The sequence below is a fragment of the Zea mays genome, chromosome 10 (genome assembly GCF_902167145.1).
Source record: "Zea mays cultivar B73 chromosome 10, Zm-B73-REFERENCE-NAM-5.0, whole genome shotgun sequence".
Classification (NCBI taxonomy): Eukaryota; Viridiplantae; Streptophyta; class Magnoliopsida; order Poales; family Poaceae; genus Zea; species Zea mays.
Window position 1 is genome coordinate 141,675,996 of NC_050105.1, and position 70,396 is coordinate 141,746,391.

General features: G+C 52.4%; 4 protein-coding genes and 2 pseudogenes across 5 annotated transcripts; all 6 read right to left on the reverse strand.

The window, feature by feature from the left end:
- Window positions 1–33,866: 33,866 nt before the first annotated feature.
- LOC103641998 (C2H2-type zinc finger family protein) lies at window positions 33,867–37,058 on the reverse strand. 2 transcript variants are annotated; one of them, XM_008665307.3, is made up of 3 exons: window positions 36,901–37,058; window positions 36,679–36,760; window positions 33,867–36,591 (listed from the first exon to the last, which is right to left on the reverse strand). In XM_008665307.3, the coding sequence occupies exons 2-3, from the start codon at window positions 36,736–36,738 to the stop codon at window positions 34,840–34,842; spliced, it is 1,812 nt and encodes a 603-aa protein (XP_008663529.1). In that variant the 5' UTR covers window positions 36,739–36,760; window positions 36,901–37,058; the 3' UTR covers window positions 33,867–34,839. The 2 variants fall into 2 exon arrangements, with proteins under 2 accessions (XP_008663529.1, XP_020401721.1); XM_020546132.1 differs by having other exon boundaries at window positions 36,679–37,032.
- A 1,207-nt stretch (window positions 37,059–38,265) lies between these two features.
- Window positions 38,266–38,811, reverse strand: LOC103642903 (uncharacterized; annotated as a pseudogene).
- Window positions 38,812–40,903: 2,092 nt separating this feature from the next.
- LOC103642904 (WUSCHEL-related homeobox 7-like) lies at window positions 40,904–43,660 on the reverse strand (annotated as a pseudogene).
- Window positions 43,661–44,048: 388 nt separating this feature from the next.
- Window positions 44,049–45,512, reverse strand: LOC100283923 (beta-expansin 2). The gene is made up of 4 exons (NM_001156821.2): window positions 45,250–45,512; window positions 45,057–45,169; window positions 44,739–44,935; window positions 44,049–44,650 (listed from the first exon to the last, which is right to left on the reverse strand). Exons 1-4 carry the CDS (start codon window positions 45,482–45,484, stop codon window positions 44,317–44,319), a joined length of 879 nt encoding a protein of 292 aa, NP_001150293.2. The 5' UTR covers window positions 45,485–45,512; the 3' UTR covers window positions 44,049–44,316.
- Window positions 45,513–62,066: 16,554 nt separating this feature from the next.
- Window positions 62,067–63,752, reverse strand: LOC103641999 (expansin-B18). The gene is made up of 4 exons (XM_008665308.3): window positions 63,494–63,752; window positions 63,216–63,328; window positions 62,901–63,094; window positions 62,067–62,771 (listed from the first exon to the last, which is right to left on the reverse strand). Exons 1-4 carry the CDS (start codon window positions 63,648–63,650, stop codon window positions 62,447–62,449), a joined length of 789 nt encoding a protein of 262 aa, XP_008663530.1. The 5' UTR covers window positions 63,651–63,752; the 3' UTR covers window positions 62,067–62,446.
- Window positions 63,753–67,947: 4,195 nt separating this feature from the next.
- Window positions 67,948–69,631, reverse strand: LOC103642905 (expansin-B5). Its single transcript, XM_008666064.3, has 4 exons — window positions 69,348–69,631; window positions 68,886–68,998; window positions 68,577–68,770; window positions 67,948–68,450 (listed from the first exon to the last, which is right to left on the reverse strand). The coding sequence occupies exons 1-4, from the start codon at window positions 69,565–69,567 to the stop codon at window positions 68,120–68,122; spliced, it is 858 nt and encodes a 285-aa protein (XP_008664286.1). The 5' UTR covers window positions 69,568–69,631; the 3' UTR covers window positions 67,948–68,119.
- Between the last annotated feature and the right edge of the window lie 765 nt (window positions 69,632–70,396).

Genomic DNA, 70,396 nt, shown 5'->3' on the forward strand with positions numbered 1-70,396 from the left:
GGGGATCCACTTTTGATTTAATTGATTATTCAGATGCTGATTGGGCGGGTTGTAAGATCAATAGAAAGAGCACATCAGGGACTTGCCAGTTCTTGGGAAGATCTCTGGTGTCTTGGGCTTCAAAGAAGCAAAATTCTGTAGCTCTTTCTACCACCGAAGCCGAGTATATTGCCGCAGGCCATTGTTGCACGCAATTACTTTGGATGAGGCAAACCCTTAGGGACTATGGTTACAAATTAACCAAAGTTCCTCTGCTATGTGATAATGAGAGTGCAATCCGCATGACGGACAATCCCGTTGAGCATAGCCGCACTAAACACATAGCCATTCGGTATCACTTTTTGAGGGATCACCAACAAAAGGGGGATATCGAGATAGCCTATATAAACACCAAAGATTAATTGGCTGATATCTTTACCAAGCCTTTAGATGAGAAAACCTTTACCAAACTTAGGAATGAGCTAAATATTCTTGATTCTAGGAATTTTGATTGATTCTTTGCACACATTGCTCATTTATATACCTTTGATCATATCTCTTTTATGTCTATGACTAATGTGTTTTCAAGTGTATTATTATGCTTAGTCATAGATATTGAAAGGGAAATGGAGTATTCGGCAAAGAAGGCGCTTCCACTCAACTCCATTGATATTTGCCGGTATTCCACATCATCCTCCACTATGGTATAATCTTCACTCATATTTTTGTTTACCAAAGGGGGAGAAAGTTTGATAAAAGGGCTAATATTTCACTCACAAGTATCCGTTTTTGGCGATTCATGCCAAAGGGGGAGAAAGTATGAGCCCAAAGCAAAAGGACCGCACCACCACCGAATTTTAAAATGAAGTTTTTAAATTGATATCTTATTGTGTTCAAAAGGGGGAGAAAGTAGTATTTTCAACACTTGCAAAACCCTCTTGAACACTAAGAGAAGAATTTTATTTAGGGGGAGCTTTGTTTAAGTCAAAGGAAAAGCATTTGAAACAGGGGGAGAAAATTTCAAATCTTGAAAATGCTTCGTTCAATCTTATTCATATACCTTTGACTATTTGCAAAATGATTTTGAAAAGAATTTTACAAAGGATTTGCAAAAAAAAACTCATGGTGCAAATGTGGTCCAAAATTTTAAATAAGAAGAAAACCATCCATACACATCTATTGAAATAAGTTTATTGGTTTCAATTCCAAGCAAACTTTTGCACTTACATTATCCAAACTAGTTCAATTCTGCACTTTTATATTTGCTTTGGTTTGTGTTGGCATCAATCACCAAAAAGGGGGAGACTGAAAGGGAAATAGGGTCAAACCTTTTCGAATATGAATTTTGGTGGTTGAATTGCCCAACACAAATTATTGGACTAACTAGTTTGCTCTAGAAAATATGGTCTACAGGTGCCAAAGGTTCACAACAAACCAATACAAAGTCAAAAGAAAGGGTTCAAAACAAAGGAGCAAAGTATACCGAAGGCAGCCATGGTCTGGCGCACCGGACTGTCCGGTGTGCCACCGGACAGTATCCGATGCACCAGGGAGTTCGACTCTGAACTTGCCAGCTTCAGGAATTTGGGAGGTCGCTCCGCTATAATTCACCGGACTGTCCGGTGTAACACCGGACTGTCCGGTGTGCCAGCGGAGCAACGACTACTTCGCGCCAACGATCGTCTGCAGAAGACATTAAATGCGCTACAGTGCACGCCTGCGTGCGCAGAAGTCAGAGCAGGCGCCAAAAGGCGCACTAGACAGTCTACTGGACCTGTCCGGTGCACCACCGGACTGTCCGGTGCACCACCGGACTGTCCGGTGTCCCCAATTGTTAGAGCTCCAATGGTCGGAACCCAATGGCCTGGTGACGTGGCTGGCGCACCGGACAGTGTCCGGTGGCGCACCAGACTGTCCGGTGCGCCATTCGACAGAAGCCCTCACCAACGGTTCTTTTGGTGGTTGGGGCTATAAATACCCCCCCAACCACCACACTTCAATGCATCCAAGTTTTCAGCCTTCAAACCTCATACAAGAGCTATAGCATTCAATACAAGACACAAACAAAGAGATCAAATCCTCTCCCAAGTCCGGAATCACTCCAAACAAATTAGTGACTAGAGAGAGAGACTTTTGTGTTCTTTTGAGCTTTTGCGCTTGGATTGCTTTTCTTCTTCCTCATTCTTGTTTCTATAACACTTGTAATCAAAACAAGAGACACCAATTGTGTGGTGGTCCTTGTAGTGGACTTAGTGTCCCATTTGATTGAGAAGAGAAGCTCACTTGGTCTAAGTGACCGTTTGAGAGAGGGAAAGGGTTGAAAGAGACCCGGTCTTTGTGACCACCTCAACGGGGAGTAGGTTTGCAAGAACCGAACCTCGGTAAAACAAATCACCGTGTCATCCATTCTTATTTGCTTGTGATTTGTTTTCGCCCTCTCTTTTGGACTCGCTCATATTTCTAACGCTAACCCCGGCTTATAGTTGTGCTTAAGTTTATAATTTTTAGATTCCGCCTATTCACCCCCTCTAGGCGACTTTCAAAGAGCCTACTTACCTCAATGCTAAGGCGGTCATGGCATGACTGGATGAGAACTACCAGGTGTGCCTCACGCTCGCCATCTCCACGTTAGACCATGCGTGGCTCATCGACGTGGACTGGCATGGCCACACGCGTGGTGTATCTCGACGGACCCGCGGGCACCGACGTGCGACTGGACGAGCTATATAAGGGCCATTGCCCATGGGGTGCGCAACGGCTAGGCAGGTCGCTGGGAGCAGCAGCGCGATCGTCGAGAAGAGCGCCAGGATGGAGGTGGCCATCGCCGCAACCACGGTCGTCGCCATGGGCTCGCGCTCGTGCCGCTCCAGGGCTGGGAGTACCTGTTATGGTGCGTTCGTGCGCCTCCCCTCTTCCCTCGCTTCGTTTTGCACGTGCTATGTTGATGGCTTCTGCTCCCACTTTCTCTGTCTCAGAGCTATATTGCATAGTTCTCCGTCTGAACCTTAGTTACTCACCTCGCAGTATATATTGAATGTTTTTATAGAATTCGTCAGGTTAGGAACGACTTAATCGTTTAGCTGAAAACCTATATTACTGCAACAAGGTGTACCAAGATTACTTCTCCCTTCATTTTAATTGTGAAGCTAAACGCGCAATAAAAAACAAAGATTAGAGAAGATATTACTGTATTATATTCCTATCGCAAGATATGTTCTCTCGCTTTCTGGACTGCACAATAGAGTCCAAAGAATTTTTTTACAATATAGAGTGGGGAGCAAAACACTTCGTTCGTGTTCTACAGTAAAGTTTGGGTATGCAGAGATTTACTTATTCAAAACACTTCGTTCGTGTTCTACAGTAAAGTTTGAGTATGTAGAGATTTACATATTCATTCAGGTAGTATTATACTGTTTCCTTAGTAATCACAGTGACCATGTTGCAAACTCTACCTTTGAGGAAAAATTCATGATGCTACTTTGGAAGCACAAGTTTAGACGGTGTCATGCTCTTCTCTGAGAAGAGTGATACTTTTATCTGCTAAGGATACTTAGGAAATTTTTCGAAAAGAATCATTCTAGCCCTATGCTACCATTCCATGTGCTGTCGTAATCCTTATCAATGATCTCAGTTACTGTGGGCGAGCCAAAGTTTCCCTTGATCCTCCCTATTTGTCCATCTTTCATTGTCCATTAAGTGTGTAGCCTTCGAAGTCATGTGATATTTGCAAATACTTCAAACTCTCTTGCTTAGTTGCTTTACAATAAGATTTTGGTTTCTGAAAAGGAAAATATTGTCTTATGGAGATGGAATCATTTGGTGCTAAGTTACACACATCACTTAGTGCTGATCAAACTAGCATTCAGCATCTATGAACATGTATTCTAGATTGAGAATTTACTTTATGGAGGATGTTTCTTTAGCCGTCATTGTTTTATTTTTCTTAGTAATTCTGGTCAACACTTCTGTTTTATTTGAGCAAACACAAGATGTAGTGTTTTTGGCTTCACTATGAATAAAGTGATGTTTGTTCTTGCCTTGTCGGTGTGCCTAAGATAATACTTGATTTTAGGCATTACGCCTTGCCTAGCTGCCATTTCTGATTAGTAATCTCGCTACAGTTTTCCCGAACCTTTATCGGTACAGAAATGGCGTTTATGATACATGAAACTGATTAGAGTAAATTGGCTTTTATGATACACAATAAACAGCGGTGTGGCCGCCGATGCCCAACACGAGCCTTTGCCCACGGTCATAGCCACCACGACCATCGTCGCGTCAGCGTGCGAGGACAGCAACAGCGGCGACGCCTCCCCTGCCCAACCAGCTCTCAAACGCTATTGAGATGCCAATCCACACTACATTTTTTCCTTTGCAGATTTATTTACATAGTTTGATGAATGTTTATTAGCTTGCAGGTCGGCCCTTCACGCTGAGCGAAAACATCTCTAATTCCCAAAAGTTCCGACTCCGAGCACAACAGGTACATTTAATTAGTATGTGCAACCTCCCCAATTTCAATTGCAGCCCATCAATTCCTGCATATATTACCTTATTTGCTTGCACAATTTTCATATTCGCTGTGCGACAATAGATTATTCACTTCATGATTCCACAAGTACATAACTAACATATTCTTGAACACTTTTTCCATCTATCAATTATCAGAAAAAAGTAAGTTAACCTCATATATATTTATTATGCATGAAAGAACTAACAACTTCACTCATGTTTTCCTTGGGATTATATACCTGGAATTTCACATGTCGTTCCTGCATACACATGTTTACTTTCTTTATAAAAAAATCATACTCCGTTGAAAATAAACATAGCGAATCCTAATTGCACCCTCTTAATTTCACATGTTCACTCATCATTTTAAAACATCGCAAAGCTAACAGTAAGAATAAGTTAACCTCATATACATAAAAGAACTACCAACTTCGATCATGCTGACCTTACGATATCACACAACTTGGGATAATATCCATGCACACATGTTTATGTGCATACACGTTTTCATTTTTTTTTCAAAATATTTCATTCTCCATTGAAAATAAGTATAACAAATCTGATTTACACCTTCTTCATTTCGCAGGTTCACTCATTGTTTGGAAACATCGCAAAAATTTTCTACTGAGGCTATAACTTTAAGGGCTAGTTTGGGAACACTAATTTTCCATGGGATTTTCATTTTTCCAAGGGAAATTAGTTCATTTTCCCTTGGGAAAATAAAAATCCCATGGGAAATTAGTGTTCCCAAACTAGCCCTAAGAATAACAAGTACGATTTCCCAGATCATGCACACAATACGCGTTTTCCTTGAGTAACACTGTGTCCTTTGCTTACAATTCCTCTCTTAGATTAATTCTGTACGAACTGTTCGATCACTATGAAACACAACCTCATATCCAAACATATTACGCCATGAAACACTAATCACTTATATGTATGCACATCTTGTCCAGACGATATAATATTGTTATAACTTATATATATATCGATTTTCCCCTATGCGTGCAGGGCGCGCGCCAATTACTAGTGCTCAATAAGAGGACAATGCAAAGCTTTTACGGGTACGTGCTCTCGAAATGAGCAGTGGAGGTCGTTCTTCCTCTCGTCTTCTGGACGGGACGAGCCCAAGGGGCCAAGCGGTTGGGCCTCCCACACACACGGATCGCGAGGTGTAGCTGACAACCGACTACGAAGATCTGTCCGAGATTGTACGGCCCGAGAACGAACAGCGAGCAGGAGTGCATGACAGGGCCCCACCGCATGTTAGCAGTCACCTTTCCTCTTTTCCTCATTCAAGCAGTCCGTTGCAGGATCCGTTTATTATGCTGCGCCTGCGCTCCACACACGAGCGCATGCGGCCCTCTGCGTTGCCGCACTTTTCTTGGCTGCAGGTACGCGAACTCCGATCGGTGTGGGCACGACAAGACATGGTCGGATCTCATGTGAGGTCGTGCATTGCTGTCTCTCGAGCACCACACCCAACCATCTCGGCGTAGGCGGCACGGTCAAAGATCCGATTTTCTCTCAGCGCAAATCGCTTCTTCCAGCAAATAGACCAGGTCCATCGGCGCAACTGCTCATGTGCATGCATGCGCAACCAGCGTCGCTGCCCATCGTTTTCGGCATGATCCAATACGTTGCGCCATTTTATCTCGGTCGCACGCTGGCTTCTGTACACCGAAGACCAGGAGGCCGAAGGCCGCTTGTTGGAAAGCAGCAATGGTCATGAGTCATGACAGGCTCCTCGGCGCGAGCGCTTCCAGCACAGCATGACCCTGGTGTGACACGCCTTGGGGGCGGGTTATAGATGGCCAAAAAGCACGAGGCCCGTGAGCCCGACACGAAGCCCGCTTTTTGGCCCGGTCCGAACCCGGCACGGTAGAATAAGCGGGCAGGCTTGGACAGGAAACTAGGCACGTCGGGCTAGCCCGGCACGGCCCGTTTACCTCTAAGCCCGTTAAGCCCGGTTTTTTTACACTAAAACGTGCTTACCGGCCCATTTAGCCCGCTTTTTGGCCCGTTTTTTCGTGCTAAACGGGCCGGCCCAGCCCGTTTAGGCCCGCTGCGGGCCAGGCTTGGACAGAAAATTAAGCCCGCTGGCACAGCAGGCCCGGCCCGGTTTTTGGCCGGGCTTCACCGGGCCCGGGCCGGGCCGGGCGGCCCGTTTGGCCATCTCTAGGGCGGGTGCACGTGCATGGCCTCCGGCGCCCATGGAGACCGAGTGGAGCCCTACCGAGTTGGTGGGGCGACGGCGAGGTCCCCATCGGGACAAGCAGGAGAGCAAGGAGTTCGGCTAGGTGAGATCCTCACGGACAGTAGATCCAAAAAATCGTTCAATTGCATCGAGGATAATTGAAGTCTGTCGCGTAGGACAATTCGGCTAGGCCGGGAGACCTGCCGACTTAACAGAGAGTTGATGCAGATCGATCTTGCAGCAACGTCGAGGTAGAGCGTGTTGATAACGTATTGAGAACTACGTTACCACGGATCATCAGATCCGCTCCCTTCCCTCCCGTCAACTGTATAGGCGCAAGAAACTATATAGGACATGTCTCTCTTCCCAAAAGCACGACACAGAAAACACATAGAAGACACGATATAGGTGTCGGGGACCATAATTAGGGGTACCCTCAAGACGCCTAATTCTCAGCTGGTAACCCCCATCAGCATAAAGCTGCAAAGGCCTGATGGGTACGATTAAGTCAGGGATCAGTCCGCATGAGTGACTCGATCACGCTTCACCCGAGCCTAGCCTCGGCCAAGGGCAGCCGACCTCGAGAGACTTCCGTCTCGCCCAAGGCCCCCCTTTTTACGGCGGACACATCACCGGCTCGCCCGAGGCCTTGGCTTCGCTCAGAAGCAACCCTGACTAAATCGCCACACCGACTGACCGAGTTGCAGGAGCATTTAACGCAAAGGTGGCCTGACACCTTTATCCTGACACGTGCCCCCCCCCCGGCAGAGCCGACGTGACCGCTGTCACTCCACCGCTCCACTGACCAGTCTGACAGAAGGACAGCGCCGCCTGCGCCACTCCGACTGCGGTGCCACTCGACAGAGTGAGTCTGACAGACAGTCAGGCCTTGCCAAAGGCACCACGGCGAACTCCGCTCCGCCCGACCCCAGGGCTCGGACTCGGGCTAAGACCCGGAAGACGGCGAACTCCGCTCCGCCCGACCCCAGGGCTCGGACTCGGGCTAAGACCCGGAAGACGGCGAACTCCGCTCCGCCCGACCCCAGGGCTCGGACTCGGGCTAAGACCCGGAAGACGGCGAACTCCGCTCCGCCCGACCCCAGGGCTCGGACTCGGGCTAAGACCCGGAAGACGGCGAACTCCGCTCCGCCCGACCCCAGGGCTCGGACTCGGGCTAAGACCCGGAAGACGACGAAACTCCGCCTCGCCCGACCCCAGGGCTCGGACTCCGCCCTGGCCTCGGCCGAACGACCTCCGCCTCGCCCGACCCCAGGGCTCGGACTCGGGCTAAGACCCGGAAGACGGCGAACTCCGCTCCGCCCGACCCCAGGGCTCGGACTCGGGCTAAGACCCGGAAGACGACGAAACTCCGCCTCGCCCGACCCCAGGGCTCGGACTCCGCCCTGGCCTCGGCCGAACGACCTCCGCCTCGCCCGACCCCATGGCTCGGACTCGGCCTCGGCAATAGAAGACAGACTCAACATCGACTTCGGAGGAGCCCCCACGTCACCCTGCCTAGGGCACAGACCCGCCACGTCAACAGGAAGCGCCATCATCGTCCTACCCCGAATCGACTCGGGTCACGGAGAACAAGACCGGCGTCCCATCCGGCCAGCTCCGCCGGATGGGCAATGATGGCGCTCCACAAGCTCTGTGACGACGGCGGCCCCCAGCTCTCTTACGGAAGCAGGGCGATGTCAGCAAGGACTCGACCGCTCCAACAGCTGTCCCTCCGCCAGGCTCCGTCGCACCTCCGACAGCCACGACATCACGCCAGCAAGGTGCCAAGACCTCTCCGGCTGCCACATTGGCATGTACCTAGGGCGCTAGCTCTCTCTCCGCTAGACACGTAGCACTCTGCTACACCCCCCATTGTACACCTGGATCCTCTCCTTACGACTATAAAAGGGAGGACCAGGGCCTTCTTAGAGAAGGTTGGCCGCGCGGGACCGAGGACGGGACAGGCGCTCTCTTGGGGCCGCTCGCTTCCCTCACCCGCGTGGACGCTTGTAACCCCCCTACTGCAAGCGCACCCGACCTGGGCGCGGGACGAACACGAAGGCCGCGGGACTTCCACCTCTCTCACGCTCGACTCCGGCCACCTCGCCTCTCCCCCCTTCGCGCTCGCCCACGCGCTCGACCCATCTGGGCTGGGGCACGCAGCACACTCACTCGTCGGCTTTGGGACCCCCCTGTCTCGAAACACCGACAGTTGGCGCGCCAGGTAGGGGCCTGCTGCGTGCTGACGAACAGCTCCCCGTCAAGCTCCAGATGGGCAGTCTCCAGCAACCTCTCCGGCCCGGGGCGGTGCTTCGTTTCGGGACTCTTGAGTTCATGTCCTTCGACGGCAGCTACGACATGATACTTCTTCCACCGCCGCGCGACAACGACAATGGCGGCCGACAACCCGCCCGCCGGCGGCGGAATCGACGACATCTTCCCCGCGTGGTGGAAGAGCAACATTCGAGCTCGCTCCGTTCTCTCCCCCGCCAACGGAGGAGGAGGCGGGGCCATCAAGGCCAAGCGGGAGGCCGCGCTTCGTTGGCCGTCGAGCGAATCGACGCCCCCGACGCCCCGACGGAAGGCACGCCGGACGTCGACCTCGCGTTCAAGACGAAGGCAAGCGCTGTCCCCCCGCGACACGCTGACCCCGAGCAAGAAGACGACGCCGGCGCGCTCGCGGAAAGCCTGCAGGACGTCGCCCTCGTACCTGAGATGACGGTGCAACCAGTCCCCGATGTGACTACGTCGCTCCTCGTCGACCAAAAGGTACCGACTAACTCCCATCTTATGTCATTTCGACTCGGCCTCAACCCGCCAAACGACCTCGCTTTGGCGGGCGCTCTCATTGAGGCGAGTGCAACCCCACTGGGGTTTCGTATACGGTCGCCTTGGGACCGGCTGACGGACGTCTCGACCTACGGGCCCTCTGGGTCCGAGGAAGATGACGACCCCAGCGTCTGTTGGGATTTCTCCGGACTTGGCAACCCCAGTGCCATGCGGGACTTCATGACCGCATGTGACTACTGCCTATCCGACTGTTCCGACGGAAGCCGCAGCCTTGGCGACGAGAGCTGCGGCCCAAGCCGCGAATGTTTCCACATCGAGCTAGGGGATCCCTCCGAAGGCAACCATCTCGGCATGCCGGAGGACGGTGATCTTCCTAGGCCGGTGCCTCGCGCCGACATCCCACGGGAGCTAGCTGTGGTCCCCGCTCCGGCGGGGGGTTACGACCGACAACTCGAGCAAGTCCGCGAGGCGCAGGCCAGGCTCAACGAGGGAACAGGAGCGCTTGAGCCGATCCGTCGGGACGTCGGGCAGGTATGGGCGGGCCAACCCCTGGCCGGAGAAATACGTCACCTGCCCCAAGGTCTCCAGCACCGCGTCGCCAACGATGTCAGGGTCAGGCCGCCGCCCGCATCCAGCGGGGTTGGTCAGAACCTGGCAGCCGCAGCGATGCTCCTCCGCGCGATGCCGGAGCCATCAACCACCGAGGGTCGGCGAATCCAGGGAGAGCTCAAGAATCTCCTGGAAGGCGCTGCGGCCCGACGGGCCGAGAGCACTGCCTCCCGAAGGCAAGGATATCCCTCGGAACCTCATGCCGCGGCTTCCCGATTCATGCGGGAAGCCTCGGTCTACACCGGGCGCACGCGCAACACTGCGCCTGCGGCCCCGGGCCACCTCGGCAACGAGCACCATCGACGCGACCGTCGGGCCCACCTCGACGAAAGGGTGCGCCGAGGCTACCACCCCAGGCGTGGGGGGCGCTACGACAGCGGGGAGGATCGGAGTCCCTCGCCCGAACCACCCGGTCCGCAGGCCTTCAGTCGGGCCATCCGACGGGCGCCATTCCCGACCCGGTTCCGACCCCCGACTACTATCACGAAGTACTCGGGGGAAACGAGACCGGAACTGTGGCTCGCGGACTACCACCTTGCCTGCCAACTGGGTGGGACGGACGACGACAACCTCATCATCCGTAACCTTCCCCTGTTCCTCTCCGACACTGCTCGCGCCTGGTTGGAGCACCTACCTCCGGGGCAGATCTCCAACTGGGACGACTTGGTCCAAGCCTTCGCTGGCAATTTCCAGGGCACATACGTGCGCCCCGGGAATTCCTGGGACCTTCGAAGCTGCCGGCAACAGCCGGGGGAGTCGCTCCGGGACTACATCCGGCGATTCTCGAAGCAGCGCACCGAGCTGCCCAACATCACCGACTCGGATGTCATCGGCGCGTTCCTCGCCGGCACCACTTGCCGCGACCTGGTGAGCAAGCTGGGTCACAAGACCCCCACCAGGGCGAGCGAGCTGATGGACATCGCCACCAAGTTCGCCTCTGGCCAGGAGGCGGTCGAGGCTATCTTCCGAAAGGACAAGCAGCCCCAGGGCCGCCCATCGGAAGAGGATCCCGAGGCGTCTGCTCCGCGCGGCGCCAAGAAGAAAGGCAAGAAGAAGTCGCAATCGAAACGCGACGCCGCTGACGCGGACCTTGTCGCCGCCGCCGAGTACAAGAACCCTCGGAAGCCCCCCGGAGGTGCAAACCTCTTCGACAAGATGCTCAAGGAGCCGTGCCCCTACCATCAGGGGCCCGTCAAGCACACCCTCGAGGAGTGCGTTATGCTTCGGCGTCACTTCCACAGGGCCGGGCCACCCGCCGAGGGTGGCAGGGCCCGCGACGACGACAAGAACGAAGATCACCAAGCAGGAGAGTTCCCCGAGGTCCGCGACTGCTTCACGATCTATGGAGGGCATGCGGCGAATGCCTCGGCTCGGCATCGCAAGCAAGAGCACCGGGAGGTCTGCTCGGTGAAGGTGGCGGCGCCAGTCTACCTAGACTGGTCCGACAAGCCCATCACTTTCGACCAGGCCGACCACCCCGACCATGTGCCGAGCCCGGGGAAATACCCGCTCGTCGTCGACCCCATTGTCGGCAATGTCAGGCTCACCAAGGTCCTGATGGATGGGGGCAGCTGCCTCAACATCATCTACGCCGAGACCCTCAAGCTCCTGCGCATCGATCTGTCCTCCATCCGAGCAGGCGCTGCGCCCTTCCACGGGATCATCCCTAGGAAGCGCGTCCAGCCCCTCGGGCGACTCGACCTCCCCGTCTGCTTCGGGACGCCCTCCAACTTCCGAAGGGAGACCCTGACGTTCGAGGTGGTCGGGTACTGAGGAACCTACCACGCCGTACTAGGGAGGCCATGCTACGCGAAGTTCATGGCCGTCCCCAACTACACCTACCTGAAGCTCAAGATGTCGGGCCCCAACGGGGTCATCACCATCGGCCCCACGTACAAACACGCGTTCAAATGCGACGTGGAGTGCGTGGAGTACGCCGAGGCCCTCGCCGAGTCCGAGGCCCTCATCGCCGACCTGGAGAACCTCTCCAAGGAGGTGCCAGACGTGAAGCGCCATGCCGGCAACTTCGAGCCAGCAGAGACGGTTAAGGTCGTCCCTCTTGACCCCAGTGGCGACACCACCAAGCAGGTCCGGATCGGTTTGGGGCTCGACCCCAAATAGGAAGCAGTGCTCGTCGACTTTCTCCGCGCAAACGCCGACGTCTTTGCGTGGAGTCCCTCGGACATGCCCGGCATACCGAGGGATGTCGCCGAGCACTCGCTGGATATTCGGGCCGAAGCCCGACCCGTCAGGCAGTCTCTGCGCCGATTCGACGAGGAGAAGCGCAGAGTGATTGGCGAAGAGATCCACAAGCTAATGGCAGCAGGGTTCATCAAAGAGGTATTCCATCCCGAATGGCTTGCCAACCCTGTGCTTGTGAGGAAGAAAGGGGGAAATGGCGGATGTGTGTAGACTACACTGGTCTCAACAAAGCATGTCCAAAGGTTCCCTACCCTCTGCCTCGCATCGATCAAATCGTGGATTCCACCGCTGGGTGCGAAACCCTGTCCTTCCTCGATGCCTACTCAGGGTATCACCAGATCCGGATGAAAGAGTCCGACCAGCTCGCGACTTCTTTCATCACGTCGTTCGGCATGTACTGCTATGTCACCATGCCGTTCGGTTTGGGGAATGCGGGCGCGACGTACCAGCGGTGCATGAACCATGTGTTCGGCGAACACATCGGTCGCACAGTCGAGGCCTACGTCGATGACATCGTGGTCAAGACAAGGAAGGCTTCCGACCTCCTCTCCGACCTTGAAGTGACATTCCGATGTCTCAAGGCGAAAGGAGTCAAGCTCAATCCTGAGAAGTGTGTCTTCGGGGTGCCCCGAGGCATGCTCCTAGGGTTCATCGTCTCCGAGCGAGGCATTGAAGCCAACCCGGAGAAGATCGCGGCCATCACCAGCATGGGGCCCATCAAGGACTTAAAAGGTGTACAGAGGGTCATGGGATGCCTCGCGGCCCTGAGCCGCTTCATCTCACGCCTCGGCGAAAGAGGTCTGCCTCTGTACCGCCTCTTAAGGAAGGCCGAGTGTTTCGCTTGGACCCCTGAGGCCGAGGAAGCCCTCGGCAACCTGAAGGCGCTCCTTACGAAGGCGCCTGTCTTGGTGCCCCCGGCGGATGGAGAAGCCCTCTTGGTCTACGTCGCCGCGACCACTCAGGTGGTTAGCGCCGCGATTGTGGTCGAGAGGCAAGAGGAAGGGCATGCATTGCCCGTTCAGAGGCCGGTCTACTTCGTCAGCGAAGTGCTGTCCGAGACCAAGATCCGCTACCCACAAGTTCAAAAGCTGCTATATGCTGTGATCCTGACAAGGCGGAAGCTGCGACACTACTTCGAGTCTCATCCGGTAACTGTGGTGTCATCCTTCCCCCTAGTGGAGATCATCCAGTGCCGAGAGGCCTCGGGCAGGATCGCAAAGTGGGCGGTGGAAATCATGGGCGAAACGATCTCGTTCGCCCCTCGGAAGGCCATCAAGTCCCAGGTGTTGGCGGACTTCGTGGCCGAATGGGTTGACACCCAGTTGCCGACGGCTCCGATCCAACCGGAGCTCTGGACCATGTTTTTCGATGGGTCTAAAAGGGAAATGTGCCCTTGGGCCATTTCTAAGTATTTTGGTGATTGAGTGCCAACTCAAGTGCTTAAAATGTGAATTTATGCAATGGATGAACAAAGTGCAAATCAAGAGCAAAGGTATGTTTCTAAGTCTTAGTACATTGGTTTTGTGTACTAATATATTTGTCTAAGTGTTAGAAACAGGAAGAAAAAGAAAAGGAAAAAGGTGGCTGTGTACAGCCAAGGGGCTGTTTCGGTCTGGGGCACCGGACTGTCCGGTGGTGCACCGGACAGTGTCCGGTGCACCAGGCTGCCTCGGCCGAACAGGCCGCTCTCGGGAATTCGCCGACGGCGTACGGCTAAAATTCACCGGACTGTCCGGTGTGCACCGGACTGTCCGGTGAGCCAACGGTCGACTAGGGCCAACGGTCGGCCGCGGATTCTGCGCGCGACACGTGGCCAAGCCAACGGTCGGAAGGGGGCACCGGACTGTCCGGTGTGCACCGGACATGTCCGGTGCGCCAACGGCTCCCAGATCAGCAACGGTCGACTGCGCTGTTTAAGGAAGGAAATCGGGCACCGGACAGTGTCCGGTGTGCACCGGACTGTCCGGTGCGCCCGACGACAGAAGGCAAGATCAGCCTTCCAGATTTGCTCTCAACGGCTCCTAGCTGCCTTGGGGCTATAAAAGGGACCCCTAGGCGCATGGAGGAGATAACCAAGCAACTCTTGAGCATTCTTGATCATCCACACTCAGTCTTTGCGCATCCGTTTGTGATTCTAAGTGATTCGAGCTCTGTTCTTGTGAGAAACTGTGAGATAGTCTTTGAGCTCGATTCTTGGCCGTGTGTGTGCGCATTTCGCTGTGGATTTGTGTGTGTTGCTTCCCTCCCTTACTCCGTGCTTCTTTGTGAATCTTAAGTGTAAGGGCGAGAGACTCCAATTTGTGGAGATTCCTCGCAAGTGGGATAAAGATAAGCAAGGCAAAATACTATGGTATTCAAGTGGGTCTTTGGACCGCTTGAGAGGGGTTGATTGCAACCCTCGTCCGTTGGGACGCCACAACGTGGAGTAGGCAAGTTTTGTACTTGGCCGAACCACGGGATAAATCACCGTGTCTACTCTGTGTTGAATTCTTTGTGATTGTCGTATTGTGCAAGATCTCCTCCTTAACCACTTGGCAATTATTGTACTAACCCTTAACAAGTTTTTGTGGCTATAAGTTAAGTTTTTACAGGATCACCTATTCACCCCCCCCCCTCTAGGTGCTCTCAATTGGTATCGGAGCCGTTCTCTTCACAAAGGGACTTACCGCCCGAAGAGATGGATCCTAAGGGGAAGGGAATAGTGATCAACGACAAGGAAAAGGAGTTCTTTGTCAACGACCCAAAAGATGACAAATCCAACGACTCTGGCTCGGGGCATAGACGGAAGGAAGGGAAGAAGAAGAAGACAAGGCGCATCAAGGAGATCATCTACTACGACGATAGTGATGAGTCTACTTCTTCCCAAAAGGATGATGACAACGACTACAAAAAGACGGTCAATTCGAACTTTTCATTTGATTATTCTCGTATTCAACATAGTTCGAATTCGCATTTGCTTTCCATTCCTCTTGGCAAACCTCCACACTTCGATGGGGAGGACTACGGATTTTGGAGTCACAAAATGCGTAGTCACTTATTCTCTCTCCATCCAAGCATATGGGAGATTGTAGAAAATGGAATGAAGTTTGATAGCTCGGATAGCCCTATGCTTATAAATGAACAAATTCATAGAAATGCACAAGCTACTACTGTTCTCTTAGCGTCTTTGTGCAGGGAAGAGTACAATAAGGTGAGCGGCTTGGACAATGCCAAGCAGATATGGGACACCCTCAAGATCTCTCACGAGGGGAACGACATCACCATGCTCACCAAGATGGAGTTGGTGGAGGGCGAGCTTGGACGATTCGCCATGATAAGGGGAGAGGAGCCAACTCAAACTTACAACCGGCTCAAGACCCTTATCAACAAAATAAGGAGCTACGGAAGCACGCGTTGGACGGATCACGACGTCGTCCGCCTAATGCTCAGGTCCTTTACCGTTCTTGATCCTCATCTCGTGAACAATATTCGTGAGAATCCCAGGTACACGATGATGACGCCCGAGGAAGTACTTGGAAAATTCGTGAGCGGGCGGATGATGATCAAGGAGGCAAGATACGTCGACGACGCGTTGAACGGTCCACTCCACGAGCCTCAACCCATTGCTCTAAAAGCAACAAGGAGCAAGGAGGCACTACCCAGCAAGGTGGCACAAATTGAGGCTGCCGGTCTCAATGATGAAGAGATGGCTCTCATCATCAAGAGATTCAAGACGGCGCTAAAAGGTCGAAAGGGACAGCCAAGCAAGGCCAAGACCAAGGGAAAGCGATCATGCTTCAAATGCGGTAAGCTTGGTCATTTTATTGCTAACTGTCCCGAAAATGATAGTGACCAGGAGCAAGGGAAAAATGGGAAGAGAGAGAACAAGAAGGTTTACAAGAAGGCCAAAGGCGAAGCACACCTTGGAAAGGAGTGGGATTCGGATTGCTCTTCGTCCGACTCCGACGACGAAGGACTTGCCGCCACTGCCTTCAACAAATCGGCTCTCTTCCCCAACGAGCATCACACGTGCCTCATGGCTAAGGAGAAGAAAGTAAGTACTCGAAACTCTACTTATGCTTCTTCTAGTGAGGATGAGTCTAGTGATGATGAAATAGACTATTCATGCTTATTTAAAGGCTTAGATAGATCTAAGATTGACAAAATTAATGAATTGATTGATGCTTTAAATGATAAGAATAGGCTACTAGAAAAGCAAGAGGATCTCTTGTACGAAGAACATGATAAGTTTGTAGAGGCTCAAAAATCCCTTGCATTAGAAATTAAGAGAAATGAAATGCTTGCTTGTGAATTGTCTACATGCCATGATTCAATTTCTAAATTAAAGAGCATTAATGATGACTTAAATGCTAAACTAGTAGAAGCACAAAAATCCAACTCTTGTGTTGAACATGTTGAAATTTGCACTAGGTGTAAGGATGTTGATATTAATACTTGTAGTGAACACTTAGTTTCCATTTCAAAATTGAATGATGAATTAGCTAGTCTTAATGCCCAACTTGAGACTAGCAAGAGTGAATTTGAAAAACTAAAATTTGCAAGGGATGCCTACACTATTGGTAGACACCCCTCAATTAAGGATGGACTTGGCTTCAAGAGGGAAGCCAAGAACTTAACAAGCCATAAGGCTCCCATTCCCGCCAAGGAGAAAGGGAAGGCCCCTATGGCTACTAGTGCTAAAAGGAACCATGCCTTTTTGTATCATGATAAAAGACAAACTAGAAATAGAAGTTATGATGCTTTTGATTCATATGTTTATGATTCTCATGCCACGTTTGCTCCTAGTTCTTCTTATGTGTATGATAGAAATGTTACTAGGAGAAATGTTGTTCCTAAAAGAAATGTTGCAAATGTTCATAGAAAAGTAGTGAATGAACCCTCTACAATTTATTGTGCTTTGAATGCTTCCTTTGCAATTTGTAGAAAGGATAGAAAAGTAATTGCTAGGAAGTTAGGGGCAAAATGCAAAGGTGATAAAACTTGCATTTGGGTCCCTAAGGAAATTGTGACTAACCTTGTAGGACCCAACAAGAGTTGGGTACCTAAGTCCCAAGCCTAAATTTGCCTTGCAGGTTTATGCATCCGGGGGTTCAAGCTGGATTATCGACAGCGGATGCACAAACCATATGACGGGGGAGAAGAAGATGTTCACCTCCTACGTCAAGAATAAAGATTCCCAAGATTCAATTATATTCGGTGATGGGAATCAAGGCAAGGTAAAAGGTTTAGGTAAAATTGCAATTTCTAATGAGCACTCCATATCTAATGTGTTTTTAGTTGAGTCTCTTGGATATAATCTGCTATCTGTGAGTCAATTATGCAATATGGGATATAACTGTCTATTTACAAATGTAGATGTGTCTGTCTTTAGAAGAAGTGATGGTTCACTAGCTTTTAAGGGAGTATTAGACGGCAAACTTTATTTAGTTGATTTTGCAAAAGAAGAGGCCGGTCTAGATGCATGCTTAATAGCTAAGACTAGCATGGGCTGGCTATGGCATCGCCGCTTAGCACATGTAGGGATGAAGAACCTTCACAAGCTTCTAAAGGGAGAACACGTGATAGGTTTGACTAACGTGCATTTCGAAAAAGATAGACCTTGTGCAGCTTGTCAAGCAGGTAAACAGGTGGGAGGAGCACATCACAGCAAGAATGTGATGACCACTTCAAGACCCCTGGAGCTGCTGCATATGGACCTCTTCGGACCCGTCGCCTATCTGAGCATAGGAGGGAGTAAGTATGGTCTAGTTATTGTTGATGACTTTTCCCGCTTCACTTGGGTGTTCTTTTTGCAGGATAAGTCTGAAACCCAAGGGACCCTCAAGCGCTTCCTCAGGAGAGCTCAAAATGAGTTTGAGCTCAAGGTGAAGAAGATAAGGAGCGACAACGGGTCCGAGTTCAAGAACCTTCAAGTGGAGGAGTTCCTTGAGGAGGAAGGGATCAAGCATGAGTTCTCCGCTCCCTACACACCACAGCAAAATGGTGTGGTAGAGAGGAAGAACAGGACGCTAATCGACATGGCGAGGACTATGCTTGGAGAGTTCAAGACCCCCGAGCGTTTTTGGTCGGAAGCCGTGAACACGGCTTGCCACGCCATCAACAGGGTCTACCTTCACCGCCTCCTCAAGAAGACGTCGTATGAACTTCTAACCGGTAACAAACCCAATGTATCGTACTTTCGTGTATTTGGGAGCAAGTGCTACATTCTAGTGAAGAAGGGTAGAAATTCTAAGTTTGCTCCCAAAGCAGTAGAAGGGTTTTTGTTAGGTTATGACTCAAATACAAAGGCGTATAGAGTCTTCAACAAATCATCGGGTTTGGTTGAAGTCTCTAGCGACGTTGTATTTGATGAGACTAATGGCTCTCCAAGAGAGCAAGTTGTTGATTGTGATGACGCAGATGAAGAAGACGTTCCAACGGCCGCCATACGCACCATGGCGATTGGAGAAGTGCGGCCACAGGAACAAGATGAGCAAGATCAACCCTCTTCCTCAATTATGGTGCATCCCCCGACTCAAGACGATGAACAGGTTCATCAAAAGGAGGCGTGTGATCAAGGGGGAGCACAAGATGATCACGTGATGGAGGAAGAAGCGCAACCGGCACCTCCAACCCAAGTTCGAGCGACGATCCAAAGGGATCATCCCGTTGACCAAATTCTGGGTGACATTAGCAAGGGAGTAACTACTCGGTCTCGATTAGTTAATTTCTGTGAACATTACTCTTTTGTCTCTTCTATTGAGCCTTTCAGGGTAGAAGAGGCCTTGCTAGATCCGGACTGGGTGTTGGCCATGCAAGAGGAGCTAAACAACTTCAAGCGCAATGAAGTTTGGACACTGGTGCCTCGTCCCAAGCAAAATGTTGTGGGAACCAAGTGGGTGTTCCGCAACAAACAGGACGAGCACGGGGTGGTGACGAGAAACAAGGCTCGACTTGTGGCAAAAGGTTATGCCCAAGTCGCAGGTTTGGATTTCGAGGAGACTTTTGCTCCTGTGGCTAGGCTAGAATCAATTCGTATTTTGCTAGCATATGCCGCTCACCATTCTTTTAGGTTGTTCCAAATGGATGTGAAGAGCGCGTTCCTCAACGGACCAATCAAGGAGGAGGTGTACGTGGAGCAACCCCCTGGCTTTGAGGATGAACGGTACCCCGACCATGTGTGTAAGCTCTCTAAGGCGCTCTATGGACTTAAGCAAGCCCCAAGAGCATGGTATGAATGCCTTAGAGATTTCTTAATTGTTAATGCTTTCAAGGTTGGGAAAGCCGATCCAACTCTTTTTACAAAGACATGTGATGGTGATTTGTTTGTGTGCCAAATTTATGTCGACGACATAATATTTGGTTCAACTAACCAAAAGTCTTGTGAAGAGTTTAGCAGGGTGATGACGCAGAAATTCGAGATGTCGATGATGGGCGAGTTGAACTACTTCCTTGGGTTCCAAGTGAAGCAACTCAAGGACGGCACCTTCATCTCCCAAACAAAGTACACGCAAGATCTGCTAAAGCGGTTTGGGATGAAGGACGCCAGGCCCGCAAAGACTCCGATGGGGACCGATGGACACACCGACCTCAACAAAGGAGGTAAGTCCGTTGATCAAAAAGCATACCGGTCAATGATAGGTTCCTTGCTTTACTTATGTGCTAGTAGACCGGATATTATGCTTAGCGTATGCATGTGTGCTAGATTTCAATCCGATCCTAAGGAGTGTCACTTAGTGGCGGTGAAGCGAATTCTTAGATATTTGGTTGCTACACCTTGCTTCGGGCTCTGGTATCCAAAGGGGTCTACCTTTGACTTAGTTGGATACTCAGACTCCGACTATGCTGGATGTAAGGTCGATAGGAAGAGTACATCGGGGACGTGCCAATTCTTAGGAAGGTCCCTGGTGTCATGGAACTCTAAGAAACAAACCTCTGTTGCCCTATCCACCGCTGAGGCCGAGTACGTTGCCGCAGGTCAGTGTTGCGCGCAACTGCTTTGGATGAGGCAAACCCTCCGGGACTTTGGCTACAATCTGAGCAAAGTCCCACTCCTATGTGATAATGAGAGTGCTATCCGCATGGCGGAGAATCCTGTTGAGCACAGCCGCACAAAGCACATTGACATCCGGCATCACTTTTTGAGAGACCACCAGCAAAAGGGAGATATCGAAGTGTTTCATGTTAGCACCGAGAACCAGCTAGCCGATATCTTCACTAAGCCTCTAGATGAGAAGACCTTTTGCAAGTTGCGTAGTGAGCTAAATGTCTTAGATTCGCGGAACCTGGATTGAATGGTAGCATACATGTATTTATGCTTTTGATCATGTTCCTTTTTGCATTTTGTTGCTTATTGTGGTGCTCAAGTTGTACAAACACTCCCTGGACCTCACAAGTCCGTTGCAAAGTGATGCACATGTTTAGGGGGAGATGTGTTACAACTTGACCCTTTGAGACTAACCATGTGCTTGAGTTTGATGATTTAGTCTCGAAGGAGGATTGAAAGGGATAAGGTGGACTTGGACCATGAAAGACTTCCACTGCACTCCGATGAGAGGGTAACTTATTCCAAGTTCATCTTTAGACTCTTATTGCCTTTGTATTCTTACTGAAGATTTTGGTGAGGCAATGGGGTTAAAGGGCCAAGATTGATCCCGTTTTGGTGCTTGATGCCAAAGGGGGAGAAAATAAAGGCCAAAGCGATAAATGGATCAGCTACCACTTGAGAGATTGAAAATAGTAGAATAGAGTTTTTGTTTTGTCAAAAGCTTTTATTGTCTCTTATTGTCTCTATTGTCAAAAGTTGGTTTCTTGTGGGGAGAAGTGTTGATTATGGGAAATAGGGGGAGTTTTTTTGAAATCTTTGATCAATCTCTTTTGGAATGACTCTCTTTATGCCTCAACATGTGTGTTTGACATAGAAATAGAGATTTGAGTTTGATTTGCAAAAACAAACCAAGTGGTGGCAAAGGATGATCCATATATGCCAAAATTGAGTCAAAATCAATTTGAATTTTATTTGAAGTGATTTCGCACTTGTTCTAGTTGCTTTATGTTGTGTTGGCATAAATCACCAAAAAGGGGGAGATTGAAAGGGAAATGTGCCCTTGGGCCATTTCTAAGTATTTTGGTGATTGAGTGCCAACTCAAGTGCTTAAAATGTGAATTTATGCAATGGATGAACAAAGTGCAAATCAAGAGCAAAGGTATGTTTCTAAGTCTTAGTACATTGGTTTTGTGTACTAATATATTTGTCTAAGTGTTAGAAACAGGAAGAAAAAGAAAAGGAAAAAGGTGGCTGTGTACAGCCAAGGGGCTGTTTCGGTCTGGGGCACCGGACTGTCCGGTGGTGCACCGGACAGTGTCCGGTGCACCAGGCTGCCTCGGCCGAACAGGCCGCTCTCGGGAATTCGCCGACGGCGTACGGCTAAAATTCACCGGACTGTCCGGTGTGCACCGGACTGTCCGGTGAGCCAACGGTCGACTAGGGCCAACGGTCGGCCGCGGATTCTGCGCGCGACACGTGGCCAAGCCAACGGTCGGAAGGGGGCACCGGACTGTCCGGTGTGCACCGGACATGTCCGGTGCGCCAACGGCTCCCAGATCAGCAACGGTCGACTGCGCTGTTTAAGGAAGGAAATCGGGCACCGGACAGTGTCCGGTGTGCACCGGACTGTCCGGTGCGCCCGACGACAGAAGGCAAGATCAGCCTTCCAGATTTGCTCTCAACGGCTCCTAGCTGCCTTGGGGCTATAAAAGGGACCCCTAGGCGCATGGAGGAGATAACCAAGCAACTCTTGAGCATTCTTGATCATCCACACTCAGTCTTTGCGCATCCGTTTGTGATTCTAAGTGATTCGAGCTCTGTTCTTGTGAGAAACTGTGAGATAGTCTTTGAGCTCGATTCTTGGCCGTGTGTGTGCGCATTTCGCTGTGGATTTGTGTGTGTTGCTTCCCTCCCTTACTCCGTGCTTCTTTGTGAATCTTAAGTGTAAGGGCGAGAGACTCCAATTTATGGAGATTCCTCGCAAGTGGGATAAAGATAAGCAAGGCAAAATACTGTGGTATTCAAGTGGGTCTTTGGACCGCTTGAGAGGGGTTGATTGCAACCCTCGTCCGTTGGGACGCCACAACGTGGAGTAGGCAAGTTTTGTACTTGGCCGAACCACGGGATAAATCACCGTGTCTACTCTGTGTTGAATTCTTTGTGATTGTCGTATTGTGCAAGATCTCCTCCTTAGCCACTTGGCAATTATTGTACTAACCCTTAACAAGTTTTTGTGGCTATAAGTTAAGTTTTTACAGGATCACCTATTCACCCCCCTCTAGGTGCTCTCAGGGTCGCTGATGAAGACAGGAGCCGGCGCGGGCCTGCTCTTCATCTCGCCCCTTGGAAAGCACCTGCGCTACGTGCTGCGCCTCCATTTCCCGGCGTCCAACAATGTGGCCGAGTACGAAGCTCTGGTCAACGGGTTGCGGATCGCCATCGAGCTAGGGGTCAGACGCCTCGACGCCCGCGGCGATTCGCAGCTCGTCATCGACCAAGTCATGAAGAACTCCCACTGCCGCGACCCGAAGATGGAGGCCTACTGCGACGAGGTTCGGCGCCTGGAAGACAAGTTCTTCGGGCTCGAGCTCAACCACATCGCTCGGCGCTACAACGAAACCGCAGACGAGCTGGCTAAAATAGCCTTGGGGCGAACGATGGTCCCCCCGGACGTCTTCTCCCGGGATCTGCATCGACCCTCTGTAAAGATCGACGACGCGCCCGAGCCCGAGGCACCCTCGGCTCAAGCCGAGGCGCCCTCAGCTCGGCCCGAGGCACCCTCGGCTCAGCCCGAGGTACCCTTGGCTCAGCCTGAGGTACCCTCGGCCCCCGAGGGCGAGGCACTGGACGTCGAGGAAGAGCAGAGCGGGGCCACGCCTGATCGAGATTGGCAGGCCCCGTACCTGCAATATCTCCGTCGAGGAGAGCTACCCCCCGACCAAGTCGAGGCTCGGCGGGTAGCGCGACGCGCCAAGTCGTTCGTCTTGCTGGGCGATGAAGAGGAGCTCTACCATCGCAGCCCCTCGGGCATCCTCCAGCGATGCATCTCCATCGCCGAAGGACGGGAACTGCTGCAAGAAATACACTCGGGGGCTTGCGGCCACCACGCAGCGCCCCGAGCCCTTGTCGGGAATGCTTTCCGGCAAGGCTTCTACTGGCCAACGGCGGTGGATGACGCCACTAGAATTGTCCGCACCTGCGAAGGGTGCCAATTCTATGCGAAGCAGACCCACCTGCCCGCTCAGGCCCTGCAGATGATACCCATCACCTGGCCCTTCGCCGTATGGGGTCTGGAGCCTATGCCGCGACTCGAGGCGACCCAGCAGCGCTAGCCTGGCGCGTTGGTCAAAGCGACCGAAAGTGGGCCGGCAGTAATGGCGGTGGCAGGCGGGCGGGCGCAGCAGTCACGTCGTCAGCAAGAGAGCCGCCTCCCACGGCGTGAAGACGGTGCACCCGTGACCCGTTCCTCGAACGGATCGCGCACGCGCAACGGCCGCCCCGCCAACCACTCGCCCCGTCGCATTAACTCCGCGGCGGGACACGCGGCGCCTCTGGCGGGAGAAGCGCGCGACGCTTCGCCTTCGCCGTAATAACCGCGTCAAAAAGAGGTACGCCACGTCGTTCGATTTCGTATCCCTTTCCTTTTTTCTCTTTCTCTATCTCTTGCAACAGGGACCGGGAAAGGGGGATACCCCGAAAAGGATCCTTCTCCGCGAAGGAACCGGGCTCCGAGCCCCCCCCTACTGATCAGGGGTTCGAAGACTGGCCCTCCGAAGGGTTCAACAGTCGCCTCAGATCGCGTGGGCCCGACACCCACTACTGGTCAGGGGTTCGAAGGCCAGCCCCCCGAAGGGTTCCATGGCCGCCTCAGGCTACTCGGGCTCCGCGCCCATTACTGATCAGGGGTTCGAAGGCTGGCCCCCGAAGGGTTCACAGTCGCCTCAGACACCGAGCGAGGGATGACCAGGGGTACGTTCGATACATAACCGAGGCTCGGGCTGCGCTCCCGAGGTACCCTAGGACATTTCCGAGACCAGCGGGAACGATCTTGTAACGGAATCCCATCGGAGGGAGGCATCGAGCCCTCGGACCCCGTCGCCAGGGGACCGGGTCCGGCAAATCACCCGCAGGTACTTTTGGGCGTGCCTCTGGGCCCCTAGCCGACCCCCAACGAACGGGGCACGGACGTCCACTCGGATTACCCGCTTGCAGCTCACCGGAGACACCATGTTCGGTGCCCATCGAGGGTAATATGGCGCACTCCCCCCTCCTCCTTGCGGAAAGGCGACGTAGGGGCGTATGTAAAAAGTCGAGTCTGTCCCTGATCGTCCTCTCGCCCTGTGCAGAGGCTCGGGGGCTGCTCTCGCAAAAACCGGCTCTGGCCAAACCGTTGACAGCGTCAACATACCAGCCCGAGAGCTTGGGCCCCGACCGTGCACCCGGGCTACGGCCAGTTCGCATGAGGGAACGACCAGACCAGCCGAAGCATTACGCAAGGTATTAAGACCTCGAAGGAGTGTAACCACTCCTCCGAGGCCTCGGGGGCTACACCCGGCGGGTGCGCTCGCGCGCACCCACCGGAACAAAATGCAACCGAGAAAGGCTGGTCCCCTTGCAAAAAAGTGCGACGAAAGCCTCCAAGCGAGTGCTAACACTCCCTTCGAGGCTCGGGGGCTACTGTCGGGGACCATAATTAGGGGTACCCTCAAGACGCCTAATTCTCAGCTGGTAACCCCCATCAGCATAAAGCTGCAAAGGCCTGATGGGTACGATTAAGTCGGGGATCAGTCCGCACGAGTGACTCGATCACGCTTCACCCGAGCCTAGCCTCGGCCAAGGGCAGCCGACCTCGAGAGACTTCTGTCTCGCCCGAGGCCCCCCTTTTTACGGCGGACACATCACTGGCTCGCCCGAGGCCTTGGCTTCGCTCAGAAGCAACCCTGACTAAATCGCCACACCGACTGACCGAGTTGCAGGAGCATTTAACGCAAAGGTGGCCTGACACCTTTATCCTGACACGCCCCCCCCCCCCGGCAGAGCCGACGTGACCGCCGTCACTCCACCGCTCCACTGACCAGTCTGACAGAAGGACAGCGCCGCCTGCGCCACTCCGACTGCGGTGCCACTCGACAGAGTGAGTCTGACAGACAGTCAGGCCTTGCCAAAGGCGCCACGGCGAACTCCGCTCCGCCCGACCCCAGGGCTCGGACTCGGGCTAAGACCCGGAAGACGGCGAACTCCGCTCCGCCCGACCCCAGGGCTCGGACTCGGGCTAAGACCCGGAAGACGGCGAACTCCGCTCCGCCCGACCCCAGGGCTCGGACTCGGGCTAAGACCCGGAAGACGGCGAACTCCGCTCCGCCCGACCCCAGGGCTCGGACTCGGGCTAAGACCCGGAAGACGACGAAACTCCGCCTCGCCCGACCCCAGGGCTCGGACTCCGCCCTGGCCTCGGCCGAACGACCTCCGCCTCGCCCGACCCTAGGGCTCGGACTCGGGCTAAGACCCGGAAGACGGCGAACTCCGCTCCGCCCGACCCCAGGGCTCGGACTCGGGCTAAGACCCGGAAGACGACGAAACTCCGCCTCGCCCAACCCCAGGGCTCGGACTCCACCCTGGCCTCGGCCGAACGACCTCCGCCTCGCCCGACCCCATGGCTCGGACTCGGCCTCGGCAACAGAAGACAGACTCAACCTCGGCTTCGGAGGAGCCCCCACGTCACCCTGCCTAGGGCACAGACCCACCACGTCAACAGGAAGCGCCATCATCGTCCTACCCCGAATCGACTCGGGTCACGGAGAACAAGACCGGCGTCCCATCCGGCCAGCTCCGCCGGATGGGCAATGATGGCGCTCCACAAGCTCTGTGACGACGGCGGCCCCCAGCTCTCTTACGGAAGCAGGGCGACGTCAACAAGGACTCGACCGCTCCAACAGTTGTCCCTCCGCCAGGCTCCGTCGCACCTCCGACAGCCACGACATCACGCCAGCAAGGTGCCAAGACCTCTCCGACTGCCACATTGGCATGTACCTAGGGCGCTAGCTCTCTCTCCGCTAGACACGTAGCACTCTGCTACACCCCCCATTGTACACCTGGATCCTCTCCTTACGACTATAAAAGGGAGGACCAGGGCCTTCTTAGAGAAGGTTGGCCGCGCGGGACCGAGGACGGGACAGGCGCTCTCTTGGGGCCGCTCGCTTCCCTCACCCGCGTGGACGCTTGTAACCCCCCTACTGCAAGCGCACCCGACCTGGGCGCGGGACGAACACGAAGGCCGCGGGACTTCCACCTCTCGCACGCTCGACTCCGGCCACCTCGCCTCTCCCCCCTTCGCGCTCGCCCACGCGCTCGACCCATCTGGGCTGGGGCACGCAGCACACTCACTCGTCGGCTTTGGGACCCCCCTGTCTCGAAACGCCGACAATAGGGTTGGACCTCTGGTCTCTTTCTCTTCTCTATTCCATATAACGATAGTCCTCAAAGGCATATTCGGTATTTGTCCATATTACTCTTTATTAAGTTTTCTCAACGATTAGGCATATTCGGTATTTGCCTCGTTGCTTCCCTCTCCTCCACAGAACACGATCACACGTTGCCTAGCTCTCCTCTTCCCCTGCCACCGCACGCTGGAGAAGGGAGCCGCTGCGTCCCTCCACCACCTCGCTCCACCTCCACCGTTGCGTCAGTACACTTCGGTCGGGAAGGTTGTAGTCTGTAGTGCCCGCGCAACATATGGGTTGCTCGGATTTTTCGGGTTTCGAACTTTGGTAGAACCTTTTTACTCCGGATTCATACTGAAAGGTTGATAATTAGACGTCTCTAAAGACACTGGACACCTTTCAATTAAAATCTATAATGCACATGGGTGGTCGATGCTGAACTATCCCCAATTCTTTTGATCGTCATGTTGGAGAAGTTATTTGAACTCGAGTTGAAGGTGTGTGACTATGAACTAGATTAGTACGGTGTTGCCAATAACGCGGACTATGCTTGGTAGTTGGTACTGCCAACATGGTGAGTTCTATCCATACTCCATGACACGAGAGTTCTATCCATACTCCATGACACGATTTGGTCAACGACGGCTATATATGCATCTAATTCTTTGATACAAACAAACTTTTTGATCCGTTAGATCATGACTCAAAGGACACAGGAATAGTTCCCATACCAACATTTTTCTGTGGCAGCTGCATGCGGCCAGTGCGAAGACCGATCCAAAGGCAGGCAGCCGAGCAGGAATTTTCTGCGGCGATGGGACGGCCGCGGCGTGAGGCTCGGTTCACTGCAACAGTTACAGTCATTTTTGGTGGCTAGAGGCCATAGAAAATAGAGAAATTTGGATTCATACCATTAAAAGATCACCACTTTGGATTCATACCATTACTATCTCACTTACATGTGGGTCCACATGAGTCAATGACATGTGGGGTCCATGGTATATATCTAAAGTTTGGATCTTTTAATGATATAGATCCAATTGTTCCTAGAAAATATGACATTTGCCATCGAAAATAGCTTATTTTTAACGGCTTTAGCCCTATTTTCGACGGTCTCTAACGGCCAGAAAAAATTAACCAAAAATAAGCTATTATTTTCGGCGGCTGACATCTGACCGCCGAAAATAATCTATTTTCGGCGAACAACAAGCCAGCCGCCGAAAATAAGAATTTATTTTCGGCGGCCAGATGTCGCCACCGAAAATATGCCATGACTATTTTCGGCGGTCTCAGTTGGCCGCCGAAAATTAACAATTTCAGAGAATTTTTTTTTGAAAAAATAAAAAAAAAACAATTTCAGCAATAATATAATCCGAAAATAACGGCGGCCGTAAAAAATGTTGTACAATGCTGTTGTGGTTCATACGATGATTGATAATTAAAGACGTAAAATTGTAAATCCAAAGCAGGCTGCAGGAAAAATCTTCTACAACTTGCTGTAGAGAATTTGTTTTCCCTTTTTCTTCACTGGCTCCAGGTCCAACAATAACTTATTTCAAATCTTTGTTATAAAAAATAGACCCAACTTTGTATAATATTTTATAATAATTAATTAATTATAATAAGTCATAGCCATGCAAAGGAAAAAAGACAATGTTTTATAATAATTCACCATAACCATGGTAATTTAGTAAAATATGCATGAAATAAAGGCAATCTTTGAGAAACCTCTACAACAATCATGGTTAACTATGATATATACATGAAATAAGGTAAGGTTCTAGAATCATCTACGACAACCATGTGAAGCAATGAAACTTAGTTATTTATATATTTGTTGACATGATAAACTAGGAACCATATAAACTTAGATATTTATTGAGACCTTTATAATATGTACAAGGGACACTTAGGACTGGGCAAAAAAACCTAAACTCAGAATACCTGAAAACCGAATAGACCGATATTTCAGGTTTCGGTCTTTATTTCGAGTATGTGTTCCCAGAAACCGAATTTAATATTAGAATTTCGATTTCTTAATTCGGTAACCCGAAACACCCGAACAACATGTCAACCAAATGTCTAGAGTCCACAGTCCATGCTCGGCCACTCTAGACTCCTAGGCAGTCCATTAGGCGGTTAGCCGATTAGTCACTTTTAGCCCATTAGACCCATTGCTCATTACGAAACGCTCAAGAGACCTGCATGGTCACCTGTAGTCCTGGAGTAGTGGAGTTAGGGTTGGAGTTCGACTACAGCGCCCGACGTCTTGCTTGCCGGTGGCCGCCGCCCCGTCACGCACCCACTCCGCCGCCCGCGGGTCTCTGCTTGCCCGCCTCCCAACCAAACGCCACGCCCGCAGGCCTCTTGGGCGCAACCGCACAGGTGACTGTGTTATGCACTTCTGCTCTGTCGTCTGCGTCTTCTTGAGCCTTGAGGCATGGAACCTGGACGCCTCACGTCTGTAATGTATAGTTGTAGTCTGCATCACTGATTCACTGTACATGCTGAACCTGCACGCTTGATGCTTGATATATTTCGGGCAAAACCGACTATGACTATGAGTTTCGGTTACCTGGAACTTCGGTTCTCAAATACCCGATGCATGCATGTTTCGGTTCTCACTGCTAAAACCCGATTTTTTTTTAAAAAAAAAAGAAAAGAACCAATGTCGGGTAAAACCAAATGCCCAGAATTAGTGACACTTATCCATAATAACACATCATAACATAAGTGTTAGTATTCCGATTAGGCGATATAATTTTTATTTACTTAGTGTATAAGTTATGATTTATATAAACTAGGTTGGCTTGCCTTTCATACACGTATAGGTCCTTGCATATATAGTTGGTGTTAGAGTTAATCTGTTTTCATATTACAAAACAGATAATAGAAAATAAAAAATGCTATATAAAAAATGACATTTTTCAATTTTTTGTTTTTAATTAGTTTTTTTAACATCAATATATTCTAATATTATAGTAATGATACAAGTATATACTAATGTAGATAAAAAAATTAAAATACTTACATTAAGTAGAACAATAATAAATACTATAGATTGTATATTCATGCTCTAAACTAGAGTTAGTAGTAGTTAATATAAATACATATATAGATACTTTATAGTTGATTAATTAAGTATTAGGTGTGTGTCCGTGCGTTGCTACGGAGTGAACATGTTATAATAAGATACATTGAGATACAGAAGCATTAATTATCGTTCAATGCTCTTGTTAGCATCTTTTTAAAGGTTAAGAATGTTTACATAACTATAATTTTATCTTCATCAATGAAGATAAATCCATAAACACGTTTCGTGATAGTCTGCTTTTCATGTCGGGACAACGCTAGAGACACTGACCCAGAGTCCTCACATCGTCATCTCGATGTTGAGGCTAGGTATAGCCAAAGACGTCGGATAGGAGGTCTGAGACTTCGAGAGCCTGTCGTGGAGGTCTATGATCTTGAAGAGTTTCTAGGGAGGGGTGACCGATGCTGATGGCCTCAACGAAGCTGAAGAGCTGCAGCGCGGCGCCATTGATGGCCTTGGCGAAGGGGGTGTGAAGAACAAAAATACCAAACATCACAATACTCAGTGAGCTTTGAAACCAATTTACACGATAAGTTGAGCTTCAAATAGAATGTCCTTCTCGAATGTAAAGTAAACATAAGAACACACCTGAGAACGATGTCCTTCTCGACTTGACTAATCTTTGTGCTTCTGAACACCGCAATTCATGCAATACAAGGAAAATATATTAACTGGAGTTTGCCAAAAGAAAAAACAAATATCTTAACAACATTCAGTAGACAATGAAAACATATCCACTATTGCAAATGGAACCTAATTTTTTCTTTAAACAAGCAACAGTAAATTTAGTACTACATGAAGCAAAAGGAGCAGTTGCTTATCTGCAGTTGCTACAATACAAATAGTCAAATACTATGAGGAATTGCTAATATCACAATATACATGACTATTTCAGATCATAAGTATTTCAGCAAGTTCAACCTCTAGCAGCTCACACCTCATAGATTATTTGCAACACAGAAGTTACAGTTCCTATCTTTCAAATCATACCAGTTCATAAAGTTTGATACGCTTCAAGGCTTGCATTAACAAAAATAAGAAACTGGTACTGTTCAAAATCCAAATCTATGAGATCACAAACATATGTATGACGAGCAATATATTTAGAGAGCAAAAACCACACAGTGGAACTAAATGTTACTCCCAACTGAAGGATTCCAGGGATGACATGCTTTCAGCGCGATCTCAAAGTTTGCTTGCGCTCGAGGATGATCCATGTGAGCCCCTGAGAAGAGTTGAAGCAAGCATAAGCGAAGTGGCAACTCCTAGGCCTCATATCATATAAATTAGCTAAAGAAGTTGTGATACAGAACAACAAACATATGTATGACAAGCAATATATTCTAAGAGCAAAAACCACATAGATCTGCATTTTGTAAGCACAGCTCAAACTAAATCATTAACATACCACACCTTGGACGTCGAAGATGGTAGTGGAGTCAATATGCCTCTTAGCAGCTAATGTGTAAGCAGAGAACCTCTCCCTGAAAGCTCTCTCAAACTCCAGGACACCTTCCCTGGCATCTCTATGTACATCGGCCCCGACCTTCACAGTCCACACCATGTAGCCCCGAGGATAGTAAACAACACATCATCTAATTCCTCAAAAACAAAATCATGAACGCATATTCTGAATGCATAGAACCACAACAGATTATTTTAGTATACCAAACAATGATTAGTATCTCCAAAGTACTACTCACGATCCAGACTTGGTAGTGGTCACCATCCACAAGAAATTTCGCTTAAAATTTTATAAATTGGATCACATATCAATGTACTATGAATGTATGTAGAAAAAAAGAAGCAAGCGAGTTTGAAATGGCGTGAGATAAGTTCTTGCAATATATTGCAACAGTTTTTCTCAGCTTCCAAGTCTCTTTCTAGCTACTGCCTAGAACCCAAACAATTTAGCCTATCAGCTTTCTCTAAAAGCACATATATAATGACGAAACACGCACCAAAATAACAGTGGCTGTAAGAGAAATTTCTGAATCGACAATATGGTTCTCTAGAAGGATCTTTGTTCTAGTCGATGGCCTGCAAAATAGCAATACAATGACCTGAAAGATATGGATCAGTGGTGGTAGAGTAGCGGGCATGCTACCTGAAAAACAAAGTAAAGTCACATGTCAATGTGCTAGCGCTTGTAACACCTTTTAAAATCCATCTGTCTTTGGTGTAACAGAACAATGAGATGGGAATGCGAGTGGGAGGAAGTAGACTAAGCAGGACTTGAGTTTCATTGATCATGCCTAAAACATTACTATATGTGCTTGATAATAACATAAAACGCAAGCTGTTTTTATGAAAATAGCAAAGCAAGGCTAGAGAATATACTACTGCTAAAGTAATCACCTGATCCTTGCACCTGCAAAAAGGTAGGACATGAAGACTGCAAGTAATCCAATATACTACTGCCAAAGTAAATGGTCAAGTAGACCAACCACTCTTTAAATATTCCTAAATCATGTTAGTGAATTCTTCAATTTCTTTAGAATATTATTGCGTTGTGGATCTTGATTGAAGCAAGTCAGCACCAGTCGTGTTTCAGACTTGAAAATAAGGTACGGCAGAAGCTGCCAATTTCCATACCTTGTCGGAATGGGTACTATAGGAAGAGTCCGGCCAGGATGCGACAGAGCTTGCTGCAGTGCAGGGTGTGCCCGACGCAGATGTACCACCGCCCACCAGTACCCTGTACATAAATGTCATCCAACGAGAACCTATGTATGAATTGCGGGCCAACCAATACTTGACAGATAAACCTTGAATCTGCTTCACATACTCCAAACTGTTAACAACAACTCCCAAAACAAAACTTGTTCGGGGTGATGCAACCCAGCAAACATGTGTATATCACAGAGAAAGGAATTGATCTTTGGCAAAACATTACTGTATGTGTCTGATAATTCAGTGTAAACAAAAGTGGGTAAAAGATAGAGCATGTACTATTACAAGACTTTTTGCATGAAATGTGCAGATATGATGATACACTTGCTAGTGCATGAGAAAATGCCAAATAAAAGACTATCACATATAATCCAGGGCAGACAGTGCTAGAGGCTCCCACATGAGCAGGGTCTAGGAAAAAGATAACTCGAAAAGTTTACATATGTTTGCTACTAACAAGAACAGAATGACATTATTGGAGTGAGTTGAACCATTGGCAAGGAATAAGACTGATCTAATCTGTATGGAGCTCGTTGGCCTGGAACACTAACTGGGTCAGATGTGCTTTTCTATTCAAGCACTGCTCTATGCTCTATCAGTTACAAGTATAGCCAAAATTACGATGCTTTGGTGAAAAATGTAAGAACTACACCCTAACTGAACAAGAGCCTAACTAATATACCCGAGCACGAGATGAAAAGAAAAAAAAAGATCTACATAGAACCAAACATGTATTCAAAATACCAGTGTTTGGTATATATTACCTTGAACTCAGTACACTAAAATCATGTTTACAAAGTCATACGAGATTCTAACAGAACAATTAAATTGACATGTACACCATTGAACTGAACCTAGACAAACGAGATTCAAATAGACTAAGGCTTGTGAAGTTGTCCAAGAACAGTTTCAAAATATGGACCGGTCATCTATAATTAATAATACTAAACCAGGTGCTTCCTTGCTAGTGTCATCATGCCTAGCTTTTATGGCAAGCTGTGTTTATTTTGTTTGGCATCACAGCTACCACAAAAATTGTCTTAATAGTAATCAAACAAAAATACCCTCTGTCCAATCACATATTATTGTCTAGTGATGCAAACCTATTATTATCTTATTCTCTGCTAACAAGAACATAATGACATTATTGGAGTGAGTTGAACCATTGGCAAGGAAGAAGACTGATCTAATCTTTATGGAGCTCATGGCCTAAACATTAACTGGGTCAGATGTGCTTTTCTATTCAAGCACAGCTCTGTGCTCTATCAGTTAAAATTAGAGCCAAAATTACGATGCTTTGATGCAAAATGTAAGAACTACACCCTAGCTGAACAAGACCCTAACTGATAACAAGAACCAAACATGTATTCAAAATACCAGTGTTTGGTATATATTGCCTCGAACTCAGTACACTGAAATCAGAACAATTAAATTGACATGTACACCATTGAACTGAACCCAGACAAACGAGATTCGAACAGATTCACAATGAAATGAACAAGATTGTACTGAACCATTGAGAGAACAGAGACAACGGAACTAAACAAGACTAACACAAATTAGACGAGAACTTACTGTAGGACTTTTGGACAGATGAGTAGCAAGCACAGATTACGTTTCACTGTTGCTTGTGGATGCTTCACGGTTGCCTGTGCATGAGGTTGGAGTGGGCGGGTGGCGGCCTTGCCTGTGGAATTTCCACGGGTGTTACACAAGGAGGATTTCTTAAATAGATGGTGGGCTTGCTGTAATCTGTGCTTGTTGTAGACCTAAGGTAGATGGCAAGCTCTAATGCCTCGAAGGGGATCCAAGCGTGAAGATGGTGGATGGAAGGGAGGCGCGTAGGTGTTCTTGTGGAAGGGAGGCGGAGATGGCTGGCCAATGGAATGGGATCGCTGCCGTTGGACGGAGGGCACCAAGGATGGAAGGGCCAATGGCGTCAAGGATGGAAGGGGATCCAAGCGCGATTCAAGGCGGGAGCGATGATCGTGGAGATTGCTTCCCTCTCCCCACGGCAGGCGTGGATTCCATCATGTTTCCTTGCATCGGGAGAGCGCACAGGGGGGCGAGGATCGCGGTGACAAGAGTGGGAGATGGGCAGTAAAACCACAGTGTACGCGTGGGAGAGGGGCAGCGGCAGCAGAACCATCGCGGGCTGGACGACGGTTGAACGGAATGGCGATGGACCGAGACATGGGGACCCACCTGTCATACGACCGATGGTGGGCAGAACACGGAGTGGTAGAACCACGGTGCACGGATGGTCTACGTTAGAGTCTTATAGAGTAGTAGAGAATAACTGATTTTTTAACCCCTGTCATCCATCATCTCCTCGGGCTGACGAGGAACCAATACCAACTTGTAGCCATGGTTGTGTAGACTCACCATCCATATTGACCACGTCTTTAAGATCGCTAATCTTAGCTTTCTTGATTATGATGCTATCCGCCTCATCTTCCTCAACCACCGCATCTGTGGTATGGCTACCCGTTGCTGCAGTTTTCTTTCGGTGGCTAACATTATTACTTGGTGCTGCGACAACTAGTTGCTTCAAGTGTACAGTAGATGCTATGTCGGGGCGCATTGTAGAAGCAGCTAGTGCTACAGCTGGATTTGCTGCTATTGTGAGGTCGAGGAGTGGCTCGGTGGCATCCACCGTTGGTTGGAGGGTATCGTCGTGGTGTTTAACTTCGCCGACGACGAGATCTTCAGTTAGGGGTGGGATGGCTAGTGGGTTACATGGATCTGACGTGTTTGAGGTGAGCCAGTGGCATCGTTTGTGACCTCCGAGTGCCTGCCCAGAGGTGAACAAGCGGTGGCATACTGAACACTCATGCATCTTCACGTTTTTCTTGCAATGCGCTGCGACGGTGAACGTGGTGGTGGTGGCTGATGCTGGATTGTGTCGTATGGGAACAGCATGTGCCATTGACAACGACGATGATGTTGCCTCATTACTTGTCCCTACATCGGTGTCGACGCTAGTGATAGCAAAAACTCTTGTGGCGGCGTCTACGCTTGCATCTGCATTATTGACAACAACGGCCTTACTATTGGTATCAGCAGCTATAGTAGGATTATTGATCGCTGTTTCGGTGGCATTGTTGTCGAACCTAGCAGCAAAACAACCTTTTACTTTCTTGTGGCTAGCCCGATGTCCTCCAAGAGCTTGGTGTGAGGTGAACACCTTCTTGCACGCCTTGCACTCAAAAACTCCACGTGATATGGGTGCGATGTATTGAGATACCGTAGCCGCTACCGTCGAAGGCAGCAGTGGCACAACTGGCTCTTGTGTTTGGGTTTGCGTGAAAAGAGAGATTGTTTGCGATTGAAATGGTAAAGGCTCTCCACCACCACCACCTTCACCAGTAGAGGCACATACTGGCTCCTTATGATGGTCGGCTGTAATAACGATCGTTTGGTCGTCGTTGTTGTTGGATTTGGACGACGAGAGCATGACAAGAAAATTTGCAAGCTCTTCGTCCTCGTCCCCTGACGTGCACCGCTCCGCCGACACCATGGTGGACGAAGGGTCATCTGTTCTGACGACACGACGCGATCTTTTCCCTTTTGACCATGCGGCTGCTGCCACTGCCGGGTCCTCCTCGCCGCCGCCGCCGGCTTCTGAGGCAGGCAGCGACGAACGTAGCGAGTCTGACCCATCCATCTCACCCTCTTCTCCCTCGCCGCCCTCTGATGAGTTGCATTTCCCGTGTTGAAGGAAAAGATCCCACGACGTGAACTCCTTCCCGCAGTTCTTGCAAACCTGACAGCTCCTGATCAACCTATTCGGATTCGCCCGGAGCGCGTACGCGTGAGTCGCCGACGACGTTCCCGCCACGTCCCACTGATCTGCCCCAGTGCACCGCGCGGGCGCCGTCGGCTCTTCGTCGAGCGAGTCGTCGTCGTCGACGCCGAACCCATCAACGTCGCTAGCGCCATGAGCTCTCATATGTCCACCGAGCGCACTGCCGCACGTGAATCCCTTGTTGCATACTCGACAGAAGTGCTTGTACTCCGGTGGCGGCCTAGACGGCTGCGGCGGTGACGGTGACGGAGACGGCGACATCTGGTTATGCATGGTAACATTCGCAAAGGTTAAACAAAGAAGAATAAAATATGGAACAAGTGCGCATACATACATGCATGCACGTACCAGGAACATTGACGATTCACACATCACCGCGTTTCTGAGTCGACGGTGTCTTCTGATCATATCTATGGCGCCACCGGCCTCTCTGGTGGCGACATACAGTACGTGCAGTGCAGTTGATCGACGATCATGCATGGTAACAGCATGTGGTGAGCTAGGGAGAAGAGGGGTAAACGAAGTGAATGCCATGCCAATTAATGCATGGAGAAAGAGGCACGTACGTACCGAGGATGATGGAGATTCACACATCGCCGCGAGACGACAGAGAGGTTAGTTGATGTGTGGTTCAACTTCTTCCGATGGATCGAGCTATAGCTAGCCAGCGCCACAACGCCCCTCTCTGGTGGTCACAGTTTCAACTTTGTTGATCGCTGTGTTTGCCATATATATATACGCACTCACATACAAAGCTTCTTTGGCAGCGTCGTGCTCGTTCTCCTGGTTAAGCTAGTGACACGTGGCAACGAAATGAGGGGTTGTTAGGTCCTCCAGTCGCGACGGGCACAGCTGTCAGCCTAAGAAATTGTGGAAGTGCGGCAAATATCCAAAACCACTGGTCCTTGTGAGAGTCAAGATGGACACGTGTAATGACGGTGAACCACTAGTTATTTCCAACAATTCGATGATACTATTTCTTCAGGGCAGTAGTTGTGGCATGATCGATCCGATCTTAATTAATCTAATTAAGTACCTATTTCGATGTGATGTGATCTGCTGTTCCTCTTTGAACCTATTTATGCATGGTTTCGACGAACATATTAAGAAATCTAAAAAAATCTATCTAATTACATAAAGTATATCTCATGATGTTACAGAAAACGGTAAAATAATTAATAAATAGGTACATAGAAAATTCATATCAGTGTCGGGTCCATGCATGCATGCCTAAGCTACAGCTAGTCAACAGTGATTATAGAGATGTTACTGTTGGTTGTGAGAGGCAGGCTAGCGTTGCTCAAATCAACACTGTCGGTTGCATGCAGTAACTAACCTGGTCGTGTATTAGACCCTATTTGTTTCAGATTATAATCTCTCCAGATTATGTAATTTAGTGCAAATAATCTATTAGGTAAACAAACAACTAAATTATAGGTTCAGATTATATAATTTAAAGTCCAGATTATGATAATCTCATAATCTCCTCAATAGTAGCTTATTTGTGATTATTTTGGCAAAAAACCCATACCCATTGTTATGTAAATAGAAATTACAATATATGTCATCCTTCTTTTCGCACCTCAAATAAACTAGGTGGGTGTCTGTGCGTTGCAACGAGAACATATAATATCATGGTAATTTATGTACCTGGTCGCACGACTGACTGACCCATCTGCCCCAAGCGCTCCTCGATCCTCATCCGTGCTCGCCAAGCGACGACACCCAAGATGGCAAGGCCACAGCCCACAGCACACCGGCGGCCACACCAAAGCCAAGCAAGCAGCTTAGGAACCCACGCGCTCGGCGCCTTGGACTTGCTGGGCGTGCGGTGGTTCGTTAGTGGCGGGATTTTTCCTTGCATTTCCCTGCCACCGTCTTGGCCCCTCTGCCCCTCGACGCCGTGCCAACGCCGCGGGAGCTATAGCCCCCGATTTAAAGTTCAGTTCGTGGGGGGTGATCGACGTATCCTGCCGATTGCCCAGACGCAGCACGCTCTCCGCCCAAAATTCGCATGCAACCCCGAGCGACGACGATGGGGGAGGGGTCGAAGGCGATGCTGGCCAAGCCCATCCAGCTCGCGGATCAGGTGGCGCAGCAGGCGGGCTGGCAGTGCCTCAGGGCGGACTGCACGGAGCTACAGTCCCGCGCCATGAAGCTCGCCGAGCTCCTGCGGCAGGCGGCGCGGGTCGAGCTGTACGAGCGCCCCGCCACGCGCGTCATGGTCGACACGGAGGGGGCGCTCCACAAGGCCGCGGGCATGGCCGCGCTCTGCTTCCAGAGTCACTCCTGCCTCCGCCGCTTCTTCACGCTCAACCCGGTGTCCGGGCTCCCGCGCACCCTCGCCCTACTCGACACCATGCTCGAGGACATCGCCTGGCTCATCCATGTCTCGTCCCCGCAGGTCGACGACGGCGACCTGCGGGGGCTCCCCAACATCACACAGAACGAGCCCGTGCTCGGCATGGTCTGGGACAACATCGCGTGCCTCCACACCGGCGGCCTCGCCGCGCGGGCCGACGCGGCCGCCACCCTCGCCTCCCTCGCCGTGGGCAACTCCTACTTCGCCAAGTACATCGTCGAGGAGGACGGCGTCGCGCCCCTTGTCAAGCTGCTCAAGGAAGGCACCGACGACGGGCAGGAGGCCACGACCATGGCGCTCAGCCTCCTCTGCCGCGACGAGGATAGCCTGCATAAGCTCCTCCACTCCGGGGTGTGCTCCATCTTCGCCGCTGCGCTCAAGGAGCCGCCAGTGCGCGTGCAGGCCATGGTCGTGGATGCCATCGCGTTGTTGCCGCGCCACAGCCACAAGTGCCAGGACCTATTCGCGCAGAGCAACGCCGTCCGGCATCTTGTCACCCACCTCGCTTCCACCCCGTCCGTACCACCGCCCTGCCCTGCACCTCGCCGCGCATCGCCTGTCCTCGCGCCCGCTGCGCTTCCTCCGCCGCTGCCTGCGTGTGCGCCCGCTCGGCCGCCCCGAGATCCGACGGGACCCGCGTGAGCTCCCGTGCTGCTCGCCCTGCGCCGCCGCGTCCCCGTCCCCCACCTCCCGCCTCTACGCCTGCCTCTCCTGCGCCACCGTATTCTGCCCCTCCCACGCTGCCACGCACGCCTCCGCCTCCACGAGGCCTAGCCACCAGATCGCCGTCGACGTCGACCGCGCTGAGCTCTTCTGCGCCGCCTACGAGGACCAGGTCTACGATCCTGACTTCGACCATGCCGTCTTCCTCGCCCAGTCCTCCTCACTTCTCCCCTCCACCTCCACCGCCTCCACCTCCCTGACCCTCCGCAAGCGCCGGCGCGTCGATTACTGTGCGTGGTTGCGGACCTCGAGCATCGCGGACGCGGAATGGGGAGAGGACTGGACGACAGCTGTTGAGGGCGTGGCAGGTTTCTCGGCGTGGTGGTTGTAGCTTTCGCGGGGGGGGGGGATGGGGGCGTGCGCGCAGAGGGGGGAGGCGGGGGCACAAGAGATGGTCTACAATATTGCCTTAATAGTTAGTAGAGATGTAGATATATATATTAAATGTAATATATCAAATGATGATTAATATTAATGACACAAAAATCGATAACCAAATTGATTCCATTAATTTGTCATTTTTCACAATCATGTGAGTGGTCTGAATAGACAAATGTAGCTCAAAGTCTAGTTCAGGAACAAAGGACTGTAGTCCTAGGCACACGACCATCAAAACAACTCAGTTCAATGTGAAAAGTACATTACTACAGACCCCTTTTCAAATGTTCAGATGTGCATTAAGACTAAAACTGAAACAAATCAAACACTTCATAACTTCAACAATGTGCAGCATAGCTTCAAGCTTGCATCAGAAAATGGGCTAGGTCTTTTCTTGCCATAATATGCCATCACATCTTCAAGCTTGCATGAGAAAATTGATCGGATCTTTTCTCTTCTTGACATAGTATGACATCACCTTGTCCAATGTCAACAGTTTGTACTAAGGACAACAATAGAGACTGCAACTTCTCAGCATCATATTTGGACATTATGATGAAGTACTAAAAATAAGGAGTAGAGTGATCAGCTTGCCTATAATTTTAAGTTGGCAACAATAAGATGGTGTACAACGAACAAAGCCTAGTGTCAGGTACTTATGTTGGCAGCCAAATCATCAGTATGCCTACCATTTGAAGATGACGTCAATCAGTAGCATACCCTAGTAGAAGAACCTATTTGCCTAGGTGTTGGAAGCACCAACTTCTGTCAATACTACTTTTTTATGGTAACAGTTTTAGAAATGAGCTTACTCGAGCTATATTAAATGTGACCATAACATTAGGTAAGACATGATTTCGATTGTTTGCGGATAGGGTGCTGCTTCTAATAGTTGCCACCAAGCAATGGTTAATTTGAATGTCTAGAAATACTACAAGACATAGAATTTCAGCACCTAGATTTTAGAGCGTGCTACACCATCCCATTTGTTATAGGTACTGCAACAATTTTTTGTCCATAAACCATAGTCCATCCTGAGAAAAAACGTGAGATTGAGAATCCAAGCAGATATGGATAAATAAAAGGAGTGTGGCTTCGGCGGGGGTGGCTCTAGAAGCAGCGCGCGGCCATGCCCGCAGCCTTGTGGAGCACCCGCTCCGTGTCGGCCATGACGCGCGCGGCGGGGCGCTCGTACAGCTCGACCCACGCCGCCTGCCGCAGGAGCTCGGCGAGCTTCATGGCGCGGGACCGTAGCTCCGTGCAGTCCACCCTGAGGCACTGCCAGCCCGCTTGATGCATACTACCCAACAACAAAGAATGCATAGCCATCCAAGTGTTAGCTTTGAACATTTGTGGCATTATTTTGGAATATAATCTCCATAAAGCCCTAATAGGTGCTATTTGTAATATAATTGTGTCAACATTTGGTAGGTATAAACATCAAAAGACTACAGACATATTAAACTAAATAGTCACCAAACCCCAAACATCTATGAACTAAACCATCGGTCCTTGCACGTGTCGCACTGGAAACACAACACCAGTCGGTCGTTGCTCCACGCATGACAGTCGATGCCATTCACCGTTGTGGCCACGCTAGACGCCGGGGATGCCTAGAACATGGCGTTGACGGGCTAGAGCACGTAGTACGCCAGCAGCTTGTAGCAACCAGAGTGCGCCGCTAGTGTTAGTGTTACACAAGAGAATATCAACAGAGTTTAAAATATTCCCTGTATGAAACAAAATAGGCGGATAATGACTGATTTTTTTCTTTTGCGATTATGCATAAACTCTATGACAAGAACCATGCTTTAGATGAAATTCATAATCACTAACCGAATTATGGACAGAAACCCATAATATATAACTAGGAAATCATCTACACGAGAGTTCTGAACCAAAACCCAAAGAATCCCCTTCTCTGTTTAACTTGTGGAATGCCGGTTGGGGACCAATTTCTCACACGATTGACCTTGTGTCGCATGATTCCACAGCATTTGCGCCTGAGGCCATAGAGAGGACTGCACTTTTAAGCCTCCACCGGATGCTCGAAAGAATTTGTCGCTAAAGAAACAATGGGAGCAGAAAATTATCCTGCTATTTTCTACCAGCGGACGATAGAGGTAAGGGAAAAACGTGCTGACGACAGAGGGATGGGCGGAGCCGATGGACCTGTGTAGGTGGGGATGTCGATGATGTCGCTATGCATCTTCTAGAACATATGATCATGAGCTAGCGGAGCCGACGGACTTGATGTTGCTCGAAGAGCTCGAAGTGCGCAGCGATCCACACGGTGCCCAGCGGGCTCTTCTGCGTGAGGACCTTGTGCGAGTAGAATATCCTCTGTGATCCCCTCCAAGTCACCGATAAAATGAAACTACTTGAAGAAAGATCCAATATAACTATGCAAGAGAAAGGACCTCCTAATCATGTGATGCGAAACACTGACAGTGACAGCCCCAATCCATACGAACACAATCCAAGCATACGATGATAAAATAATAATGTACTCAGGAAAAAAATGTACGGACTTTTAAAAATGGTACTCCAAGATTATCTTGCAGCAGATCATAGTTGACGACAACAGCATTAGTACTTAAAGGCAAAGCTGTGAGCCCAGCGGTCACCACGCTCGCAGCGGTTCCCGGCGACGCAGTAAGGGGCACCGCCATGGAAGTCGTCTCCATGGCCGCGCTATCTCCAAAGCCGTACTGCAGCAACCCCAGCGTCGTGTTGTGCTCATGCGCCGCGTCCCTTGCCACGGTGTTGGTCGTCGCGGTGGTATTGTTCTTGTGGTGCTGATGGTGATCAGCGCCGCCCACGGGCCAGAACTGCCCGAGCCTCGCCGGGCCCCAGGCGCATGTCCTATGACAAGTGACAGTCGGCTCTGTCACCTCGTTGCATAGCCCCAAGAACGCTCCCGCAGGCAACGCCGCCGGTGGCTGCTGCTGCACGGGCACGTCGTGCCTATACTGCCCCCGAGAATGGTGGCGTACCTCGACAGCCGACAGGAAGTAGCCTTGTGGCCACAACTGGAAGACGGGCTCGTCGGAGGCTACAGGGTCCTGCACCTTGTGCGCTGGCGACGCCGAGACCGACGCCACGGGGTGGGCTTGGTAGTACATTTGCGCACACGTCGCGCCGAGCGGCCCTGGAAAGTCCATGGCCGCTGCCGTCGTGAACATCGGCTGCGGCACCGGCTTGCTGGACCCAGAGGAGCGGTCGGAGGAGGACGAGGATGAGGAAGCTGGCGCCTGTGCTTGCGTGGGCGAGGCGAGCAGCTGGAATTGGTTCTGGATCAAGGACTGAGCTGCGGCTTGACGGGCGCCGCTGCCGCAGCGGCCCCGCAACCCGGCGCGCGCGCAAGGCCCAGCCCCAGCTGTCCGGTGCGCAGCTTGTTCTTGGAGCGGGACTTGCGGTTCTGGAACCAGTAGAAGACGTTGGCGTCGCCGACCTGGCCGTACTCCTGCAGGCGCATGCGGATGCGGGGGATCTCGTCGTGTGGCGGATTGACCATGCCGGAGTTGAAGATGGCCTCCAGAATCCGGATCTGCTCCGGCCTGGGGTTCCACTGGGGCTTTGGATCCGGGGTCCGCTCTTCGCCACCTACGCATGCACAAATCGAGAACTAAGATAATCAACCAGTACGTACATAGTCAGCTTCAGTTCACCCCTCGATCTTGATCCCCGTCTCGCTACAAATAAACACTACCTCTAAAACTGATAGGGGGCATCACGAATGTCGGGGCGGGGACCGCACGACAGACAGGGCCGCCGGCCATGGATGGTGGCGAGGCGTAGTCCAACGCAGACGCGAGGTCGAGCACCAAGAACGACCGACGATGGGAGCGGCGGGAGCAGGGGCATTGGTCATGGATTCCGGGTATCCCGGGCGCGACGCTGGGTGCGCGATGGTGGGGACGGTCGTAGGGGCGACAATCATGGCGCCGAGGTCGGGAAAATGGGGGCGTCGGGTTGGGGAGGCGGCCATAGCGGAGGCAGGCCGTGGGGTTTTAGCAGAGAGAGGTTCAGTTGGTTCACCAGTGGAGCGCGCGGGATGAGGACGGGGCGGGGGCTTATGCTGGTCTACACTATTGCCTTAATAGTTATAGAGATAGAGATAAACAAGGGTACTGTTGTCTTTGTGAATAATCTACATTTGTATAATCTAAACTAACAAACAGCTATATATAGATTATAATATATCTAGATTATAATCTGGATTATATAATCTATAAACTGAAACATGCTCTTAAATAAAGATATCATTATCGGTTTAGAAGAATAACATGAAGTGATGTTTGATATTACTGTCGGGTTAGAGCAACCGATACTAATATAAAAACATTAGTACATCACAAGGAAAACACACTGCGGTCTGTGTGGAGGGAGGCACCAAGACGTCGTTACATCGAACGCGTACGAATATACCTAAACCTCCTCTTCCAGATCGGCCTCTCGCGTTTTCCGGACGCACTTATAAAACCCAAGACCGAAGAAGAGATACGCACGCACGCACTGCCTCAGTAGCCGTAGTTCACGGTGGACCGGTAGGTCCTCCCGGCGGTCCACCCGGCGGGGATGGCGTTCCTGACGACGAGGACCTTGCCGGAGCCCGAGGTGACGCGGACCGAGAAGGGCGCACGGAGTGGCTGGCCGTTGTTGGAGTTGACGCGCCACACGGCGCCCCATGACTGCTGCATCGGCGCCCACGAGTCGCAGCCGGCTTGCATGATGTCCGCCGCGGAGATGTCGCCGTCGCCGGCCACGTACTCGATGAGAACGGCGAGGTAGTACGGGTTAGACCCCGCGTCCACCTTGAAGCTGACGGTCCTGCCGTTGTAGTTGCAGGCCACCCTGCACGCACAAGAGACAGGGCATCAGTACAGTGTCTCTACGTACAGTTTGCACGCACGACATTATTGTCAGCGCAACCACCGTGTACCTCCTGTATTGGATCTTGAGGATTCCGGCGGAGCGGAGGCGGTCGGCCATGCCTCGGTTGTTGGCCATGGCGCCGAAGGCCGTGCCGCTCATGTCGAAGTGCGCCGACTCGGCGAGGCAGGCACCGCCGGGGCACGAGTCGGTGACGGTGACGGTCACTGGCCGGCCGGAGCAGGCTCTGTTGCCCGTGCACCTAATCTGCAGAGTAGACGACGGCGGTCAACTCGAGTTAGACGGACGTGCGTGCGTGCGTGCGGTGGCACCTGATCTCACGGGAATATAGATATGCAGACGAAACTAACGGTGACGGTACACTGACTTGGTAGCATGCGCCGCATCCTTTGCCGTTCTTGAAGAGGGAAGGGCCGCCGGCCGCGATCATCGACTTGAATGGGCGCTGGCTGACGTCACCGTGATAACCACAAGCGCCACCTGCATCATGTAACGGAACTATATTGGGAAAAGGTCAACTGTTGCCTGAAGATTCATCCGCATTGGTCGGAGTCTGTTACCGTCGCTGCCGGCGCCGTTAGGGCTCCCGTACCACGTCGCGCCGCCGGAGGACCAGCCGCCGTAGCCTCGCGCCGACGACGACGCCCACAGGTACCTCCTGTTGGTGCCGTTCTGCGGCGAGTCCCTGACCACGGGCTCGGGGTTCTCGTGGCCGGAGGCAGAGCTGGCAACAAGTGGCAGGGTCGACAGCACGGCCACGACGGCAAATCGGAATGTGCTCGGACGACTAGCCATTGGTTGTATTCTATTTGTGATACGCTATAGGAGATGAGGGTCAAATGGCCAATGGACTGTATATATAGAGAGGTATAATTGGTGCTTGGTGGTGAGCCCAGTTCGTTTGCAAGACTGTAGCTCGATCATTTCGGGTGGTATATTAATATACTCGTATATACAGGATGACTTAGAAGTTCCTAACGTGGCAGCAAATATGCCGCATTATTGAGGCAAACGTGCGGGCATGATTGAAAGAAGAGCGGGCACATACGGTGGGTCGGTGGTTGTCAACTGAGCCCAATCGGCCGACCCCATTGGTAATGGAGGGTGACCGATGATTAGGAATTTTCAGTAGTAGTTTGACTTTTAAAATGGATAACATCGTGTTTATTTTTAGAATATAATATAAATGAATTATCCACATCATCTAACCAGTTTAAGCATTTGACTTAGGGGGTATTTAAATGCATTGTAGCTGGTATATAATTAGCTGCTAAAATTAGCCAAAGACATTCAAACAGTCCAGCTAATAGTTTAGCTATTAGCTACTTTTAGCAAATTAGCTAATAATTAGATAACAATTTGTTGGGTAGCTAATTCCACTAGCAATTTTTTAGACAACTAACTAGTAGATCTAGCGCATTCAAGCATCCTCTTAGACTAGTTGGTACATGTAACTTAATATATGATATCAAAGCCAGAAGCTACAAGTTTAAATTCTCGTTAACTCAATTAAAATAAAATAATTGTCAATCACTACTATTGAGTGCTAGAATATAATATAAGTGAATTATTCACCTCTTCCTATCAGCTTAATCTTTTTATATATATAATCTTAGCATGATGAACATAGCAGTGAGAAATGTGAATATAATCCACTAAGAAGAAGCCAAACCAGCGACAGACATATTGCCAGTAGAAGAAGCACGGACCGTCCGTTGCGATGCAGGAAAGGCACCACTCCTTCACCTATGTCGCGGACTCTCCATGTGCCGTAGAAGGCACCGTCAAACGGTACACCCCTAGTGATTGACACTGCCCAGATCGGCGCCAACACACTTTTTGGTGACTCCCCTTGCATTGTGTCGGGGACCATAATTAGGGGTACCCTCAAGACGCCTAATTCTCAGCTGGTAACCCCCATCAGCATAAAGCTGCAGAGGCCTGATGGGTGCGATTAAGTCAGGGATCGGTCCATACGAGCGACTCGATCACGCCTCGCCCGAGCCTAGCCTCGGGCAAGGGCAGCCGACCCCGAGGGGTTTCCGTCTCGCCCGAGGCCCCCCTTTTTAACGGCGGACACATCTCCGGCTCGCCCGAGGCCTTGCCTTCGCTAAGAAGCAACCCTGACTAAATCGCCGCACCGACCGACCAAATCGCAGGAGCATTTAACGCAAAGGTAGCCTGACACCTTTATCCTGACGCGCGCCCCCCGGCAGGGCCGAAGTGACCGCCGTCACTTCGCCGCTCCACTGACCGGTCTGACAGAAGGACAGCGCCGCCTGCGCCACTCCGACTGCAGTGCCACTTGACAGAGTGAGACTGACAGGCAGTCAGGCCTTGCCAAAGGCGCCATAGGAAACTCCGCTCCGCCCGACCCAGGGCTCGGACTCGGGCTAAAGCCCCGGAAGACGGCGAACTCCGCTCCGCCCGACCCAGGGCTCGGACTCGGGCTAAGGCCCCGGAAGACGGCGAACTCCGCTCCGCCCGACCCAGGGCTCGGACTCGGGCTAAAGCCCCGGAAGACGGCGAACTCCACTCCGCCCGACCCAGGGCTCGGACTCAGGCTAAGGCCCCGGAAGACGGCGAACTCCGCTCCGCCCGACCCAGGGCTCGGACTCGGGCTAAGGCCCTGGAAGACGGCGAACTCCGCTCCGCCCGACCCAAGGCTCGGACACGGGCTAAGGCCCCGGAAGACGGCGAACTCCGCTCCGCCCGACCCAGGGCTCGGACTCAGGCTAAGGCCCCGGAAGACGGCGAACTCCGCTCCGCCCGACCCAGGGCTCGGACTCGGGCTCAGCCCCCGGAAGACAACGAACTCCGCTTCGCCCGACCCCAGGGCTCGGACTCTGCTCTGGCCTCTGCCGAACAACCTCCGCCTCGCCCGACCCAGGAGCTCGGGCTCGGCCTCGGCCATGGAAGACAGATTCGACCCAGGCTTCGGAGGAGCCTCCACGTCGCCCGACCTAGGGCACAGGCCCGCCACGTCAACAGGAAGCGCCATCATCACTCTACCCCGAGCCGACTCGGGCCACAGAGAACAAGACCGGTGTCCCATCTGGCTAGCTCCGCCAGATAGGCAATGATGGCGCCCCGCTAGCCCTGTGACGACGACGGCTCTCAGCTCCCTTACGGAAGCAGGGGGACGTCAGCAAGGACTCAACCGCTCCGACAGCTGTCCCTCCGCCAGGCTCCATTGCTCCTCCGACAGCCACGACATAACACCAGCAGGGTGCCAAGATCTCTCCGGCTGCCACATTGGCATGTACTTAGGGCGCTAGCTCTCCCCCGCTAGACACGTAGCACTCTGCTACACCCCCATTGTACACCTGGATCCTCTCCTTACGCCTATAAAAGGAAGGACCAGGGCCTTCTTAGAGAAGGTTGGCCGCGCGGGGACGAGGACGGGGCAGGCGCTCTCTTGGGGCCGCTCGCTTCCCTCACCCGCGTGGACGCTTGTAACCCCCTACTGCAAGCGCACCCGACCTGGGCGCGGGACGAACACGAAGGCCGCGGGATTTCCACCTCTCTCACGCCCGTCTCCGGCCACCTCGCTTCCCCCCTTCGCGCTCGCCCACGCGCTCGACCCATCTGGGCTGGGGCACGCGGCACACTCACTCGTCGGCCTGAGGGACCCCCCGGTCTCGAGACGCCGACAGTTGGCGCGCCAGGTAGGGGCACGCTGCGTGTTGACGAGCAGTTTCCCGTCAAGCTCCAGATGGGCAGTCTCCAACAACCTCTTCAACCCGGGACGGTGCTCCGTTTCGGGAGTCTTGAGTTCATGTCCCTCGACGGCAGCTACGACATGATACTCCTTCCACCGCCGCGCGACAACGACAATGGCGGCCGACAACCCGCCCGCTGGCGGCGGAATCGACGACATCTTCCCCGCGTGGTGGAAGAACAACATTCGAGCTCGCCTCGTCCTTTCCCCCGCCAACGGAGGAGGAGGCGGGGCAACCAAGGCCAAGCGGGAGGCCGCGCTTCGTCGGCTGTCGAGCGAATCGACGTCCCCAGCGCCCCAACGGGGGGCGCGTCGGGCGTTGACCTCGCGTTTGAGACAAAGGCGAGCGCCGTCCCCCCGCGACACGCCAATCCCGAGCAAGTGGACGACGCCAGCGCGCTCGCGGAGGGCCTGCAGGACGTCGCCCTCGTGCCTAAGACGACGGCGCAATCAGTCCCCGACGTGACTATGTCGCTCCTCGTCGACCAAAAGGTACAGACTGATTTCCATCCTACGTCATTTCGACTCGGCCTCAACCCGCCTAGCGACCTCGCTTTGGCGGGCGCTCTCGTTGAGGCGAGTGCAACCCCTCTGGGGTTTCGTATGCGGTCGCCTTGGGACCGATTGACGGACGTCTCGACCTACGGGCCCTCCGGGTCCGAGGAAGATGACGATCCCAGCATCCGCTGGGATTTCTCTGGATTTGGCAACCCCAGTGCCATGCGGGACTTTATGACCGCATGTGACTACTGCCTCTCCGACTGTTCCGACGGTAGCCGCAGCCTTGACGACGAGGACTGCGGCCCGAGCCGCGAATGTTTCCACGTCGAGCTAGGGGATCCCTCCAAAGGCAACCACCTCGACATGCCGGAGGACGGTGATCTCCCTAGGCCGGTGCCTCGCGCCGACATCCCGCGGGAGCTAGCTGTGGTCCCCGTTCCGGCGGGGGGTCACGACCCACAGCTCGAGCAAGTCCGCGGGGCGCAGGCCAGGCTCGACGAGGGAGCAGGAGCGCTCGAGTCGATCCACCGGGACGTCGGGCAGGTATGGGCGGGCCAGCCCCCGGCCGGAGAAATACGTCACCTGCCCCAGGGTTTCCAGCACCGCGTCGCCAACGACGTCAGGGTCAGGCCGCCACCCGCATCCAGCGAGGTCGGTCAGAACCTGGCAGCCGCGGCGATGCTCCTCCGCGCGATGCCGGAGCCATCAACCACCGAGGGTCGGCGAATCCAGGGAGAGCTCAAGAATCTTCTGGAAGGCGCTGCGGCCCGACGGGCCGAGAGCTCTGCCTCCCGAAGGCAGGGATACCCCTCGGAACCTCATGCCGTGACTTCCCGATTCATGCGGGAAGCCTCGGTCTACACCGGGCGCACACGCAACACCGCGCCTGCGGCCCCGGGCCACCTCGGCAACGAGCACCATCGTCGCGACCGTCGGGCCCACCTTGATGAAAGGGTGCGCCGAGGCTACCACCCCAGGCGTGGGGGACGCTACGACAGCGGGGAGGATCGGAGTCCCTCGCCCGAACCACCCGGTCCGCAGGCCTTCAGTCGGGCCATCCGACGGGCGCCGTTCCCGGCCCGGTTCCGACCCCCGACTACTATCACAAAGTACTCGGGGGAAACGAGACCGGAACTGTGGCTCGCAGACTACCGCCTGGCCTGCCAACTGGGTGGAACGGACGACGACAACCTCATCATCCGCAACCTCCCCCTGTTCCTCTCCGACACTGCTCGCGCCTGGTTGGAGCACCTGCCTCCGGGGCAGATCTCCAACTGGGATGATTTGGTCCAAGCCTTCGCCGGCAATTTCCAGGGCACGTACGTGCGCCCCGGGAATTCCTGGGACCTCCGAAGCTACCGGCAACAGCCGGGAGAGTCTCTTCGGGACTACATCCGGCGATTCTCGAAGCAGCGCACCGAGCTGCCCAACATCACCGACTCAGATGTCATCGGCGCGTTCCTTGCTGGCACCACCTGCCGCGACTTGGTGAGCAAGTTGGGTCGCAAGACCCCCACCAGGGCGAGCGAGCTGATGGACATCGCCACCAAGTTCGCCTCCGGCCAGGAGGCGGTCGAGGCCATCTTCCGAAAGGACAAGCAGCCCCAGGGCCGCCCGTCGGAAGAGGCCCCCGAGGCGTCTACTCCGCGCGGCGCCAAGAAGAAAGGCAAGAAGAAGTCGCAAGCGAAACGCGACGCCGCCGACGCGGACCTTGTCGCCGCCGCCGAGTACAAAAACCCTCGGAAGCCCCCCGGAGGTGCTAACCTCTTCGACAAGATGCTCAAGGAGCCGTGCCCCTACCATCAGGGGCCCGTCAAGCACACCCTCGAGGAGTGTGTCATGCTTCGGCGCCACTTCCACAAGGTCGGGCCACCCGCAGAGGGTGGCAGGGCCCGCGACGATGACAAAAGGGAAGATCACCAAGCAGGAGAGTTCCCTGAGGTCCGCGACTGCTTCATGATCTACGGAGGGCATGCGGCGAATGCCTCGGCTCGGCATCGCAAGCAAGAGCGCCGGGAGGTCTGCTCGGTGAAGGTGGCGGCGCCAGTCTACCTAGACTGGTCCGACAAGCCCATCACCTTCGACCAAGCTGACCACCCCGACCACGTGCCGAGCCCGGGGAAATACCCGCTCGTCGTCGACCCCATCGTCGGCGACGTCAGGCTCACCAAGGTCCTGATGGATGGGGGCAGCTGCCTCAACATCATCTACGCCAAGACCCTCAGGCTCCTGCGCGTCGATCTGTCCTCCGTCCGAGCAGGCGCTGCGCCCTTCCACGGGATCATTCCTGGGAAGCGCGTCCAGCCCCTCGGACGGCTCGACCTTCCCGTCTGCTTAGGAACGCCCTCCAACTTCCGAAGGGAGATTTTGACGTTCGAGGTGGTCGGGTTCCGAGGAACCTACCACGCGGTGCTGGGGAGGCCATGCTACGCAAAGTTCATGGCCGTCCCCAACTACACCTACTTGAAGCTCAAGATGCCGGGCCCCAACGGGGTCATCACCATCGGCCCCACGTACAAACACGCGTTCGAATGCGACGTGGAGTGCGTGGAGTACGCCGAGGCCCTCGCCGAGTCCGAGGCCCTCATCGCCGACCTGGAGAACCTCTCCAAAGAGGTGCCGGACGTGAAGCGACATGCCGGCAACTTCGAGCCAGCGGAGACGGTTAAGGTCGTCCCCCTCGACCCCAGTGGCGACACCTCCAAGCAGATCCGGATCGGTTCCGGGCTCGACCCCAAATAGGAAGCAGTGCTCGTCGACTTTCTCCGTGCAAACGCCGACGTCTTTGCGTGGAGTCCCTCGGACATGCCCGGCATACCGAGGGATGTCGCCGAGCACTCGCTGGATATTCGGGCCGGAGCCCGACCCGTCAGGCAGCCTCTGTGCCGATTCGACGAGGAGAAGCGCAGAGTGATAGGCGAAGAGATCCACAAGCTAATGGCAGCAGGGTTCATCAAAGAGGTATTCCATCCCGAATGGCTTGCCAACCCTGTGCTTGTGAGAAAGAAAGGGGGGAAATGGCGGATGTGTGTAGACTACACTGGTCTCAACAAAGCATGTCCGAAGGTTCCCTACCCTCTACCTCGCATCGATCAAATCGTGGATTCCACTGCTGGGTGTGAAACCCTGTCCTTCCTCGATGCCTACTCAGGGTATCACCAAATCCGGATGAAAGAGTCCGACCAGCTCGCGACTTCTTTCATCACGCCCTTCGGCATGTACTGCTATGTCACCATGTCGTTCGGTTTGAGGAATGCGGGCGCGACGTACCAGCGGTGCATGAACCATGTGTTCGGCGAACACATCGGTCGCACAGTCGAGGCCTACGTCGATGACATCGTAGTCAAGACAAGGAAGGCTTCCAACCTCCTCTCCGACCTTGAAGTGACATTCTGATGTCTCAAAGCGAAAGGCGTCAAGCTCAATCTCGAGAAGTGTGTCTTCGGGGTGCCCCGAGGCATGCTCTTGGGGTTCATCGTCTCCGAGCGGGGCATCGAAGCCAACCCGGAGAAGATCGCAGCCATCACCAACATGGGGCCCATCAAGGACTTAAAAGGTGTACAGAGGGTCATGGGATGTCTCGCGGCCCTGAGCCGGTTCATCTCACGCCTCGGCGAAAGAGGTCTGCCTCTGTATCGCCTCTTAAGGAAGGCCGAGTGCTTCACTTGGACCCCTGAGGCCGAGGAAGCTCTCGGGGACCTGAAGGCGCTCCTCACCAAGGCGCCTATCTTGGTACCCCCAGCTGATGGAGAAGCCCTCTTGGTCTACATCGCCGCGACCACTCAGGTGGTTAGCGCCGCGATTGTGGTCGAGAGGCAAGAAGAGGGGCATGCATTGCCCGTTCAGAGGCCAGTTTACTTCGTCAGCGAGGTACTGTCCGAAACCAAGATCCGCTACCCACAAGTACAGAAGCTGCTGTACGCAGTGATCCTGACGAGGCGGAAGTTGCGACACTACTTCGAGTCTCACCCGGTAACTGTGGTATCATCCTTCCCCCTAGGGGAGATCATCCAGTGCCGAGAGGCCTCGGGCAGGATTGCAAAGTGGGCGGTGGAAATCATGGGCGAGACAATCTCGTTCGCCCCTCAGAAGGCCATCAAGTCCCAGGTATTGGCGGACTTCGTAGCAGAATGGGTCGACACCCAGCTGCCGACGGCTCCGATCCAACTGGAGCTCTGGACCATGTTTTTCGACGGGTCGCTGATGAAGACGGGAGCCGGCGCAGGCCTACTCTTCGTCTCACCCCTCGGAAAACACCTACGCTACGTGCTACGCCTCCATTTCCCGGCGTCCAACAATGTGGCTGAGTACGAAGCTCTGATCAACGGATTGCGAATCACCATCGAGCTAGGGGTCCGACGCCTCGACGCTCGCGGTGACTCGCAGCTCGTCATCGACCAAGTCATGAAGAACTCCCACTGCCGCGACCCGAAGGTGGAGGCCTACTGCGATGAGGTTCGGTGCCTGGAAGACAAGTTCTACGGGCTCGAGCTTAACCACATCGCTCGGCGCTACAACGAGACTGCGGACGAGCTGGCAAAAATAGCCTCGGGGCGAACAACGGTTCCCCCGGACGTCTTCTCCCGGGATCTGCATCAGCCCTCCGTCAAGATCAACGACACGCCCGAGCCCGAGGCACCCTCGGTCCAGCCCGAGGCACCCTCGGTCCAGCCCGAGGCGTCCTCGGTTCAGCCCGAGGTACCCTCGGCCCCCGAGGGCGAGGCGCTGCACATCGAGGAGGAGCGGAGCGGGGCCACGCCTGATCGAGATTGGCAGACCCCGTACCTGCAATATCTCCGCCAAGGAGAGCTACCCCTCGACCAAGCCGAGGCTCGGCGGGTAGCGCGACGCGCCAAGTCATTCGTCTTGCTGGGCGATGAGCAGGAGCTCTACCACCGCAGTCCCTCGGGCATCCTCCAGCGATGCATCTCCATCACCGAAGGTCAGGAACTCCTGCAAGAGATACACTCGGGGGCTTGCGGCCATCACGCAGCGCCTCGAGCCCTCGTCGGGAATGCTTTCCGGCAAGGCTTCTACTAGCCAACGGCGGTGGCCGACGCTACTAGAATTGTCCGCACCTGCGAAGGGTGTCAATTCTATGCGAAGCAGACCCACCTGCCCGCTCAGGCTCTGCATACGATACCCATCACCTGGCCCTTTGCTGTGTGGGGTCTGGACCTCGTCGGTCCCTTGCAGAAGGCGCCCGGGGGCTACACGCACCTGCTGGTCGCCATCGACAAATTCTCCAAGTGGATCGAGGTCCGACCCCTGAACAGCATCAGGTCCGAGCAGGCGGTGGCGTTCTTCACCAACATCATCCATCGCTTCGGGCTCCCAAACTCCATCATCACCGACAACGGCACCCAGTTCACCGGCAGAAAATTCTTGGATTTTTGCGAGGATCACCACATCCGGGTGGACTGGGCCGCCGTGGCTCATCCCATGTCGAATGGGCAAGTAGAGCGTGCCAACGGCATGATTCTACAAGGGCTCAAGCCTCGGATTTACAACGACCTCAACAAGTTCGGCAAGCGATGGATGAAGGAACTTCCCTCGGTGGTCTGGAGCCTGAGGACAACGCCGAGCCGAGCCACGGGTTTCACGCCGTTCTTCCTGGTCTACGGGGCCGAGGCCATCTTGCCCACTGACCTGGAATACGGCTCCCCGAGGACGAGGGCCTACGACGATCAAAGCAACCAAGCTAGCCGAGAAGACTCGCTGGACCAGCTGGAAGAGGCTCGGGACAGGGCCTTACTACACTCGGCGCGGTATCAGCAGTCCCTGCGACGCTACCACGCCCGAGGGGTCCGACCCCGGGACCTCCAGGTGGGCGACCTGGTACTTCGGCTGCGGCAAGACACCCGAGGGACGCACAAGCTCACGCCCCCCTGGGAGGGGCCATTCGTCATCGCCAAAGTTCTGAAGCCCGGAACGTACAAGCTGGCCAACAGTCAAGGCGAGGTCTACGGCAACGCCTGGAACATCCAACATCTACGTCGCTTCTACCCTTAAGATGTTTCCAAGTTGTTCATATACCTCGCACCCACGCAAAGTTTAGTCAACAAGGAAGGGTCAGCCTCGCCTCGGCAAAGCCCGACCCTCCCTCGGGGGCTAAAAGGGGGGAAACCCCCTCTGCGTCAAAATTTTCCTCGAAAAAAGATCTCTTTTGCCAGAATATCTTTCGTGCTTTTTGACTACTTCGAAATGTGGGTCCTGGAAACGACGGAGTACACGTAAGCAGCCAAGGCTGACCGAGCCGAGGGACTCCTACACCTCCGGGATACGGATACCTCACTCATCACCTTCTGCGATAAGTAACTCGCGTTCGGATAAAGTGACTCCGCGGATCGAACAAGTCTTTACGTTCGGAAGCCCTTCTGCCGAAGCGATCCTTCGAGCCTTCTCGACCGAGTCGGTGACAGGGCCTCATGGACGGGTGAAAGTACGCGTAAGCGGCAAGGCCGACCGAGCCGAGGGACTCCCACGCCTCCGGGATACGGATACCTCACTCATCACCTTCCGCGAGAAGCAACTCTCGCTCGCACAAACATCCCTGTTACCGGCAAAAAGTCCAGATACTCGAAACAAGAGGAAAAGAGACGCAGCTTTACAACGCAGCGAGGGTGTGTGTTCTGGCCTCGGCGGCTACAGAAGGCACACGCTACAAGACACTTTGACCCTGCAGGCTCGGGTCTTGACGCTGGAAGGGGGCAGCAACACCCTCGGCATCGACGACACCTTCGGCGAGGCCCGACCTAGCCTCGGACGGCGACGCGGTCCGAGGATCTTCGCTCCGAAGGACGACGTCATCACCACGCCCGGGCAATCGCTGCTAGGGACTTCTCCGGGAATCCGGCCCGAGCAGGCGGCTCGGTCGGTTACCCCTGGGGCCTCGGCCAACCATCTTCCAAGGGCGCCAGCCCGGTCCGAGGCCTCGGCTGATCAACTCCGGCATTGGTCCCGCCGACGGACAGCCCGGCTAGGCTCCGGCCAACCAGGTTTCATTTTCGAGCCAACTCCGCCTCTGTTCATACTGATATCGCTACCCCCGGCCTCGGCTCGTCGAATAGCGGCCGAGGGGTTTCTTTAACTAAGCTATAAGGAGCCTCGGACAGCAAGGCCGACCGAGCCGAGGGACTCCTACGCCTCCGGGATACGGATACCTCACTCGTCACCTTGACACGGGGCGACTCATGCTTGGTGAAGCGATTCAGATAATCAACAGACGAGTCTTAGCGCTCAAAAATGAGGAAAAAACATGGCTCCGTGCCGACGTTACATACATGTTCAGGCCCCGAAAGCCGTAATGAACAAAAACACTTGCATTCGAAGTGCCATTACAAACGGAACTCCGGTTCCCCCCTCCGCAGGTACGAACAACCCCACTCGACGGGGGAGAGGCCTGCGGAGCAACAGAAGACCGACGAACGGCTTGTCGCCGCCCGCCCCAGCAGCGGCGACGATAAAGACTTCTGTCCCGGGGGGCCGAACAGCAGCAGCGATGACCTCAGGGCGGATGCTGCTGCCAGGAGGCCCCCGCCCATGCCCAAAACTCGAGAGGCAAGGACGGGCAGAAGGCCGTAGAATTGGAGGTCGGTCCGCGGGTGGCGCCGGCAAACTCGTCGGCGGCGGAACCTCTTCCAGCTGCCGTGGCGGGAGGCGGCACCGGGAGCGGCTCCGAAGTCGCTCGGCTCAGCGAGCCGGGCACGGCGCAGCTGTCATCGCCACGGACGGCTCCCGCCCTTCCCCCCGATCACTGAGGGAAGGAGCGGGCCACCGCCCACGCAGGGGCCGACCCCAACTCGGCACACTCCCCTCCCCAGCGCTAGTGATGAAAATCCTTGAGGCTGAGGGAGGGGCAGAGGCCGCAGCCCGGCTCGCTTTCCCCCACCATTAAGCTGGAGGTCACCATCTTGGGTGACCGCCGGTGGAGGGGTGCAGCCGGGCTGCATGATGAAAATCCTTGAAGCCGAACGATGGCTGAAAGGTACCAACTCCCACGGAGTTGCGTTCCTCCAACGATGAGGCGAAAAGACGGCGGGTATCCCCCATCCGGGGGCTCGGAAGGTGGAAAGACGCGACGCATAAGGGAGGAAGAAGACATGGTCGCCTTCCGAAAGAGGTCGCCCTCCTTTTAAAGGCAACTCTCCCTACGTGCGCCCCCAACCGTCACGGGCTGAGTCTTCTCCAACACGCTCCAAAGCCCTCCCCTGCGGCGCGGGGGCTGGGTCCCGCATGTCATGCAGAGCGGCTCCGAGCAGAAGAAGCCAAACCGCCGCGCGTGGTGCACACAACCGCCCAGCGGTTACAAGTGACCCTCCACTTTTGCTCAGACCAACGGGCGAAAGGGGCGGGCAGCCATGCAGGCGGCATGCAACCGCGCCAAGTGGACGCACTTCTCCGACTCCCGACACGCCAGCATGGAGGCCCAGGCCCACGCGTCGCGCAACCGGCGCGCCGGATGCTGCATGCAAGCAACCACACCGCCTGCGCCACCACCGCGCCTCCTCGATTGCGGAACCAATACCGCGACTCGAGGCGACCCAGCGCGCGACCCAGCAGCGCCAGCCTGACGCGGCGACCGACGCGGCCAAAAGTGGGACGACAGTAATGACGGTGGCAGGCGCGCGGGAGTAGCAGTCACGTCGTCAGCCAAGCTCACGTCCCATCCGGGGGCAGCAAGAGAACCCCCTCTCACGGCGTGAAGACAACGCGACTGTGATCCGTTCCTCGAACGGCTCACGCACGCGCAACGGTTGCCCCACCAACTACTCGCCCCGTCGCATTAACTCCGCGGCTGGACAGGCGGCGCTTCTGGCAGGAGCAGCGGGCGACGCTTCGCCTTCACCGAAACAACCGCGCCAAAAAAGGTACGCCGTGTCGTTCGGTTTCGTATCCTTTTCCCTTTTTCCTCTTTTCTCTATCTCTTGCGACAGGGACCGGGAAAGGGGGATACCCCGAAAGGGATCCTTCCCCGTGAAGGAACCAGGCTCCGAGCCTCCTTACTGATCAGAGGTTCGAAGGCTGGCCCCCCGAAGGGTTCAACAGCCGCCTCAGATCACATGGGCCCGACACCCACTACTGGTCAGAGGTTCGAAGGCCGGCCCCCCAAAGGGTTCCACGGCCGCCTCAGGCTACTCGGGCTCCGCGCCCATTACTGATCAGGGGTTCGAAGGCTGGCCCCCGAAGGGTTCACAGTCGCCTCAGACGCCGAGCGAGGGATGACCAGGGGTACGTTCGATACATAACCAAGGCTCGGGCTGCGCTCCCGAGGTACCCTAGGACATTTCCGAGACCAGCGGGAGCGATCTTGTAACGGAATCCCATCGGAGGGAGGCATCGAGCCCTCGGACCCCGTCGCCAGGGGACCGGGTCCGGCAGATCACCCGCAGGTACTTTTGGGCGTGCCTCTGGGCCCCTAGCCGACCCCTAACGAACGGGGCACGGACGTCCACTCGGATTACCCGCTTGCAGCTCACCGGAGACACCATGTTCGGTGCCCATCGAGGGTAACATGGCGCTCTCCCCCCCCTCCTCCTTACGGAAAGGTGACGTAGGGGCGTATGTAAAAAAGCCGAGTCTGTCCCTGATCGCCCTCTCGCCATGTGCGGAGGCTCGGGGGCTGCTCTCGCAAACCCGGCTCCGGCCGAACCGTTGACAGCGTCAACATACCAGCCCGAGAACTTGGGCCCCGACCGTGCACCCGGGCTACGGCCTGCTCGCATGAGGGAACAACCAGACCAGCCGAAGCATTACGCAAGGCATTAAGACCTCGAAGGAGTGAAACCACTCCTCCGAGGCCTCGGGGGCTACACCCACCGGAACAAAATGCAACCGAGAAAGGTTGGCCCCCTTGCAAAAAAGTGCGACGAAAGCCTCCAAGCGAGTGCTAACACTCCCTTCGAGGCTCGGGGGCTACTGTCGGGGACCATAATTAGGGGTACCCTCAAGACGCCTAATTCTCAGCTGGTAACCCCCATCAGCATAAAGCTGCAGAGGCCTGATGGGTGCGATTAAGTCAGGGATCGGTCCATACGAGCGACTCGATCATGCCTCGCCCGAGCCTAGCCTCGGGCAAGGGCAGCCGACCCCGAGGGGTTTCCGTCTCGCCCGAGGCCCCCCTTTTTAACGGCGGACACATCTCCGGCTCGCCCGAGGCCTTGCCTTCGCTAAGAAGCAACCCTGACTAAATCGCCGCACCGACCGACCAAATCGCAGGAGCATTTAACGCAAAGGTAGCCTGACACCTTTATCCTGACGCGCGCCCCCGGCAGGGCCGAAGTGACCGCCGTCACTTCGCCGCTCCACTGACCGGTCTGACAGAAGGACAGCGCCGCCTGCGCCACTCCGACTGCAGTGCCACTTGACAGAGTGAGACTGACAGGCAGTCAGGCCTTGCCAAAGGCGCCATAGGAAACTCCGCTCCGCCCGACCCAGGGCTCGGACTCGGGCTAAAGCCCCGGAAGACGGCGAACTCCGCTCCGCCCGACCCAGGGCTCGGACTCGGGCTAAAGCCCCAGAAGACGGTGAACTCCGCTCCGCCCGACCCAGGGCTCGGACTCGGGCTAAGGCCCCGGAAGACGGCGAACTCCGCTCCGCCCGACCCAGGGCTCGGACTCGGGCTAAAGCCCCGGAAGACGGCGAACTCTGCTCCGCCCGACCCAGGGCTCGGACTCGGGCTAAGGCCCCGGAAGACGGCGAACTCCGCTCCGCCCGACCCAGGGCTCGGACTCGGGCTAAAGCCCCGGAAGACGGCGAACTCCGCTCCGCCCGACCCAGGGCTCGGACACGGGCTAAGGCCCCGGAAGACGGCGAACTCCGCTCCGCCCGACCCAGGGCTCGGACTCAGGCTAAGGCCCCGGAAGACGGCGAACTCCGCTCCGCCCGACCCAGGGCTCGGACTCGGGCTCAGCCCCAGAAGACGACGAACTCCGCTTCGCCCGACCCCAGGGCTCGGACTCCGCCCTGGCCTCTGTCGAACAACCTCCGCCTCGCCCGACCCAGGAGCTCGGGCTCGGCCTCGGCCATGGAAGACAGATTCGACCCCGGCTTTGGAGGAGCCTCCACGTCGCCCGACCTAGGGCACAGGCCTGCCACGTCAACAGGAAGCACCATCATCACTCTACCCCGAGCCGACTCGGGCCACAGAGAACAAGACCGGTGTCCCATCTGGCTAGCTCTGCCAGATAGGCAATGATGGCGCCCCGCTAGCCCTGTGACGACGGCGGCTCTCAGCTCCCTTACGGAAGCAGGGGGACGTCAGCAAGGACTCAACCGCTCCGACAGCTGTCCCTCCGCCAGGCTCCATTGCTCCTCCGACAGCCACGACATCACACCAGCAGGGTGCCAAGATCTCTCCGATTGCCACATTGGCATGTACTTAGGGCGCTAGCTCTCCCCCGCTAGACACGTAGCACTCTGCTACACCCCCATTGTACACCTGGATCCTCTCCTTACGCCTATAAAAGGAAGGACCAGGGCCTTCTTAGAGAAGGTTGGCCGCGCGGGGACGAGGACGGGGCAGGCGCTCTCTTGGGGCCGCTCGCTTCCCTCACCCGCGTGGACGCTTGTAACCCCCTACTGCAAGCGCACCCGACCTGGGCGCGGGACGAACACGAAGGCCGCGGGATTTCCACCTCTCTCACGCCCGTCTCCGGCCACCTCGCTTCCCCCCTTCGCGCTCGCCCACGCGCTCGACCCATCTGGGCTGGGGCACGCGGCACACTCACTCGTCGGCCTGAGGGACCCCCCGGTCTCGAGACGCCGACACATTGCAAACAAGGTTGCAGATCTACAAAATCAATCTTATATGGTCGATTCTAAAGATCTCATGACGCTGCTTCTTCAAACAGCAACACAAGGCGGACTAATTTGTTGGCCGCTGAGCATAAAAAATTAGAAGATGACATCAAAAAGATGGACGAGGAGATCTAGCGACAACAAGATCAGGTGCTCAATGTGGCGAAGAAGTGGTTCCTCTCGCACTTCAAGGTAGACGGCCACCAGAAGGTCATCTGGGATAGGAAAATGAACGTCGATTATATGTCGGCCATGCTGCAGCAGCTCCCCACACTATGTGATGCTAGGTTAGCCGATGATATTCCATCTATTAAAATTTCTATTGATAATCGGATTAAAAGTATCATGGAGGATATAGAGAAGATGGCGCATGCATTAGAAAAAACTCACGTGCCTATTATTTTTTATCACATAAAATAGGCACCGAAACAATTGCACCAAACACATCGGCAACAAATAGGTTTATCTCCCATATTCTGGTATGTCGATGGACTCATATACAGGACGATTGTCACTACCATCTTTGCTAAATGGTGGGTCGACTCTGAGCACGGCCAGACCGTTCGCACATGATCTCGGACCGTCCAGCCCTCCGTCAGACCGTCTGGCACACCACACCGGACAGTCCGGAGTCACACAGAGCCCATCACAAGGATCACAGGCGTTGCCCAACACGGTCGAATAGTTCGGGAATAGTACCGGACCGTACGGTCCACTCGCAGACCATCCAACATCATAGGTCGAACCGTTCGAAGCAATAGAACTCACCTGTGATCCGCCTAGTGCGGAAGGCCGACATAAAGATAGTCGGCCACCCAAGCCCCAAGAGAAAAAAGTCACCTGTCGCTGAGCTTGTTTGACCCGCTAAGGCCAAATCTTCTGTTCGCTCTCACCCGCACTCGACACAGATGAACAAAGTTAAGTTCACATTTAATATTGCTAAGTGTGATAAAATATTTGATGAGTTATTTAAGCATGATAATATTAAATTGTCACATATAATTCTTCCGGTTAAAGAATTGGAAGGGTGTGCATATTGTAAATGGCATGACTCCTTTCTTCATAACACTAATGATTGTGGTGTTTTCTGTCGGCAAATACAATAAACGAAGGTCGGTTGAGATTTCAAAATGAGGTGAAGATTGACATGCCACCTGTCCCTGTCCCTGTCACCATATTAGAGCCGACGAGCAAAAAAGTCTTAGTTCGGCCATGTGCGACCGATAAAAACAAAGATAAAAATATCTTCATTGGCGAACACCCCTAGTAATTGATGTTGCCCAGATCGGTGCCAACAGAATGTAGCACAAGTTCTCCAGTCATATACCTTAATGAAAAGCGATACACCATGAATCATGAGGTATAGTATCATATTATGCATTAAGCAACCATCATTCAACAATCAGTACATTAATTATACGGTAACACCAAGCTGCTGTCACTGATACACAGCATTATTAACACACATCTCAGTATAGCATGCATATATAGGCATTGACTAGCGGCGAAGAGGGGAGACCCATACTCGCCTATCTGCGCCTCCTCCTGCTCTGCCTCTTGCCCTTATTGCTCTTTTGCAGTAGTGAGCTACACTACCGCACCACCGTTGTGACTAGCGAGAGTCCAGACACACAAACAGTACATATAGGCAGCTATGACACACGCGACGACTTACTTATACAGTAAATATGCATGCATAATGCATATATACTTGCAGAATGCATGTAGTTGTGGTTTTAGTAGTTGACAGAAGACTGGTAGGTGGCGCCGGGCGTCCACCCCGCGGGAATGACATTGCTGGCGACGAGCTGCTTGCCGGAGCTGGACGTCAGGCGGATGGACAAGGGCGCCAGCAATGGCGACCCGGCGCTGAACTTCCAGACGGCGCCCCACGAGGGCTGCATGGACGCCCACGATGCCCCAGCCCCGGTCTGCATGAGGTCGACGGCGGAGAGGTCGCCGTCGCCGTTCACGTACTTAACGAGCACGGCGAAGTACTCCGGGTTGGAGCCGGCGTCGACCACGAAGGTTAGCTGCACGCCAGGCCAGTTGCACTGCACGCTGTACCGTACGTATGTACATACATGAACATCACGAGCTTTGTCAACGACCAATAGGATCGGAGGAATACAAAAGTATAGCTAGATAATTTCTCTGCATGAATGATCGAATTCGTTCCTACGTATGTACCGGGTGTACTGGATTTGGAGGACGCCGGCGCCGCGCAGCTTGTCGGCCTGGCCGGGCTTCGCCATGGCGCCGAATGCCGTCCCGCTCATGTCGAAGTGGGACGGCTCGCTGAGGCACGCACCGCCAGGGCATTCGTCAGTGATGACGACGGTCACGGGGTCGCCGGAGCACGCATCGTTACCGGTGCACTTAACCTGCATGCATGCGTCAAGTTAAGGTTGATTCCCAATCCCAACACGTTAGTTCTTCGACGTTCGAGTCTTATGCGTCAGCCAGCAGCAGGTACTGATCGATAGAGTGTGCACACGTACGCACCTGGAAGCAAGAGCCGCAGCCCTTGCCGGAGTTGTAGATGGAAGGGCTCCCCGCGGCGATCATGGACGAGAACGGCGCCTGGTCGACGGCACCTCGGTACCCGCATGCGCCACCTACGACGTGCGTGTATATATCAGCAGGCCGTTGAGAAATGAACGAAGAATACGATCTTTGGCACACGACTACACGAGGCATATATATGATGAGTTTGGCCAAATAATAAAATAATTAATGTATGTATGTTGCCATTAGCTAGACATGCATGCATATATACATACCATCACTTCCAGCCCCAGTGGCGGCGCCGTACCACGTTGCGCCGCCGTCGGACCAGCTGGATAGCTTGCGGTGAAACTCGACGGATGCACAAGGATGGATGATCGAGGCTAGAGCCGCGATCGCGGTGAAGAACAGGAGCTGAGGCTTGCAAGCCATATAGAGCTGTTGTTACAGTACTCAAGTGGCTCAATATATGCTTGCTGCTAGGATGAATTGGGAGAAGGGGCGCAAGTAGATGTGAGATTTGTGAGTTGCTGCTAGCTTTGGTTCTCTGCTGGCCTATTTATAGGCAGCCAATATATGGTGTCTAATGCATGCAGGGAAACAGATCTCACTCTGGTTGCTTCCTCTGTTGGATTGTTCATCGCGTGCCTGCACATGGCTAGGGTCAACATGATGATGGCAGATAACTGTGATTAACAAACCACTTAGTATAACTGCCCTAGCTAGCTAGAGAGCTAGTACAACTATTAGGCCGGTCCGGTCCGGTCCTTTTGTGTGCAGCTCACTTGTCCAATCCTTGATCTCTGATTGGAGGCATGGCAATTCGCACTCCGCCTTCCCGGGTAGGGTACGTAGATCTAGTAGACATCTAGGTGAAGAGCTGCGTGGTGGAACTTGGAAGTCGCAGGGCATTGTGCATATGAATGAAAGTTAGTACCTTTCGGCTAGTTTGTAAACTTCATTTTCTAAGAAAAACTCTATTTTTTAAGGAATTTCTATTTTTCTAAGAAAAAATAAACTAGTTTCCCTTGAAAAATGAAAACTTTTGAGAAAATGGGGTTTTCAAACTAACCCTCATTATCGCATTATTCATCGCAGGTGGATTTTCAGCTTAGGCAGAAATGCTGAATCCATCGAAGGGCTTTTGTGTCTATCCGGCCGTATTGGAGTACACTAGCAAGTTAAAACGACCAGGCCACTTGCCATCAGCAGCTGGGCTTGAGGTGATCCGTATCTGAGCGCACCGGTTAACTTCACTGTCGGAATGACCGTTATTTCAGTTGGCGGCGGCCGGGCACACGCCTTGTGAATCCCGATCCCGAGACGGTTCGCCTTAACGGTCAACTAGTCTCCGCCGCCTCCCCAGATTATCCGCGCGCGATCGAGCGTATCCGTCGTCAGGGGACCGCCACAAATCTCGCTCGCCGTCCCCCAATCAACTGCTCACCAAGTCACGACCTCTCCTCCGACTCCGATACAGTCGCACGCACGGCAGCCCGTCACGCTGCGGCGAGAAGCCGGCAGAGTGCCGCCGCGATCCTAGCAAGCTTGCCTCCCAGCCGCGCGACCTCATCCACTCCGCGAGAATTCGGCGAGCGCGAACGTGCGTCTAGGCACTGGCCCAGTACGTCTAAATAGGCACCATGTGTGGAGGTGGCTTGCAGTACTGTGCTCAAGTCAATAAACGCATGGACACTCCAGACGGGAATTCTAATTTGAGGCCGAGTTAAGGCCCATCTAAGGCTTGAGATAGAGTCATGGAGGACATGGGATCTTATCCTCGTCAATTAGGTCTGGATAAAAAAACTCGAAACTCGTGAGTCTCGAGCGAGTCTAGCCGAGTCTTATTTTCGAGCTTGCTGCTTCACCAAGTCGAGTCACCTTGTCCTGACTCGCGAGCTGTGCCAACTTAATCAGACTATACAATAATAATGGATAATAAATAATTTTATTTATAATGTTGAATGATGATTATAGTTTTCACATTTATATATTATTAAACCACTATATAATACAATATTATTTATCAAGGTTTAGCTCACGAGCTGAGCCGGCTCTCAAGCCAACTTCAAACCAAGCCGAGCCTCCTATTTAAGCTCATTGAGTGATTGAGCCGAGCCGAGCTCGGTATGTCAACGAGCCGAGTCGTAGTCCGACTCGTCAATTTGTTTCCTTGGTTAAGAGCGGAATTCTAATTTGAGACCATGTTAAGGCCGCCCATGCAAGGCGCGAGATGGAGGACATGGGCTCTTATCCTCATCAATTTGTTTGCTTCGACTCTAATTTGCTCTAGACTAGTCGGTTTACGGGTTTTATATTTAGCATATTTATAATATCTATTCTTTATTTAACATAAATAGTTGTAAGTTCTAATGGTTAGATATCAAGCACAGGACGAGGGTGGAAGGCACAAGTTCAAACTCTAGCACCACAACAACCACAACGCTCATTTTTTTACTTTTATTTCAGGTAGAATTGTGGTTTTTTAAATTGCAAGGGCTTGTGTCTCGGGGACGTGGGAGGACCGTTTCGAAAGTTGGAACATTAAAATTGTGCTTTATAATAGTAGAGATAGATATAGAGAAGAGAAAATGGTCTAAGTTGTGTCAAACATTTTTTTTTAAACGGCTTGCGCGAAAAGCATATATAAATCAGAGATATACTTGTTTTTGTACTTTTATTTCAGGTAAAATTGTGTTTTTTTTAAATTGCAAGGGCTTGTGCGTCGCAGAGGTGGGAGGTCTGTAGATTGATTGAGGCAAAATTGAGGGATGAGGTTTCGAAAGTTTACAACCGTGAAACCGTTTAACCATAAAATTGATGCTTTATAATAGTATAGAGCGGAGATAGATAAGAGAAAAGGATCAAAGTTGTGTCAAATTAACATTTTTTAAACGGTTTGCCACGAAAAGCATATATAAATCAGAGACATTTATGTAACAGAGATAAGCATCCATAAGGGCTAGTTTGAGAACCCCATTTTCCCAATAGTTTTTATTTTGCCAATGAAAAATTAGAAAAAAAATAGTTTATTTTCCTTTTGGAAAAATAGAAATACAATGGAAAAATAGAGTTTCCAAACAAGTCCTAAATAGTAGCTTCATTCTTAGTTTTATCGCTTTCCTTATTTTTACCATTAGTTACGATTTTTGCTCGGTTTTGCTTGAGAAAAAAACACAACTAAGGATAACACTCACTACCGGTTTGCCGAGTATCTAAGACACTCGCAAAGGTCATTTTATACTCGGCAAAGCCTTTGCCGAGTGTTACATTTTATCGGCAAAGGGTTCTTTATCGAGTACTTTTTTCAGGCTCTCGGCAAAGACTTTGCGGAGTGTTGAAAAACAGTCGGCAAAGAAAAGAACTCGGCAAATTAAGAATTGAAAAAAACCCAAAAAATAGCAAAACATTTTTTTAAAATTATAGGAACAACTCTCAAACCACTACCTATTACCATAGTCATCGCTCTATCATTTTTCACTATTATTTTGATCAAATCTACATGTTTTGTAAATGGTGAGATGATTTCAAATCAAAAAATTGTCAATTACAAAGTTTCATTACATTTCAAGACCTAGAACTTTTATTCTGGTGATTTTTCCATCTGAGGTAGTTTGAAAAATTCAAATTTTAAAATTCAAACATAGTTTTGCATGACAAGTGATTTCAAATCAAAATATTGTCAACTACAAAGTTTCATAACTACAACTTTCATGTTGGTGGTTTTTTTCTTTCGAGGTCGTTTTCAAAATTCAAAATTTAAATTTTTTAAATTCAGACATAGGTTTCGTTGATAAGATGGCTTCAAATGAAAAAGTTGCCAGCTACAAAATTCTATAACTTCTCAAGATCTACCAAGTTTATTTTGGTTGTTTGGTCATTTGTTAATCTCACATGATGATTCTAACAATATACACAAATCTTATACATCTCTCTCATAGTTTCACAAACTACGAAAGAGATATAGGTTTTATGAACAAATTTATTTTTATTTTGTCATATGAAGAAATGTTTAAAATATAAATTGTACATCATGATGAGTTATATAAATTTGTAGTTGAAACCTTTTCATTTGAATTAATTTACTGTTTTAAAATATCATTTTTAAATTGACTTTGCCTAGTGTTGAAAAAAAGGACTCGGCAAAGAGCTCTTTGTCGAGTGTTATATTTTTGACACTCTTGACACTCGGCAAAGAAGCTCTTTGCCGAGTATCAAAAATAAAACACTCGGCAAAGAGCTTCTTCGTCGTGTGTTTTATTTTAACCGGGGGTTTTTTGCATGGCACTCGGTAAAGAGCTTCTTTGCTGATTGCCCGAAAAAACACTCGTCAAAATATTTGGTACTAGGCAAAGAGCCAAATTACGGTAGTGACTGAGAAAACCACCACAACCAAGAGCATCACTTTAAAAAAACCATAAACTATTTATGTCGCCTTTGGTTTAACCGACGTAAATTATGGTGGCCGACATTGATTTGCTCTGTTTAGGGCTTGTTCGATTAGCTCTAAATACATGTGGATTAAGTGGGATTGAATGAGTTTAAATCTCAAACAAGTCAAACTTTTTTTAAAATTTTTCCAATCTTATCCAATCCATAGGTAACGGGATTAACCAAACAAGACCTTATGTGGTGAGAATTATAGATGCTGCTTGATGTTTTCCAAGAGCCCTACCGCGCCGAGCTGCACTTGTTATCAAAGAATTGAAGACGACACTGCACCAACGACTAAGAAAGTGCGAATGGCCATACATTATAGGTGAGCACACCAACAAAATTGAGGACACGAATTTAAAAAACCCTTATACATACTGGCTATTACACGGAACTAGCGTCCGGAATTATACATACTTTTGAAAATTGCCGCAGCATTGGCCTAATCACTCTACACAAATAATGGCTTAGGTGGCGTAGTTCAGCTTGGACCAGTACGTCATACCCGCGCGCCAACCGGCGGGGATCGCGTTCCCGACGACGAGCACCTTGCCGGAGCCCGAGACGAGTCGGGCCGAGAACGGGGCGCGCAGCGGCTTGCCGGTGTTGGCGCGCCACATGGCGCCCCACGAGTGCTGCATCGGCGTCCACGCGCCGCCCTGGCCCTGCTGCATGATGTGCACCGCGGCGAGGTCCCCGTCGCCGTTCTGGTACTGGATGAGCACGGCGAGGTAGAACGGGTTTGAGCCCCGGTCCACCTTGAAGGCGATTCCCATGCCATTGTAGTTGCACGGCACCCTGCACGCGAGGATAAATTAAAGGCAAATCCTAGCTTCGCCGTTCGTCACAAGCGCGCGCGCGCGCGCAGCAATAATTTCACTAGAATTGAACGGCGAGCTAGTTCAGACGCAGTAGCTAGCACACCTCTTGTATTGGATCTTGAGGGTTCCGGCGGCGCGGAGGCGGTCGGCCATGCCGCGGTTGGCCATGGCGCCGAAGGCCGTGCCGCTCATGTCAAAGTGCGCCGCCTGGGCGAGGCAGACCCCACCGGGGCAGGAGTCGGTGATAGTGACAGTCACCGGCCACCCGGAGCAGGCTTTGTTGCCGGTGCACTTGATCTTCGTATTGTGTTCGTACAGCAGCACAGACAACACTTGTATCAGTGGTTAGAAGACGAATGTACGTAGGAGAGAGTACACACCACACAGCACTTGGCAAGTCACAAGTAGTAACCTGATAGCATGCGCCGCAGCCATTGCCGTTCTTGAAAAGGGAAGGACCGCCGGCGGCTATCATCGACGAGAACGGGCGCTGGCTGACGGTACCTTGATAGCCGCACGCACCGCCTGTGCATGCAGAAACGAGCTGACCATCAACATCGTCATTAGAGTTGCAGGATCATACTACCTCCATTTATTTTTATTTGACGTTGCATTGGATATATAGTGCAAGTTTTTACATTAGGAAACGTCAAATAAAAAAACAAAGGGACTTCTTGAATATGAATATATGATCTCTTCTAGTCCACTACTGCTACGCTTCATCACTGCATCACATGATGTTGACCAATATAACCTCAGTCCACCAATATAGTTCTTTTAGTCTACTTTTTTCTGTTCACATACAAACTATATTCAAATGTTACTTAATGAATATATAACGAATTATATTTTAAGCGGATGAGTACAAACCTACCGTCGCTGCCGGCGCCGTAAGGGCTCCCGTACCACGTCGCGCCGCCCGAGGACCATCCGCCGGCGGCTCTGGCTGGCGTTGAGGTGGTGTACCGGCTGCTAGTGTGGTTCCGGAGAGACGTGGACCTCGGATTCCCATAGCAGGAAACGGGGCATACAACAAGTGCCAGAACTGGCAGCACCGCGAATAGGGCATCTCGGAATGTAACTGGAGTAGCCATTGATTGTCTCCTAGCTAATTTGTATCGACAGTCTAGTGGAGCTAGCTAGGCTTGTTGTGTGGTCTTAAGCTCGATTTGGGTGATATATATATATATGTTGTGGGATGATGATGGTTTTAGGGGTCATGGCTTAAAAGTTACACGCACATGCAGTGCAGATCGATCGGGAGGAACGTGCAAATTGTTTGGCCTAATTAAGGATTCATATATGTTGCGGTCAATTCTTGAGTCTTGGATAAAGAAATAGCACAAGGTAGTTCGCGTCGGTTGAGCATGTGTAATGTGTTAGTACAATTCAAGCTGTTACGTTGAACTGGCACGCTTAATAACTTTTGCGCAAGTTGCTAATTTGCTATGTTTTGATTATTAAAATACGTGCTGCGTTCGTCAAAGGGTGACTCGCTACTGATCTCATCATCGTTCGTACTACGCGCACGTACCTACATGTGCTTAAGTAGGCCTACTTGTAATATATAGTCATCTTCAAAATACTAGCTAAATGGCTAGTGGACCTAAATTTTGTCTACTCAACGCAAAATAACTTTTCAACAGACTAGCCATTAACTCACCAAGTTATCCAACTCTTCAAGTTAGCTCTCTCACTAGCTAGAACTTAGCCGACTATTGTGACTAGCCAAACTAGATAGATAGTCTATTAGAGTGAGATGCTATATATAGAGTGTAATTTTTATGAAAAGGTAAATAGATAGCAAAAAATGAAGAGTCTTTTAGAGATGCTCAATCCCAAGTTATACCTGATGTACAGATAGTCATACGACTTCTCCAGTCCATCGATCATGTCCCAATGCTCGTCCTTCAATGCTCTCGA

Coding starts and splice junctions, on each gene's coding strand:
- LOC103641998 (XM_020546132.1), bottom strand. CDS start 36,924: ATGTGTGAATCTCCATCATCCTCGGTACGTACGTGCCTCTTTCTCCAT. Junction 36,592..36,678: donor GTGAATCGTCAATGTTCCTG/GTACGTGCATGC, acceptor ATGCATAACCAG/ATGTCGCCGTCTCCGTCACC.
- LOC100283923 (NM_001156821.2), bottom strand. CDS start 45,484: ATGGCTAGTCGTCCGAGCACATTCCGATTTGCCGTCGTGGCCGTGCTG. Junction 44,936..45,056: donor GATGCGGCGCATGCTACCAA/GTCAGTGTACCG, acceptor TCTACTCTGCAG/ATTAGGTGCACGGGCAACAG. Junction 44,651..44,738: donor CTCAAGATCCAATACAGGAG/GTACACGGTGGT, acceptor TTGTGCGTGCAG/GGTGGCCTGCAACTACAACG.
- LOC103641999 (XM_008665308.3), bottom strand. CDS start 63,650: ATGGCTTGCAAGCCTCAGCTCCTGTTCTTCACCGCGATCGCGGCTCTA. Junction 63,329..63,493: donor CACTGGGGCTGGAAGTGATG/GTATGTATATAT, acceptor CGCACGTCGTAG/GTGGCGCATGCGGGTACCGA. Junction 62,772..62,900: donor CTCCAAATCCAGTACACCCG/GTACATACGTAG, acceptor CGTACGGTACAG/CGTGCAGTGCAACTGGCCTG.
- LOC103642905 (XM_008666064.3), bottom strand. CDS start 69,567: ATGGCTACTCCAGTTACATTCCGAGATGCCCTATTCGCGGTGCTGCCA. Junction 68,999..69,347: donor TTACGGCGCCGGCAGCGACG/GTAGGTTTGTAC, acceptor CTGCATGCACAG/GCGGTGCGTGCGGCTATCAA. Junction 68,451..68,576: donor CTCAAGATCCAATACAAGAG/GTGTGCTAGCTA, acceptor CCTCGCGTGCAG/GGTGCCGTGCAACTACAATG.